This window comes from Brachionichthys hirsutus, chromosome 15 (genome assembly GCF_040956055.1).
Source record: "Brachionichthys hirsutus isolate HB-005 chromosome 15, CSIRO-AGI_Bhir_v1, whole genome shotgun sequence".
Classification (NCBI taxonomy): domain Eukaryota; kingdom Metazoa; phylum Chordata; class Actinopteri; order Lophiiformes; family Brachionichthyidae; genus Brachionichthys; species Brachionichthys hirsutus.
Window position 1 is genome coordinate 12,550,546 of NC_090911.1, and position 69,730 is coordinate 12,620,275.

Below are 69,730 nucleotides of genomic sequence, written 5' to 3' on the forward strand. Positions count from 1 at the left end.
TTTGTGTCTCGGTGACGACGGGAGCTTCAAAGACGTTCAGGATATAAAACCTCAGGAGCAACCCGCCGGGAACACGCCCCCAGACACACCCACCTCCAGATACACGCCCCAGACACACCCACCTCCAGATACACGCCCCAGACACACCCACCTCCAGTTACACGTCCCCCCCAGACACACCCACCCCCAGATACACGCCCCCCCAGACACACCCACCTCCAGATACACGCCCCCCCAGACACACGCCCACCCCAGACGCACCCACCTCCAGATACACGCCCCCCAGACACACCCACCTCCAGATACACGCCCCCAGACACACCCACCTCCAGATACACGCCCCAGACACACCCACCTCCAGATACACGCCCCCCAGACACACCCACTGACACACCCACCTCCAGTTACACGCCCCAGACACACCCACCTCCAGATACACGCCCCCAGACACACCCACCTCCAGATACACGCCCCCAGACACACCCACCTCCAGATACACGCCCCAGACACACCCACCTCCAGATACACGCCCCAGACACACCCACCTCCCAGATACACGCCCCAGACACACCCACCTCCAGATACACGCCCCCCAGACACACCCACTGACACACCCACCTCCAGTTACACGTCCCCCCCAGACACACCCACCTCCAGATACACGCCCCCCAGACACACCCACCCCCAGATACACGCCCCCAGACACACCCACCTCCAGATACACGCCCCCCCAGACACACCCACCTCCAGATACACGCCCCCCCAGACACACCCACCTCCAGATACACGCCTCCCCAGACACACCCACCTCCAGACACACGCCCCCCCAGACACACCCACCTCCAGACACACGCCCCCCCAGACACACCCACCTCCAGATACACGCCCCAGACACACCCACCTCCAGACACACGCCCCCCCAGACACACCCACCTCCAGACACACGCCCCCCAGACACACCCACCTCCAGATACAATCGATACTAATCGGCGTAACGAAGACGCTGAATGATTCTCGCCCACTCGCAGCACCTGAAGGAGATCAGCTGATCGCCGCTTCCGATTCGGAATAAAATAGATTAAAATGTCTTCAACCTCGTGTGATGAAGAGGAGGCGGGCCTCCTTAGACTGACGTGATTGATTGGCCGGAGTGAGTTGAGGTGGCCGCCGTGTTGCTGCGACATCAATCCAGCGGTAAAAGGACAATCACAGGCGCTCCAGTGAATATTGATTAGCCGTGATTTGTACTAACGGGCCTGAGGGAAAAGGGGGAGGGGCTGCAGTGGCGAGGATCGATGGCCGCCTGGTCCATGACATCACTGCTCATCATCCCAACAAGGCGTGGGGTGAACGTGATGTCATGAGGCCATATATGGGCGTATAGTAATATAAATATGATACAAATAATAATTTGATTTTCTGCTAATTCAATGAACATTAATTTATAATCCTCACATTAAAAGGTTTCGTTTTCTCCTTTTATTTTGAAGGTCTGTTTGTCATTTCAATCATAAAATTATTAAAAATGTGAAAAATAGAAAAGAGTTTTCAACGACAGCCAAAAAAAAGAATAAAACCAAGAAGGAGGAAAAAAGAATGACAGGATGTCCACAGAGACGCTCCCTCCTCTTCCTCCTCCTCCTCCTCCTCTAAACGATGACCCTCCTCCGTCTCCTCAGAACCTCAGACTGACACCGGTGGGCCGCCAGACGTCTGCTTCATGTCAGAACTCCTGGAGTGGACAGGAAGTGGAATGGGATACGAGGAGGAAGAGGAGGAAGAGGAGCGCTGCTGAGGCCCTTTAATCTGGACGCTTCCTGTGTGTGCGTGATTTCACCGTCCGATTCGGAATCAGAGGCGGCGGCGGCGGCGACAAAGGAAATAATCTATCAGGTCCTGGAAGAACAAAGAGGAGTCGGTGGATCAGATTAACCGGATTAATCAGATTATATGGACGATGGCACGATCATTGATCACGGATTCACTGGGATGGGAATCAATAATGGAATCTTCCGGTTAGCGTTACGCTAAAGCGGTGCAAACATCTCGTTTGGATTAAACCTCCTCTTCCTCTTCATCACCAGAGAGGGCGCTCCTCGCCGTTCACGCGGGGGCTTCGCCAGCGCTAACGACGGAGCGACTGTCACGACACTTCAAAGAGCCGGCGCAGGGATTCGCTGTAATGGGCCCCAGGCTGGGGCCCCGCCCACATCTCAGCCATCGCCCTGGTGCGTGTGTGTGTGCGTGTGTGTGCGTGTGTGTGTGTGTGCGTGTGTGTGCGTGTTTCCTGATAACGAGCTGCAGCAGCCAGACCCACGTCCTCCAAAGGGAAGACGATCACACATCTTTATTTCAAAGACGCCACGGAGCCCCCAACGGCGAGATCAAGTTCTCCCCGCCGTGCGCGCGCGTGCGTGTGTGTGTGCGTGTGTGTGTTTTCTCATTTCCCATGTCTCCTTGCAGGATCTGATCTAATAATCGGCGAGCAGCGATTTGAACAGTAAAGGGACTCGGGTTTAAATAAAGGCGCCTCTGATGTCGAGAGCTGGAAGTTTGACTCTTCGTCCCCCCGATATTCCGAAAGAAAGCGAGGATGACGAGAGGCGGCGTTCCGAGGTGGGAGGGGAGCCGGAACATAAAGTGCATGAATATATTTATGCACCGCTGCAGCGGCGAGGAGGAAGAGGATGCTGCAACATCCTGCAACTGGGAAAGAAGTCCGTATCCCGGACGAGACAAACGTTCCGTAATCAGCGAATGCATGTGTTCCTGCATGTTGTCTGTTTCCATGGCGACAGCAGAGTAGTTTTTCACGTTTTTCAAAAGTTCCTCTTGTTGTTTGTTTTGGTAAACAACAGAATTCTGGTTTAAGGGTCAAACTAAATTCTAGAGGCTCCGCCCCCCAACTGCTGATGGGTTTGTGTACCGCCCACTTCAGGGAAAACGGGGACAATTTGAAAGTTGGATAAAAAGATACACAAACAAATACTTAATCAATATTTCATTAATGGGTGAAAGCAGGCGGAAATAATCTGCATCTCTACGGGGGGGGGGGTCAGACAGGGCGCTGGTTCTGCTCTGGTGATTGAACCGGGTCAAACACGGACGACGCTCCGATCAAAGTGAGGTTTTTATCAAAGTTCACGCCGTTATTCCGAACGGAATAATCCCGGATTACGTTCCCACCGAGCCCGGATCAAATGTTTAACTCGGCTTCTGAGCGGGACACAAAGGGACGAAGCGTCCCGCCGGCGTTTGGGAGTCGTTACGCAAATATCAGACGTAATCCGTGAACATCAGCACGTCTGTAATTTACTTTAATCTCTCGCCGGCTGCCTGCTTGACATCATGGCCACGTGAAAGCCATCACCCCCCCCTAAAACTCCGACCGGCCGGCTCCGTAAAGATTCCCAGGAGCGGGACGTTCCTCCGCTGCAGCGTCTGATTCCGATGATTCCGACATTTGGGAAAGGCGACGCTCGGAAAGCTGCAGATTCCTTTCCCGATGTTTAAACACTCCGAACCCTAAAATCACGGCTTCCTGAACGCCTCGCTTCAGAACGGAGCGAGAGAAGACGGAACCGATATCAGGTTCCGTGGACTCTGAGGCGTCTTTCAAGAGCCAACGGGAGAGAGGAAAAGAATCCGAAGTGGACGTGGGATTAGAGATTAGAGATTAGAGAACAGGAGCACACGGATAAAGAGCTGCAGGTTCTGTTCAGTAGAACCCATCAGAACCAAACCCATTCCGTCTTCCAGTTGTAGCCACGCTAGCTAACAGACAAAGGCTAGCTTTTAGCTCCAGGTGTGACCGGCTGCAGGTACCCCCCCCCCCCCCCCCCCCAGTGGAGATGAAATGTAATGGAGCAGATTCAATAAGAGGAAAAACCCGGACGATCAAATCAAAACAAATCCCTCAGAGACTTCCCAGAATTCACTGCTGCCTTTTAGACGAGTGGGAAATAAAAACAATGGAGGCTAATTCACTTGGCTCTGACACGCACACACACGCGCACGCACACACACACTGCATGTTTTTGGTACATTTCACTACGGAGCTAAAAGGCAAAGTCAACAGTCCATGAAGAAAAGCAAGGCGTGTGTTGATGCTAGGGGGGCCCAGAGGGACCGCCGGGACCGCCGGGACCGCCGGGAGCCCAGGGACACTTTCATGAGCTGGACTAGCGGGAAAACGCTCGGAGCAGATCCAGACGAAGCTTCGGACTCTATTTTGATTGGCTGCTGGGAGGAGAACGGAGCAGCGGCGATTTGGTTCGGAGCCAAAGAGAAACATTCAAGAACGTTCCGAAGCCGGCGCTCCAGAACGGCGCCCGCACAAGAAGCCGGAGCCACGCCCTTCAGACACGCCAGCCTGTTAGAGGAGCCCAAAGACTTCACTAAGAAGGTTCTGAAGTCGGGCCCGGCCCCCGCGGTCCTCCATCCCGACGCTCCAAGCCTCGTGCCGCCGCCGCCGTTTGATGATTAAAAGTGAAACCGATATTTATGCCGCCGCACGCCGTCTCTTCTCTGTGTCCACGCCTGGACGGTTTGATGCCGACATTCCCATCCGGACACCGAAGACACTTGAGTGGCTTCGTAAACATCGACGAGACGTTCCGCAGGTTTCGAGCGTTAGCGTAGCGGCAGGACATTTCCTTCACTCGCGTTATCGCTTTGATCAAAGCTGCACAATACTTCAGCCTGGAAGCAGTGTAAATCCCACGATAACAACCCCCCCGTCGCGAGACCCCCCCACCTCCTCCTGGGCTTGGCATGGCATTCACTTCCTGTTCAGTGGGGGGCAGACAGGAAACAGGAAACAGGCTTCCTGGTTCTCTCTGGAGGTTTATTTTTCTTACGATTGGGATTCTGGGAATGCAACACAATCTCTTTAAGGGGCTTAGTGCCCCCCCCCCCCCTCTCCCCCCCACACACACTAATTAAAGCCTCCTGAAGAGAGGAAGGGCCTAAAGCTAAAGCATGTAGCAGCACTTAGCTCCGATGACGGGAGAGTGCGTTCTGCATTTATCCGGGCTTGAGACTGGGAATGCTAAGCTAGCTCCAGCTAACTGCTAACTGCACTACCCTACTCCCCAGGGCGCTGCCTCATTGAAAAACGATTCCGTGATTTAGAGTGACGACTCGACTGACCCCCCCCCCCCCTAATTAAAGCCGACTCCGTATCTTCTGTTGAGCATCTGCCGGCCTCCGCGTCACGGATTTAGGAAATACGGCGACAACAGCAGCGCCGTGAATTACGAATCAGCTGCTGAAGCGTTCCCAGGCTGCCGGCTCCATCTGGGAAAACCGGGACGGAGATAAAGAGCCATTCATGGGAGCAGCTTTCCTGCTCCGGAACGTCAGAGCTGCCGAGGAGATCCAGGCGTTTACAGCGCTCCTATTGGCCGGCTGGTTGTTGGTTCCGCTCGTCAGAGGAAGGCGAGGAAAACGGGGAAATGTTGGGAGGCGAAAGCAAAGGTCAAAGCAGACGGATGATCAAAGGTTTCATTTACTCGCTGCCTCCCCAGAGCAACCCCGCCCCCCCCGTCGCCGGGGACGACGGCGGTCCGTGTCAGGCTGACATTTACCGCCTGCCTCCTGCTGCTGTGATTACTTTCTCCTCCAGGTGTGACAGCCGATCCTCACCTGAAGCACGTCTGCCCCCCCCCCCGGTGCTTAACCCCGCCCCCTACCTGTCTGTGGATGGAGGGCGGTCACTGCGGGCCTTGCTGACTTGCGTGTAGAGGGAGTCTGAATGCTGGTGCTGATGGAGGTGGGGGTAGTCGTCCCGGGGGCCGTCCACGCCGGCGTAGGGGTGCTCCTCCTCCTCGGAGCCCCGCTCCGACGCCTGGCCGATGTCCAGGATTTCGGCGTAGTCGCGTTCCCGGGCCTGGCGCTCCCGCAGCTCCCTGGTCTTCGCCTGGATCCTGATGGTGCCGACAGAAACGGACAAGTTAGTCCAAAAGCATCGAGGTGTTCTTCTGTAGCAGCGATGATGTCACAACGGCCCCGCCCACTGGCGTCACAGTCCCAGCAGCAGCCTCCGAAACATCTGCAAGTTTCCCTCCATGACAGGGGGGGGGCAGATTCCATCATTAATGCCCCCCCCCCCCCCCATCATGTATGGGACTAACATACATGATGGATCCTAGTCTCCCGCCCCCGCAGCAGGGAGGGGGGGGGGGGCACTGAACTCAGAGTGCTGCTAATGTATAGCTGCTATGCTGCCACACACACACACACACACACACACACACACACACACACACACACAAACACACACACAAACACACACACACAAACACACACACACTTTATCTTTAGGCCATTGGTGTAAATAACTGTCAACACCATTGTGTGTGTGTGGGGGGGGGGGGGGCGATCACACAGACCACTAATTACAGCCGTGACAATTATCAGAGCTTTACAACCATCAATTATCACACAGCTCTCTTTTCTCCAGGGCCCTAATGGTAGAGGGGGGGGGGGGGGGGGGCATCGCCGGAGGTAGGGGGGGTGACGCGGTAGGGATGCAGCGCCACTGAAGACGCCGACATCTTCCTCCTGAACTTAAGGAGGTCTATTAAGGAGAGCTCCCATTGGTGGAGGGACAGAAGGGGGGGGGGGGGCATCAACTAAACGGATTCACAGTCTTTTAAAGCTCAACGTTCCCAACAGCTGATCTCACGCCACGTGACCCCCGCCCACTATCTGGCAGTGCAGACGGAAGCGGCGCCATCTTTAAACCCGCAGGAAGGACCCTGCTTTTCACCAGAGGGGCGGGAGCAGTGCATGATAAGATAAGGCCAAAGCGGCGCCCCCCCCCCCCCCATCCGGCGTGACACCTGCGCCCTTTCATGCCACTTACGACTAAAGACTCTGCTGGTACCGGGTGATTGGCCCGTCGGGCTTAAAGACTCACAAGCCAAACGTTCGTAACGAGCAGCGACGGGGACTAATGGCCGCCGCCCCGACTCCGGGAGCAGGGAATGAATCAGCTGGCAGGGCTGGAACGCCGGCCCGGAACGCTGGCACCACGCCCACGGACATTAATTTAGCAGAAGAGAGGGAAAGATGAAGGCTGGAAACTCGACACCCGGCTCTTTGGGCTGTTATATTTTATATAGTCCTCAATGGGAAGAAATGCAACCGGCTTCCGGAATCTAGTGGAAAACATTCCCGGCGGAGCGGAGGCGGCGACAGCAGATTGATGACGGTTTGGGAATAACAAAAACACAAACGTAGGGATTAGCTGTTCGGGGATCTTTGAGTTTATATGAACTGATGTTAGGAAGGAGAAACACGAGAGTGAAAAGATTTAACTTCCAGCAGCCGGTGGGAGAAGCGAGAGGCGAGGAAGAGGAGCAGCATCCGGCAGCAGCATCCGGCGGCAGCATCCGGCGGCAGCATCCGGCGGCTCACCTCTCCTGCTCCATCCTCATCTTCGTCGCCTCCTCGTTGGAAACCTGCGTCTCCTCCGGCCTCCACTTGCTGGAGCCTTTCCGATCCATCTTCTCCCCCGGCCGCTCGTCTTTACGGTGCTTCCCGAACCTGGAACACCGAGGAGGTGTGACACGTTAAGGCTCGGCGCAGCGCTGGACCCAAAGGTCAAAGGTCAGGGAAATCACACAGTACGAGTCCGTTAAAAAAGATCAAACGCAGTGCAGTTCATTTAAAGTTGTGGAGCGCGCCGGAGACAAGGCCCATCAGTAATTATTCATGGGGCGGGAGCGCCGATATTCCAGCCGGAACGAGTCGGGATGAAGCTGCAGCCGCGCTCGCTCCCACAATCACACGGCGTGATGGGTCTGCAGAGAACATCTTCTAGAACCTCTAGAACGCAAACGCCGCGAGGACGCAAAGAGGCGTGCGAGTTAATGAAAGGAACGCAAGACGAGAGGAAGAGAGGAAGAAATGAACGAGGGAGCGAGAAAGTCCAGGACGGAAAATTAGGCTCAGGTGAAGGCGGCGCCTGCGTGGGCGAGAGAGAGAGAGAGAGAGAGAATCACACAGACTGAAGTCCTCCAGGCAGGGCGCGGTTAAGGATTAACGTTATTAATTAAAGTCCGCAGTGAAATCAAAGAGAAAAAGAACAAAGGGATGAGTCTGCAGAGAAATCGGAGGAGTGTGAGGAAGAAAAAAAGAACAGACAATAAAGAAAGAAAGAAAGAAACAAGAAACATTTCATTCCAGACGAACTCAGATTCACTCCCGAAACCGATCAGACATTCCAACGAGCCAATCAGACGGATCGGTTCTCCGACTGCAGCCTCCTGCTGGTCAGACGGGCCGGGCAGAACCAGCGGAACCCCCAGAGCTCTCACACCTGCTGCGTTTCTATGGGAGACGGGGTGGAGGGGGGGGGGCTGCTCGAAACGCTCAGAGACGGTTCGCCGCCATCGATCACGGCGAGAGGCGAGAGGCGTTCTCTCTCCACGCCGCTAACGTTCAACAACAACGGCGAGACAACGGGGAAACTCCGAGCAGGAAGACGAGCTCCTCGCCGTCTGGAGGCTCAGCGCCCGTGAACGCCACGTCGCCATCGCTCTGATGAGACGCCGCGCTCGGCTCCCCTGAAAAGAGCACGACGCGTGAAAGTCACAGCGTCCGCGAGAAACCGCGAGTTAAGAACAGGAGGAGCGCCATTCTGAGAAAAGCCGTCGTCAGAGACACTGACACCATGTGGGGCACGCGCACGCACACGCACGCACGCACGCACGCGCGCACGCGCACACGCACACGCACACGCACACACGCACACACGCACGCACACACTACAGAATTAGCACAGTGCAATAATTTCTGGGCACCGATCATTGTCGCCGGTGCCAAGCTCAAAGACTGGGAGTTACTGAGTCCAAGCAATGATCAGAGAGTAAGTGTGTGTGTGTGTGTGTGTGCGTGTGTGTGTGCGTGTGTGTGCGTGTGTCTGTGTGTGTGTGTGTGCGCGTGTGCGTGTGTGTGTGTGTGTGTGATAATGCATAGCTTGGCAGGCAGGGTTTGATGACAATGATGCTTTGATTGGGACAGAGTGTGACGCCTTCAAGACATGAGAGGGTCAGGAAATAGCAGCTCTCACACACACACAGGCGCACACACACACACGCACACATCTACACGCACGCACATCTGGATCGGTGCCGATCATTTGTTTGAATTCCTTTTGAATTGTGTCGGTGATCCTGTCCGGAGCCGCAGCTGGGACGAGTCCGCTTCAGGTCATTATTCAGGAGCGCTCGGATCAGCCAGAACCGGTTTAACGGAGCCGTTCATCTGATGCGAACAATATGGGGTCCGTCGGGGGGCCAGAACCCGGACGGTCCTCCCATGAGCCTCTCTGCTTCGTTGGATGCTAACGAGCGAACGATACACACTATGGATCATTCTGATCCGGTTGAGACCGCCTTTAACCGACGCCCGGACCGGAACCAATCTCTGCGGTCGAGGGGACGTCCTTCTGTCGGCGCGGCAAAAACAAGCTGAGCGGTCGGAGACATTCTTACCGGAACATGTCCCCGAGTCCTTTCAGCATTCCCTTCTTGGCTTTCCCCTTTTCCTTGTCCTTCCCTCCATCCTGCTTCTTCTTCTCCTTCTCCTTCCCCCCCTTGTCTTTGTCTTTCTTCTTCTCCTCTTTGCTGCGATTGGTGCCGTTGACCAACGGTTTCTCCAAGATGGACAGGGGGGTCAGGTCGGCCATCGTGGAGACGGAGTCCCTCCCCGATCGGGAGCTCTCCTCCGTGTCCTCCTCCACTGGAGGGAGGGACAGACGAGGAGAGACAGCGGTAAGAAAAGACCAGAGCAGAAACGTAAACGACTGAAACACGAGTCCAACGATTCCAAACGTCTCATGAAGACAATGATTTCGCCCTAAAACCGTTTACGAGCACATTAGCGGTGATTCAAGGGCCCCATTCCATTATGAAAGAGCAATGATTACACGGGCTCAGAAGCAAATCGGGGCATGAATTGATCCGTGGCCAATCGAATGTGATTTTTATGGCTTTAATCTTTTCAAACGGCCATAAAATGTTTGTGTAAATGTAAAATGTCTTAAATCGGCTTCGTCTGTCAAACCGTAACTCCAGAACCCAGAGGCTCTTCATTCATCACAAATAAAGAGCTGGAAACAATCAATACGAAACTAATCAAGTCATCAATGCAGCTGCACGTCGATACATTCAGAGTGACGTCACGTTAAGGCTCCTCCTACGGATGTGAAGCGGGACGGCTACATCCAGAGCAGCGCTAAGCTATCGATGCTAATCGTCTGCCGGAGGCGGAGCCTCAGTCCCAGTCGTGCCAGTCCCATGCATGGGTGCTGATGCTGCAGATGCTGCATCCACATGTAGCGGCTAACACGCCGGCGGCTTGAGTATCATGCTAGCGTCGTGACTGTTAGCATCAGGTTAGCGCGTTACTGTTAGCGTTATGTTAGCGGCGTCTTACACGTCTCCATGCCCTCATCGTATTCCTCCGTCACAGCCGGCCGGTCGTACGACTTGTCGATGGCCGCCCTGAAGCTCTCGTTGCAGCCCCGCCCCCTGACTATGCGGGGGCGTGGCCTGTGGAAGGGGTGGTCCCCGTTGAGGGTGGCCTCTGCGACGGCGGTCTGGAGACTCTCCAGAGAGCTGGACTTCTTCAGGCCCAGCGATGGTCCCACGTCTTTGGTGGAAGAACCTGGTGGAGGGAACAGGGACGTGAAAAACCCGAACCGGGCGGGTCTGCCGGGGGGGGGGGGGGGGGGGGGGTCGGACCCAAAGAACTCTGGTAATATACTTTTCCATTTTTAAACAACCTCAGAAACTTTTCCCAACACATATTTTAGTGCAGCGATAAATAAGAACTCCGTCCGGCCCCGATGGGAACGTCCGGCTCTGGACGAGTTCAAATGCGCGAGAACCGAAGGAGGGAGGATGACGCCGAGCCGGAGCAGGAACATTCCGGCCTGAGTTATTCTCCAGAGCGACTCCAGCGATGATTGAAGAGGAGAAGAGCGAGTTCCTTCCTCCGACTCAAACGGATTTCTCAACAAGTCGCTTCTTGCCAGTTAGAAATGAACAACAACCCGAGCCGTCCGAGCGCGACCTCCGAGTCTCTGCCGTTGAGGAACGTCGTTATTTACCGGAGCGGATTCTGGGATCTGTTCCATTAAAGCGTTCCGTTTAAGTTCGAGGTTAAACATCTAGCGCGTCGTTAGCAGGAACGGCAGCGGCGCCGAACCCAAACACGAAACCGTCTTCTCCCGCCGTCCTCAAGTCTTTCTTCTCGTGACGGAAATAAAACCGAGGAAAATGTTGCAGAGACGTTCTTTAAACGCCACATTTAGGCGCTGCCGTTTCTCTCTGCACGGAGGATGATTTATTCCTGGTTGTGTTGGATCGACTATAAAGTCCTTTAATTTGTTGAGCATGTTTGCAAAATCAATATTGGATCCGCTGCGGATTTAGAAGTGAATTTAGTTCTGAAACAGCACAAAAAAGTTTTGCGGTTCAGTAAAAAAAAAAAAACATTAATCTGCCTCACATTGGCCATCAGGTTTGAAGAAACGCAATGCATTCTGGGAGCACTTTGTTAACCTCGTAAACATCTGGGCATTCCTTCAAAACACAAACTCCACGGCGCTCAGACTGACCAGGAAGTCGGCGCGTGATTCACAGAGCAGCGCTCTGTATTTAAACCGCCGTCTGTTTGCGTGTTTCTGCGCGAGCACGTGAAGCTCCGCCTCCCGACGGGCGACAAACTTCATTACAACACGTTAGTCTCAATGAAAAGCAGGAAAACACAGCAATTTAACTAAAGCGAGACTCTCTGTACGGCGTCTGACCCCGCAGAGGCGAAGAAGCGATGAAGATGAGGTTCCGTGAGGGAGGAGAAAGATGAAGGAGGAGGAGGAGGAGGAGGAGAACATGAGCGAAAGGAGAGAAAGAGACGAGAGGTGAAAGAGCTTGGGTGTTAATCCGCCGCTGAAAATAGTCCCGGTAAACATCGACTGGCTCCTCCTACTGTAGCAAAGGTGTGTGTGTGTGTGTAGGTGTGCGTGTGTGTGGGTGTGCGTGTGTAGGTGTGTAGGTGTGCGTGTGTGTGGGTGTGCGTGTGTAGGTGTGTGTGTGTGGGTGTGCGTGTGTAGGTGTGTAGGTGTGTGTGTGTGTGGGTGTGCGTGTGTAGGTGTGTGTAGGTGTGTGCGTGTGGAGGTGTGTGTGTGCGTGTGGAGGTGTGTGTGTGTGTGTGTGTGTGTGTGTGTAGGTGTGCGTGTGTGTGGGTGTGCGTGTGTAGGTGTGTGTGTGTGGGTGTGCGTGTGTAGGTGTGTGTAGGTGTGTGCGTGTGGAGGTGTGTGTGTGTGTGTGGAGGTGTGTGTGCGTGTGTGGAGGTGTGTGTGTGTGTGTGTGTGTGTGTGTGTAGGTGTGCGTGTGTGTGGGTGTGCGTGTGTAGGTGTGTGTGTGTGGGTGTGCGTGTGTAGGTGTGTGTAGGTGTGTGCGTGTGGAGGTGTGTGTGTGTGTGTGGAGGTGTGTGTGTGTGTGTGTAGGTGTGTTTATTCATTTTTAAAACAGACGGGCAGATTCAGCCTGGACCAGCGCCCCCTGCTGGGGTGGAGAAGAATGCGCGCTACCTCCGTTGATGCCATTTTACAGTACAACAAAACGACATAAATCAATGACAAAGTCATCAATGGCTGAATCTGTTCCAGCGACAGAACAACAAATCCATTTTCCCCACGATGAGCAGAAACGACTCGTAACAAGAACTTCAGGACTTTTTCTCACGGCAATCGACGAAGCATCAAACCGCCATCAGATTCGGGTCCTGGTCCAACATGTGGCGCCGGCCTGCGTCAATAAACCAATCACAGCCCAGGGGGGTCGGGGGGGCGGGGCTTGGACCCTGTCTTTGTTTGGGCTTTATTAAATAGACCGTGGATGATTTCAGCTTTAAGTCGAGTACAGAAGTCGTTTTCAGACACCGGGGGCTCCAAAGCCAAAATAAACGGCAGACACTGGTCCTCCCTCTCTCCTCTCCTCTCCTCTCCTCTCTCCTCTCTCCTCTCCTCTCCATCCTTTCTCTTTTCTGTCGTCCATCACCTGATAGAGGCGGGGCTTCCTTTCAGGCATCAGTGACCCTGACAGTGATGGACGGCTGCCTGACATCCTCTACTTTCTCCAAGGACACAACTCTTTTTCTCCTCCCACCTCCTCATACCACAAACAGACGGCAAAAAGAGGAGGAGGTGATAAAAGCGTGAGGAGCAGAACGCTGGAGGAGCAGAGCGCTGGAGGAGCAGAACGCTGGAGGAGCAGAGCGCTGGAGGAGCAGAGCGATGGAGGAGCAGAACGCTGGAGGAGCAGAGCGCTGGAGGAGCAGAGCGATGGAGGAGCAGAGCGCTGGAGGAGCAGAGCGATGGAGGAGCAGAGCGCTGGAGGAGCAGAGCGATGGAGGAGCAGAGCGATGGAGGAGCAGAACGCTGGAGGAGCAGAGCGCTGGAGGAGCAGAGCGATGGAGGAGTAGAGCGCTGGAGGAGCAGAGCGATGGAGGAGCAGAGCGCTGGAGGAGCAGAGCGATGGAGGAGCAGAGCGATGGAGGAGCAGAGCGCTGGAGGAGCAGAGCGCTGGAGGAGCAGAACGCTGGAGGAGCAGAACGATGGAGGAGCAGAGCGATGGAGGAGCAGAGCGCTGGAGGAGCAGAACGCTGGAGGAGCAGAACGCTGGAGGAGCAGAGCGCTGGAGGAGCAGAACGCTGGAGGAGCAGAGCGCTGGAGGAGCAGAACGCTGGAGGAGCAGAGCGATGGAGGAGCAGAGCGCTGGAGGAGCAGAACGCTGGAGGAGCAGAGCGCTGGAGGAGCAGAGCGCTGGAGGAGCAGAGCGCTGGAGGAGCAGAGCGATGGAGGAGCAGAACGCTGGAGGAGCAGAGCGATGGAGGAGCAGAGCGGAAATTAGTGACCAGAAATAAAGAAGAAATGAACGGGAGGCGGAGCTAGGATGGTGGGCGGGTCCCGGGACAGAGGGGTAATGCTTCGCTGAGGGGACAGGTGAGGTTTTGTTTCGACCCACGCCCTTTGGTTGGTTGGGTCGGCGCTAGATCCCGCCCCTCAGTCCCAGCACCCACAGCAGAAACAGTGATGATGATGATGACGATGATGATGACGGTTTTGCGTCTACCTCTCAGTGACCCTTACCTGTGCGGCTCTCGGTGTGAGGGGTGAGGTTAATCTCGTCGGCTACTGTTAAAGGAAGAGGAAGGAAAGGGGGCGGTACAAACGTTTGGGGTTCGGTTAGTGCTCGTCTCATTCCTCATGCAGCATCCAGGCGGCGCCAAAAACATCGCAATTGGGATGGGGCGCCATGCGGGACAAGGAGGCGGGCGAAGGGTTAAAGGAAGGAAAGGGGGTGGCGACCACACCCGCCGTGATGTCAACACGCAATCCGGTGACTAACGCGGGATCAAAGAGGGGAGGGGCCGGCAGATCAGCACAGGAGCTCTCCAGTTAGGAGGCGGGGCAGGATGGAATGGGCGGAGCCTCAAACGCTTCCTGCTGCAGCTAGGAACACGCCTCACGTCACCAGACCTTTGATCTGAGCGCCTTGAGCGACTGTTGGCGATGATGTCAGAGTGCAGAGCAGCTGTGACATCACATGACCACGGAGATCAAAGCAGGTTCCTTATAGAACATGAACTAAAAGCAAACTCCTTCTAATCCCAGAGATCTAAAGCAGATTGAGGTTTTCCCAGCGTCTCCAACCCCGGAAGGGAGGCGCTGGGATTACGGACCGCCCTGGAGGGGAGGGGCTGGGATTACGGACCACCCCGGAAGGGAGGCGCTGGGATTACGGACCGCCCCGGAAGGGAGGCGCTGGGATTACGGACCGCCCCGGAAGGGAGGGGCTGGGATTACGGACCGCCCCGGAAGGGAGGCGCTGGGATTACGGACCGCCCCGGAAGGGAGGCGCTGGGATTACGGACCGCCCTGGAGGGGAGGGGCTGGGATTACGGACCGCCCTGGAGGGGAGGGGCTGGGATTACGGACCGCCCTGGAGGGGAGGGGCTGGGATTACGGACCGCCCTGGAGGGGAGGGGCTGGGATTACCGCCCTGCGTCCTACCTAGATCCATGCTCTTGGACTTGCGCGTCTTGATGATGTCGAGATGGGCGGCGTCTCCGAACTGCTTGGTGCGCTTCTCCGACATGCTCTGGCGTCCGAAGCCTTCTCTTCGGAAAGCGGCGTCTGGATCGTTCTCATCCGGATTCGGCGGCCTGGAGGGGGCGGGCCAAAATGTGGATCAACTTTATCGATCAGACGCAGGGATGTGGGAACATTAGCCTGGAGGAAGAGGGCGGCGGCAGGGAGCGTGTCACCCACTTGTTGATGTGGTCGGGCGGCTCCGCCCACGACGGCGCTACGTCGGCGGGGAAGGCGACATCATCGTGGGAGCTGGATGACGATTGGTCCGAGAGGTGGGGCGGGAGGAGGGCGACCGGTCGTCCTCGATGATCACGGTGTCGTCCTGCGGCATGTTGACGGTCGGCGACAGCTGATAGTTACCTGAAGGAGACACGGTGGTGATGATGTCACGGCTCCCGGCTGCTGGAGGCGTGGCTAAGTGACAGCTTCCTGTCCTCCTGAAGCTAAGCTAATCCTAGCGGAACCAACGACCCGTTGGAAAGAGACGACGCCTCGCAGACCTCCATCGAGGCCAAAGCATCTCATCAGCGTCTGTCCAGCTGGTCTGACCTTTGACCTTCAGCGAGGTTTGGGGGAACTGAGTATTTAGTAACGGTTCTGATCCGACACCGAACCCAGACTGGCCTCGTCCTCCAGCCGCTTCAGTGAGAATCGATCCCAGTTAAAGCAAACCGGTTCCGTCAGTCACTTCTTTACACACACACACACACACACACACACACACACACACACACGCACACACACACACACACACACACACACACACGCACGCACGCACACGCACGGAAGCGATCGATCGGCCCGTCTGCAGAGACCTTTTTGCCGGCTGGGCCTCGCTCTCCCTGACAGGAACTCGGGACGGATGAAACATTAACACAATTTTATGTGTTGACAAAATCTGTCAGGGGTGGGGGGGGGCGGAGCTTATTACGACGCTGAGATCATCAACAGGCGGCGGGAACAGCCCCCCCCCCTTACCTATTGTTCGTGGCATCATGCCCTGGCGTGGCATCAGATTGTCATCGAGTCCCTCCAGGCCGCCGTACAAGGAATGTGAGATCCGCCGCTCGTGGTCGTCGAGGGCGGCGTCCATCGTCCGGGGACCCAGCGGACTCCCGGGGGCCTCCTGGATGAGGATGGAGGTGGCGTTAGCATTTATTACATTAACCCCCGCCCCCCATCGACCCTCTTCCTGTCGATGTTATGGACCAGTTGGAACCCAGCGCCTGTGGTTGGATCATGTGATCAGAGCCCGGTCCAATCAGGGTCCGATCTACGAGTCGGCGGTGGCGATGGTGCACATTCAGGCCGATATAATTGGGCCTGGATCCCGGCGGTATGTTGATTTATGCAAACATCTCAGACTGATGGAGCTCGGCTGTCGGGACCGTTTGATCCCGCGTCCCGGCGTTCCACACGGAGTGACGGAGTGATCTCCACGGTAACGAATACTCCACGGCCAGCCGAGGTGTACAAATACACCAACTACAGAACCTCTCTACCGCCCAGTGAATTCATTATTCAATTATTCCCCTCTCGGACGCCACGTCACAGCCAGACACCCGGACGCTCACAAACACACACACACGCACACACAGACACACACACACACGCACACACACACACACGCACGCACACGCACACACACACACCTCCAGGCTTAGCCTCTGCTTTCAATTACCAGACAGACCGAGGGGAAATCAAATCTTTGACACACCAAGTTGGAAAGGAGAGCAGAGCAGCCAGGCAGCGCCGGAGGCACACGTGCACGCCCACAGGCACATGCACGTGCACGGCCACAGGCACGCTCACACACAACCATACAGGCGGGCGAGAGGCCGGGCAGTTCGGAGGATGTAGCAACATGACATTGAGAGGACGGAAAAGTCACGCCGGCGGGGGGGGGGGGGGGGGGGGTAATGTGGGAGGGGCTTCGCTGCTACCATGACTTTAGTGCTTGCATTATGTGAGGGACAGATAAATCAATGTTATTAGAAATCTATCTATAGTTAAAATCATGATTAAAAAACAAACGATTTGATTGATCGATCAGCTGAAGCCGAGCAGCCGTGAAGGACGGTGGCGGTTTGTCTTTTTGCGCCCCGCTCCTCACCTGGGTTCTTTTGGACACTCTCCGGGCCACGATCAGCTGGATCATGCCTCGCTTGTTGCCTTCCGTTGACATGGACTTCCGGAGCGTTTCCATGGCGTCCTGGTTGGTTTTTCCCAGCAGCGACTCCGCGTTGACGCCGATCAGCTGGTCGTTGACCCTGAGCCGCCCGTCCTGCCGGTGGACGAGGGACGAAAGCGTCTTAACGCAAGCTGCACCTTTATTAGACTGAGCACAGGCCGCGCCCCCGGACGCCTCCAGGTGTCGCACCTGAGGTCAGGTAGGATTAGGGTCTGCTCTCGCCGCCTACCTTACAGGCCGCGCCTCCATTAATGATGGATTTGACGAAGATGCCCAGGTCGGCGTGGTTCTCCTTGGAACGGTTGCCTTTGACGCTGACACCCAACCCGGCTGATCCCGAGTCACTGAGCGGGATCTCGAAGGTCAGGAACTCTCGGGTCCCGTCCGGAGTCAGCACCAGGTCGTCGTCCTCCGCCTTCTGTTGAAAAGGAAATGTGACCATCAGACCTGAGACCCGAGACCAGAGACCCGAGACCCGAGACCAGAGACCCGAGACCAAAGACCCGAAACCAGAGACCCGAGACCAGAGACCTGAGACCCGAAACCAGAGACCAGAGACCAGAGACCCGAAACCAGAGACCCGAGACTAGAGACCCGAAACCAGAGACCAGAGACCCAAAACCAGAGACCCGAGACCAGAGACCCGAGACCCGAGACCCGAGACCAGAGACCCGAAACCAGAGACCCGAGACCAGAGACCTGAGACCCGAGACCCGAGACCCGAAACCAGAGACCCGATTGTTCAGGAGATTTAGAGACCTGCAGACCAGACTGGCCACACCTGTACTCTGTGCCTCAGACAGGAAGTGTCCCGCTAGCCCCCCCCCAGTGGTTCCGTCTCTCTTCCATCTCAACAATAAAAAGCTATTCTCTCTTGCTCATTATTTGACAGCTGTGCTCTGAATCGTCGTGCACGCTCACGTCTGCCAATTATTGTCCACGTCTAATGAATTCAATCATCGGGCTCGGTGTCAGCATGTCATTAGCTCCCTTTGTATGCCGAGAGAGATGGAATTGCTCTGGGTGGAGCGGAGGGGGGGGGCAATAGCAAGAGAGAGGGGCAGAAACAAGGATGCATGGAGGAAGGGAAAAAACGGGAGGGAAGGAAGCAGCGAGATAAAGGAGCGCGGAGGGCGCTGCCAAGGTGTCGCACCAACGAATCCCAGCGGGAATAATTTCAGATAAAAGCAAAAACAAAGCAGCAAAAAATACAAAAACGAGAAGAGCTCAATTATTTCCATTCGTTCTCCCTGGAATCCAATTTAATGCTGATTGAAAAGACGTAATCCTCTTAAACCGCCAGTCTGGTTTAAGTGACAAAGGAAAAGACACAGAATTCATATTAATGGTCTAATCAATATCTGCTCTGCATCCAAGTCCTGAAGGGAAGGTTTATTATTAAAATTATTAGTCTCAGAAGGCGTAAAACGTCATTCTCCATCGTTGCAGCCCGCAGCTAGCCGTTAGCTCCATTTAGCGCAGACTGATGATGAAACAGGAAAAATAACAAGACGGGGGGGGGGGGGGGGGGGGGGGGGTGGAAGTGGAATTCAAAGCAGCTGAGCTGGGTCTGGGTTCTGGGTTCTGGGTCTGGGTTCTGGGTTCTGGGTTCTGGGTCTGGGTCTGGGTTCTGGGTTCTGGGTTCTGGGTTCGGGTTCCGGAGCCGGTCAAGGAGAGTGAAGGGAAACGACGTGACAGCTTCCGTTCACCTGTCGTCTCGCCGCGCGGCACAATTCACACCCGGTCGAACAAAGTCGCCGATGTGACGGCATCTGGAATAATCGCTTGAGGGGAAGCGGGGGGGAGGATAGAGGGAGGAAGCGAGAGGGAGGAGGCAGTGAAGTGTGGAATTGTCGGAGAGAGGTGGGGCGTGGAGAGCGTCGCTGGCCGCCGACTGTCACCCTCTTTTATTCATTCTCTTTTTCTATACTTTCACCACTCCTGCCCCCCCGTCTCCCCCACCTCCCCCTCCAGCCCACGGACGTTCCTGTCATTCACGTGAGGCTTGTTTCCATGGAGAGGTAAAATCCTTTTCTTCCGTCCATTCTGACGCCTCCCTGCAGCTCCTGGGAGCATTAATGTCAGATATCCAAGCAGGAGCAGGAGCAGGAGCAGGAGCAGGAGGAGGAGGAGGAGGAGGAGCAGGAGACGAAGCCTCCAGCGACAGACAGGTCATGCATGTGTCTACAGGTGGATGTTGTTCATACAGCGCTGACACAATGACGACGGCAGCATGTACACAAAGAGACGACTCGCTCTCCCTCTGTCCTGACAGTCAAACACTATGTCGCTCGCCCTCTGCACCACGCCACTCCGTGTACGTGAGCACCGGCGTGTGGGTGTGCTGTGAGGCGTGCCATATGGTCGGGGTGCTTTTGAGTACATCATGTATAAAGGCACCAGTTTAGTCGCTGTAATTGTGTGTGTGTTCGTGTGTGTGTGTGTGTGTGTGCGTGTTTGTGTGTGTTCGTGTGTGTGTGTGTGCGTGTGTGCGTGTAGGCCAGGTGGCAGCTTGAAACATCACTTTAATTAAGTCGCTCTTGGTGCTAGAAAATCTCTGATTGACTCAAACGTGTCACCGGCAGCAGGACACAGGAGCTGCTGCTGCAGCCATTACTCACTGCGGCTAAGCTACAGCGCTAACATCCCCTCAGCTAAGCTACAGCGCTAGCATCACAACAGCTAAGCTACAGCGCTAACATCCCCTCAGCTAAGCTACAGCACTAGCATCACAACAGTTAAGCTACAGCTCTAACATCCCCTCAGCTAAGCTACAGCGCTAGCATCACAACAGCTAAGCTACAGCACTAGCATCAAAACAGCTAAGCTACAGCGCTAACATCCCCTCAGCTAAGCTACAGCACTAGCATCACAACAGCTAAGCTACAGCGCTAACATCCCCTCAGCTAAGCTACAGCACTAGCATCACTGGAGCTAAGCTACAGCGCTAGCATCATTGCAGCTAAGCTACAGCTTTAGTCGTTTTTTTTTTACAGACTTTAACTCACTATTTTTAACTTGTTTTTGATGCTTTTTGCTGAGCGGGATGAATAAAGTATGTCTCTTCTATTCTATCGTTCTTTTCCTAATATAAACAGCAAATAAACATTCATCAACATTTTATTCTATAATATTCGTTACAGGAAGTTAATGCTGAACTGAACAGCTGTGCTAATGATGTCATCGCGCGCGTCAGCTGGAAGACAACCCGTCACCAACGAACCGGATCTCCTCTCAGAACCGCCACGTGTTGATTTGCTGAGTCATGTTCTGCTGCGGTTGTAAACTTCATCACGCCAGACTGCAGCTTCGCAACAGGCAGGAAACGTGACAGATAGCATCTCGGCTCGGCGCCGCTGCCGACGGCTTTGCAGTAATTTCTCCGTAAGCCCGTGTGACTAACGGTGTAAACAATAGGGCCGAATGTTCGTGTTATGGACCCATTATGGTCCCATCAGGCCCGGCACGGAGAGACGGATGCCTTCTATTGTAAGAGGTGCAGGAAATAGGATCCGTGTCTTTACGGGCGTCTTAAGCGTGTGAGAGAAAAAAGAATGGTGTGAAAGGGAGGGATGAAAAGAGGCTAAAAAAACAGGAGGATGAGAGCTGCTCGGGAGGAGGAGAGAAGCCAGCGGAGCAGACCATTGGCCCTTACAGACCCCTCCCTCCCCAGGCTCAGGTAACGATGTCATGCAGCACTTACCTCATTCAGACTATGGGGTTTCCCAGCTGTCGGGGGCTGCCTGGGACGCTAAAGGGGGGTCAGAGTTCACAGGTGAGAAACGTGAGCTCCATAGAGAGCTCACAATTCAGGGACGGAGCTGGGGAGGGAACGGAGGTAGAGACAGGAGGTCCTGCTCCTCGGTTTAGCCCAGGCTGAACCGAGGAGCAGGAGCAGCGAGGAGGTGGAGGCGTTGGGAATCTTACCGGATCTCTGGGGAACTGGATCTGAGGCTCAGCGTTCTAGAAGACACAATCAAGAACCATCTTTAACTCACAACGTTCTGTTCACCGTCCCGTTACCGTGCCGGTACGATGCTGGGGGAGCTGGGAGAGACCATTTATAGCAGCAGAGGGGGGATTTAAGGGCGTCCCGGACTATAAATCACGCCCCCGTTGGGTCGGGCGAGAGTTAATGCGGCGTGATTTACAGCTGGAAGGTGTAGGTGGGGGCGGGGTTAACAGACAGGGGGGGGGGGGGGGGACACACACACCGTTTCTCTGTGGAGGAAAGCATCCTCCTGTCGTAGAACCAGGAGCCCCACAGCCCCGCCCATGGGCGTGGCTCTGAGCAGAGACACCACCTCCTCCTGGGTCCGCCCATTCAGGTCGACTCCATTCACCTGAGACAGAACAGACCCAAACGTGCACCTGAGCTCCTGAACAGGTGTGACCCGCCACGCCCCGCCGCGCCCCGCGCTCACCTCCAGCAGCCTGTCTCCCGCCTTCAGGCGTCCGTCCTGGATGGCGGCTCCTCGAGGCAGAATATTCTTCAGGTAGATGGGCGCCGACCCGCCGATGGGGACGTCTCTCGATGTGATGCTGAAACCGAGCCCCTCGGGACCTGAGGGAGGGGGGAGGGGGGGGGGTCACCATGGGAACAGGGTTGTGATCGTGTTTGTGTGGCCTGCATGGAACCCCTGAAGGCGGAGCCACCAGAAACCATTAGGAATCAAGCCTGCCTCTCTTATCATCAATAATCGGACAATAATCCGTGGCTCTCGGACAGGAAATGAAGAAAACTCCTGCTTCCTGTCAGCAGAGCGCCCAACGAGGTTTGCCTTGATTGATTAAAGCATTTGTTTCTTCTTGTACAGTGAAGAAGTTGGGCGATGTAATCAGGAGAACACGCCGCCAGAGCGCCGGCGCCGCCCGAGGATGTTTCATTCTCGGCTTCTGACATTAAATTAAAGGCAGAAATTGAAATAGAACTTCTGGCACGACGTGCTTTAGCCCGCCTCTGGCGGCGGAGCGAAGCTAAAGTGCTTCTGTCAACAGCGATGACGATCAACACGCCGACGGCGTCGAGCTGCACATCTGGATGGGGGGGGGGCTCCGAGCCGCCGCTACAGAGCTGATGTAAAGGCGATGGCGAGCGTCACCGGTGTACCGCCGTCCCGGCGTTAATCCCGCCGCCTGTCTGAGCCGACGGGAAATAGAGCCGAACGCTGAACGATTCCGTTTCACAGCCGCCTCCTAATCCCCGCAGCGATGAGCCAATCAGCTTCCTGCAGGCCGATGCCGGGCCGTGTTATTCGCCGCTCAACGCTGGAAGCGGGGGGGAGGAGCTCTCAGACTCATTAGCTTGATGAAGACGCACCTGCAGAAAGGGACGCCGATGCTCGCCGGGATCTGGGAGGATTCTGGCGTCTGATTTGAACGTGTAAACAACGGCGGGTTTAATCTGCGCTCAGAGCTGCCTGGCAGCGGCGCCGGATCCTGGATCCCGCCTCCCGGGCGGTCCAAGGGGGGCGGGCTGGAGACTCATGAATCATCGTCCGTCCGCTCACCTTTCTTTAGCTGGATGTTGAGCCGCCTCCCGACTTTTTTGGCGAACCCCCCCGTGGGCGTCGAGGTCAGCGCCCGCTGAGGCGAGTGGGCGTGTCCCGACGGAGGCTTTGCTGCAGACACGGCCGGGTGGGTCAAAGCGGAGTAGCCGTCGGTCAGGTCCGGGTGGGGTTGGGAGCCGTGTCTGGGGATCCTCGGGGGGGCGTGGTCGACGCCGGTGCTGCCGGTCAGGGAGTCGGGGCTGAAGCGACCCGAGGCGTACGCCGGGTTCCCTCGCCGTGGGCCAGCTGCTCGTAGTGCGCCTTCAGCGACGACGGAACCACGTGGAACATGATGACCGGAGAACGCATGGCCTGACGGAACATGTTCTGGGCTCTGGGACAGAAACAGGAGGACTTTAGGGCGGTCCCCCTCCCCCCCCCCCCACGCCAAACACACACACACACATCTCGGTTATCCTTACCGCTAGCGTTAGCGACTCCACAAACTCCCCCCCCCCCCCCCCCCCCACTGTGAGCTCATGTACAGTAAAGCAGGAACGGAATCTTCAGCGCCTCGTTAGCACCAGCTGTTCATACAGACTGGAGGTCCAGGAGATGCCCCGCCCCCAACCTAAACATGCCCCACCCCCCGAGAGCTTCACTGTGACATTCCAGGGCCACCTTCCCAGCCGCTAGTGACCCTCCCTGAGGACGTACCGGGCGCCGAGTCTGAATGACTTCAGTGTAAAAGCAACTGTTGACCATATATGGACGTCTACGTCTGAGCTGCTGATGACATCATAACTAGGGACGTCCTGAGTCCGAGTCATTTGATTTTGAACCGATACCGATACCCGATCCGATACTTCTATAATATATAAATAAATAAAGAAGAATGGGGGGGGGGGTTAGGAGGTGATGAAACACAAATGAAAGTACAAACATCAAAAGATAAGGAGTCTTCTAACTCCTCCCAAAGGAAGCAGGAAAGGTTAGGAGGATTAGGGGGCGTGTCCTACAGGAGCTAAATAGCCAGAAGTTAGCTTAGCACAGCGACGGACAGCTGAGGAGCTGAGGGGAGGTGAAAAGGAGCGGGGATTTAGGAGAGGAGACCGCCGGCGCCGCCTTACTGTTCGAAGCGGATGCTTCTCAGATCGGCGTTATTGATCCGGACGATGCAGTCGTTCTCCAGGAAGAGGCCCTGCTGCTCGGCCTTCCCTCCCCGCTCCAGACGCTTGACCAGCAAGCCAAGAGTCCTGAAACATTCAGACGTTCATGTCAGAGACGGAAGACGACTGGATTCAACATGGCCGCCGCCGCCGCCGGGCCTGGGTGAGAGACGGCGCTTTAGGTTCTACAGGGATGAAGCCGGGTCTGAGGACCGGACTAGAAATACTGGAATATTCTGAATATTCTTTAAAGAGCTTTCATGTCACGTCATAGAAAACGGGGAACGACCCGGTTCTGGTTTCACAGAACGACGGTCCGATAACAAGACCCGGGAAAAGAACCTCAGCGCGACAAAACCCGCAGAACGGCTCGGATATTTCAACCAGATGTGAGATTCCTCCGATTCCTGGGTCGCCGTGCTGCAGCTGGCTGCGAGGCGTGTGCGTGTTCCGTGTGTGCGTGTCTGTGTGTGAGTGTCTGCGTGCTCTGTGTGTGCGTGTTCTGTGTGTGCTGCTCCGTGTGTGAGTGTGTGCGTGTTCTGTGCGTGCGTGTCTGCGTGTGCGCGTTCTGTGTGTGCGTGTTCCGTGTGTGCGTGTTCTGTGTGTGCGTGTTCCGTGTGTGCGTGTCTGCAGGCGTGTGCCTGCTCTGTGTGTGTCTGCGTGTTCTGTGTGTGCGTGTCTGTGTGTGCGTGTCTGTGTGTGCGTGTCTGTGTGTGCTGCTCCGTGTGTGAGTGTGTGCGTGTTCTGTGCGTCTGTGTCTGCGTGTGCGTGTTCTGTGTGTGCGTGTTCTGTGTGTGCGTGTTCTACGTGTGTGTGTTCTGCGTGTGTGTGTTCTGTGTGTGCGTGTCTGCAGGCGTGTGCCTGCTCTGTGTGTTAGCTTAGCACAGCGACGGACAGCTGAGGAGCTGAGGGGAGGTGAAAAGGAGCGGGAATTTAGGAGAGGAGACCGCCGGCGCCACGTGTCTGCGTGTGCGTGTTCTGTGTGTGTGTGTGTGCGTGTTCTGTGTGTGTGTGTGTGCGTGTTCTGCGTGTGCGTGTTCTGTGCGTGCGTGTGCGTGTTCTGTGTGTGCGTGTCTGCGTGTGTGTGTTCTGCGTGTGCGTGTCTGCGTGTGCGTGTCTGCGTGTGCGTGTTCTGTGTGTGCGTGTCTGTGTGTGCGTGTTCTGCGTGTGTGTGTGTGCGTGTTCTGCGTGTGCGTGTTCTGTGCGTGCGTGTGCGTGTTCTGTGTGTGCGTGTCTGCGTGTGTGTGTTCTGCGTGTGCGTGTCTGCGTGTGCGTGTCTGCGTGTGCGTGTTCTGTGTGTGCGTGTCTGTGTGTGCGTGTTCTGTGTGTGCGTGTCTGTGTGTGCGTGTTCTGCGTGTGCGTGTTCTGCGTGTGCGTGTTCTGCGTGTGCGTGTTCTGCGTGTGCGTGTCTGCGTGTGCGTGTCTGCGTGTGCGTGTTCTGCGTGTGCGTGTTCTGTGTGTGCGTGTCTGCGTGTGCGTGTCTGCGTGTGCGTGTCTGCGTGTGCGTGTCTGCGTGTGCGTGTTCTGTGTGTGCGTGTCTGCGTGTTCTGTGTGTGAGTATGTGCGTGTCCGCGTGTGTGCGTGCTCTGCGTGTGCGTGTCTGTGCGTGCGTGTCTGCGTGTGCGTGTTCTGTGTGTGCGTGTCTGCGTGTGCGTGTGTGTGTTCTGTGTGTGCGTGTTCTGTGTGTGCGTGTCTGTGTGTGCGTGTGCGTGTTCTGTGTGTGCGTGTCTGCGTGTGCGTGTCTGCGTGCGCTGCTCCGTGTTTTCTTTGAATCCCGTAAAGCAGACCCGACAGCAGCCGCAGAAGAAAAGAAACTCAAACCGCGTGATTGATCACCGTGAACGGAAAATGGCTTCACGATGCAGCAATACGAGCCTGTGTGCGTGTGTGTGTGCGTAGGTGTGTGCGTAGGCGCGTGCGTTGATTTAACAGGTACATTTAGGTAAATGTTAGCAGGTAAAACTCCTGATGGAAGTGTGGATTGAACTGGATTTATCTGGCCTCTGAGGCAGGCTCCTCCCACTCCAGGTACTTTTACCTGCGGTCCCTCCCACTGAAGGGCACCACGTGGATTCCCAGGGGCCCGCCGTCGTTTGACACCTCCACCAGTTTGACTATGTCTCTGGGAGACGGATGGAAGGTGGAGCGCAAAGGAAGTGGGTGACACCATGTGGGGAGAAAACAAAGCAGAACAGGAAGTGAGGCGATGACAACAACGGCGTGATGTAAATAAAAACGACGACAAACACGTTTAAGGGATGAATAAAAAAACTGATGAAGTCAAAAGGGAAGGTCCAGAGGAACCTGTCTGAGCTCCGCCGGAGCGTTCTACCAGACGCCCCGCCCCCGACACACCTGTGATGCAGCGGCTACGATTAGCTTGGAGGGAAACGGACCCCGCGTTGACCGCTGAGAGGCGGAGCCAGAAATCAGATACCTGCATATTAAACTGGAAGCATGCACCAGAGCACGACAGCAAAACAGCGAGAACAGGAGGTGAGGGGAGGCGCGTGGGGGAGGCGCGTGGGAGGCGAGCTGCTCCAGCAGGAGAGAATTATGCAAATGAAGGAGCAGGGCAGAAACGGGCCTCCCTTAGAACAGAACCAGCTGACGGACCTTTCACGGAGCTCTTTGTGTCGTCAGGTAGAGTTTCAGACGGAGCGTTTCATTCTGGTTCTGGTCGTCATGCCAACCGGGTCAGAGAGGAGGGATCAGCGAAGGAGGAGGAGCCTCACGAGAGTCATTTAAAAAGTTCTGTGTGATCGGTGATCAATGACGACCAGAACCAATAAAGAACCGGAGATGGAGAGCCTGGAAAAGAAGGTTCCGTCCGTCTGTCCATCCGTCCACCCATCCATCCTCCATCCACCCATCCATCCATCCATCCTCCAGCGTCCATCCTCCATCCATCCATCGACCATCCGTCCATCCACCCATCCTCCACCGATCCATCCGTCATCCGTCCATCCTACATCCACCCATCCATCCGTCCGTCATCCGTCCATCCATCTTCTGCTGCACAGAAATGTGAAATTAAATCTTGTAGGTTTCCAACACGTTGGATGTTCTTTCGAGAACATCAGCAGGTAAGTGCTGACCGAGGCGAGCCGATCTGTGATTGGAGGACTTACTCTAGTGACCTCACGGGGGCGTGGCCCAACCAGGAGTCGGCTCCTCCAACCGGCTCGATCCTGCCGTTTTCCTCTCCTCTCGCCGCTTCATCCTGAAACGAAGCACAGGAGAAGAGGAGCGGGATGAAGAGCCTGATCCTTGTTTCTGATTGGTCAGGAGGGCTTCTCCTTGAACTATGACCCCCCATCAGCTGATCGACAGGCCAAACAACCAGAGAGACGAAGCGACGCGTCTCATCAGGCGCCGCGAGTCGCTCACCTGACGGCGCCGAGGCGAGCAGATCGGCGGCGGGTAAACAAACATGTCCTCTACAAACGACTTTTGTTCCGCCGTCTGCTCGCCGTGGGTCTGTGGAGGCGGGGTCTGAGGCGCAGCAGAACGGAGGGACGGAGGTCATTAAGATTTCAGGGCGACACCCGAGAGGCCGGCGGCGGCCGAGCGGGCCTCATCAGGGTGAAAACAAGCTGTGTGGTTGCCATGACGCCTCGGGGAGCAGCGGGACGGGGCGGAGCAACAGCACAAAGACCCCGCCTACACCTGTAAGAACCGACAGGTGCGTCTCAGCCGTGTCCTCTCCCCCTCAGCGAGCCATCGCTCCGACTCTACCGACGCCGCCTCGCGCGTCATGTGACCGCCGCCGCCCTGCTGATGTCGCCCGTCTGAACGAGGATTCCCAGGAAGACGCCACGAGACAACAAAACGCCATTCAACGCTCATCAGGAGACGAGGAGGACCAGAGAGGGGGAGGAGTCTATCTGAGGAAGAGTAAATGACATCAGCATCCAGCAGACGGCCAGAGACGGCGAGGAAGAGGTTCAGAACCGCAGGAGGAGAGAGGAGGACTGAAAGGAGGAGGTCAGTAAAGGTGGAATGAAGGAACGGACGGAAGTAAAGAAATGAGTTTACTTTAAAGAAGAGAGAACAGCATCAAAGCATCAAATATGTACAGATCCAAGAGGGGGGGGGGCTTCTGGCGTCCTCCCAGACGACCATTAGGAGCTTCTCCTGCTGACTCCTGCGGTCTGACCGACAGACGACCAATCAGCTTCAGCCTCTTAGCGTCCAAAGCATCGCCTCCCTCCGTCAACTACACCATCAAAACAGCGTCCCTTCCCACTCCTGGGGGGGGGGGGGTTAGAGGGGCTGATTAATAATTCAGAGGCGGGGGTTAATAGCGGCGGGTAGGTGAGAGTGGCCGACGCCTCTTCCTGCAAAGTCATTGTTAGTTTCCTGGATGTGGAGGGGGGGATGGGGGGGGCAGGAGGTTATTAAACATTAATGGGGGGGGGCTGGTCTACTAAATGAAGCGGTGTTTGGGTGGAGGAGAGAGAGCGGAGTGATGCAACGAGCTGATGAGGATGCAGAAAGACAGGAGGCCCTGGGGGGGCGGGGCATAGGGGGCGGGGCTACTTTAACTATGACCTCCCATCACGTCAGAATACGTGAATAACAAGGTGGACTTTCACTTTATGAGCTCGTAAGGAATGACATCAGACTGGTGATGATGTCACATCCTCTTCTGTCTGATTCAACGGCTCAGATGCTGAGTGTCAGATCAGGGCTCTGATTGGCTGAAATTAACTTGCCACGCCTCAGCAGAGTCCAGCCCGTCACGGCGAAGAGGCGTTTGATTAATGTCGCCGCTCAGCTCGGGGTGAAAATGACCGGCAGATAATCTGATCACCGGATCCAGACGGGAGGAGACGATGACATCAGAGTCTGGCCACACCCCTTTCAGGTGTGTTTAACATCAATCAGTGTGATGGCGGCTTTCATCCAGGGAAAGAGGAGGAACCTCCACCAGATCAGAGGTGATGAGGAGCAGAGGAGGCGCAGCAGGAGCACGCAGGGGGGGGGGGGGGGGGTAAAATGACAGGAACAGCGGGGTCGATAGAGAGAACGAGGGATGGGGGGATGATGGAGAGAAAAGAAAAGCAGTAAAAAGAGAAAAATTATTTGATCTTTCAAAATCTGTAAAAAAATTAAAAGTATTCTAGAAAAAGAAAATTAAGCTGAATCGGTGAAGAAAAAAAAACACACACCGTGTTCTTTGGGTTCTAGCTCCACAGCGACACCTACTGGTCGTTACTTCCTCACTATGTCCATCCTGCTGCTTCCAGAGGTGAACAGCCACGCACACACACACGCACACACACACACGCACACACACACACACACACACACAGACACAGACACAGACACGGCCGCACACACACGCACACACACACACACACACGCACACACACACGCACACGCACACACACACACACAGACACACACACACAGACACACACACAGGAAGCAGCTCTGAGCTGATTTATAAGTGTTACTGCTCGGGTCTGCTTGATTTATCCTGCAGCTGCACGCAGCACCGGAGGGACCCCACCCGCCGCTACACCCACTGATCGTTAGTGGGGAAGCACTGTGTGTGTGTGTGTGTGTGCGTGAGCATGTGGTGAAATGGAGTGCATGCATAATAAACGCGTGTGCGGTTCTCCCTCTTGCAGAATTCTGCGGTGTGTGTAAAAGTGTTATTTGTGTACGTAGTGGTTGCGTGCGTAAGGCAGCGTTAACATTCCTGCACTGTGCGTGTGTGTGTGTGCGTGTGTGTGTATGTGTGTGTGTGTGCTGACCTGCCTTCAGTCCGTCTAGGTAACAACGTCCCAGGTGAGTTGTGTGAAGCTTCCATCCCAACATGAAAGATGCTTCAGTCCCTCTAATGGCTGAGGACACACACACACACACACACACACACACACAAATACAAACACACGCCTCCACCCAGCTCATTAATACGCACGGCACTGACTCAGTCGCTGTTGCCATGGAAACCCCGTACCTGTTGCGCAAAACGATCGTGGTCAAATTTGTGTGTGTCAGAAATGCTGCTGTAGATCGATCACACACCGGGACACTGAAAAGGTCCTTGATTTATTGATCCGGTCTAACTCACCTGTCCTCACCTGTGTCCCGTCCATCGGTCCCTAAACTAACCGCGCTCTAAAAGCGTTGGACCAATCAGGGGACAGACCCGCACGGCGTCATGGACTTCCAGCCTGGTGAAGCGGGTCGTACCTGCTCCTGCCTCTCCAGCCAGAGGTCCACCATGGGGTGGTTGGCGCTGAGGGACGACCGGGCCGTCTCTCTCTGGAACTCCCTCTGATTGGTCCAGGCCCCTGCGTCCCGTGGCAGACTGCGGTAGGTGTCCATCCCTTTGCTCTGCAGACACGGAAACAACCGGATGAATGTTCCACGTCAGGAAGGCCGGAACGGGCGCGCGGACACGCCCCCCCCCCCCCCCCCCCCCACAAACCTAAAGCAACGCCGGCGGCCATGTTTGTTCCCGACCCACCTTCCTCTCAAGGCTGTTGCTTCCTGAGGAGTGGCGAGCTTTCAGGAAGCCGGCCGTGGCGGACCAGCGCGTCGGGTTCTTCCTCGACGGCGGCTCTTCGACGTGGAGCCGCGACTCGCCACCGCTAAACGGCCCGTCGATGGTCGTCAGGGCGGGGTCGCTGCTGCGCCGGACGTGGAGGGGCATGTCTGCGGGTAGAAACGGGGTCAACACCGACGGCCTGGAGACGCCCGTTTGATCCTGATCATTTGATCGCTTCCACACCAAGAACAGATCTATCGGCTCCGGGTTCGACTCCGAGCCGAACAGACGGGGAGAACAAATGGATTCTTTCCGTTAAAACACTTCTCTCCGTTTGAGAGTCACGGTGCGTGGGAGGCGGGCCGAGGTCCAAAGAACCGACTCCAAGCCCTCGAACACAAGCCTCGCTATTATGACATGAAAAATCTCCCACTTCCAGAACCCTCCGGAGTCCCACGGCTCGATTTGATTGGCCGGAGAGACGGAGAGTAAACAAAATGAGAAACAGAAGTGCTGATAAGCCGGAGCGTCTTCTCCGGATGACGAAGCCAAGTGTCACGTTCCCACGTTGTGTGTGTGTGTGTGTGTGCGTGCGTGTGTTTGTTCTGGGCTGACTGATGTCGGGTCACCGGAGCATGGGAACAGAACAGCCACAGGGTGGGACACAGCAGCATTCTGGGAAATGGGGCGCAGGCTGCGTTAGCTCGACACACACCTGCAGCTTCCTGCAAGCTAAGACGCTAAAGCTAACCGGCCTCTGGCGAGTTCCTGCTTCAGTCAGCTGATCTCGCATGAAGGTCCGAACCCGGTTGCTTCAGATTGAACCCCCGAGGGCTAAACTCTCGTCTCCATTGTTCGGAACTTATTTCGGAAGTGTGCGTGTTTTTCTTCTGCTTGAATATTGATGAGCTCCAAACTGATGAATCGCCAACCGGACGCCGGTTCCTTCCAAGCGCGGTAATTACAGTAAAGAACCGACCTGTCGGCGAAACGGCGGACGGACCCGCCGCCACTTTTGATTTAGGAGGAAGCGACTAGAACCAATTAGGCGCTCTGGCCGGCGACCAAATGGCTACCTGAAGACCCTCCCGTCCAATTAGCAGAATTTATGACGGGCGGCGATCCGGTAATTTGTTGGGTCGGCTGTCTGGAGCGGCAGCATCCGACGTGCGACGATAATGAAGATGGATTTGTCATTTCAGATCAATATCAGAGTCGATGACTCAATCGTTCGTCTGCAGGCGGGGAGCGTTCCTCCGGTTTTGGGACTCACTGGTGCGCAGGGCGGAGGGCGTGACCTCGATCTCGCTGGTCGCCTGGTAGGGCTGGAAGGCCGACGCCCCGCTCCCTCCGCCGAGGTCGACGCCGAACAGGTCCGGGCTCTGGGTCCCGGTGGAGCTGGCGCTGGTCCCATCGCCGCCCAGGTGGGGCTCCTGCTCGTCGTACACCGCCATCAACTGGAAGAGGAGGAGGAGGAGGAGGAGGAGGAGGAGGCGTCAGCGGGCTGCGTAATCAGATTACATTCGCTCAAAGATACTGAGACGATCCAGAAGATGGATGAAAGAAAGAAAAGAAGAAATGTCAGGAGAGAAAGGAGGAGCAGATTACAATGGAGCGAGTCTGAAACCCAATCAGAGGAGAACCAGCGTCCTCCCGGGGCAACGACCTCACCGGACCGGGAGACGCTTGATTTACCCCACGGCGTCCACCACGACCAAGAATGGGTCAACCAATGAGTATTATTCTCCAATGATCGTCACACACCTATCGGGGGAGGGGGGGGGGGGTAGCTAGCTCACTAATGAGCACCATATATCACATGCTGTCTGTGCTAGTCACACTTAGAGCTATATTTAGCCATTTAGCTTCAATTACCTGTTTTCTGTGGGACTAATCGACACTTATCAGGAGTCAGGACACACGGTGTGTGGGTGTGTGTGTGTGTGTGTGTGTGAGTGTGTGTGTGTAAGTGTAATTAGGTAGGACACCATCTGCGTGAACCTTCAGGATAAATAGCTCTTAGTTGGAAGCTGCAGCTTCGCACTCGCCTCATGTTTAGCTAACAGGGAAGGTTAAAAGCTGCTGAACGGGGCGGGAAACCCCACAGAACAGCAGGAGGGGGGGGGGGGGGGGGGGTCCGAGAGGGAACGCCACCGCTAACGGGGGGACGCCTCGCTCCGGTTCCGAGACCTTCGGATGAGGGACTGACCCACATAGGCCAGAAGGTCCCAGAAGCCTTGGCGTTAAGGAGATGCTTCCAGAAACCCGGAGCGCTGAAGACAAGGGATTAGGGATTTCTCCTGTCAGGAGTTCAGCGCTCCCTCGCTCACATCCCCAGATCAATCACCTCCTCCTCCTCCTCCTCAGGGGAGGCGCCCCAGCAGTGACTTTAATTAAAGCAGAGCTTAAATGGAACTGTCACTTCAAAGTCGCCACTGGGACGGAACGACAAGGATCAATAAGGCCCGACACCCCGGAGACCCGGAGACGACTCGGAGACGACTCGGAGCAGAACCGGTCGGCACCGGCTGTAGCAGCAGGGTTAGCGGTAGCAGCAACAAAATGCTAAAAATGACAGCGCAGTGCGCTGGAAGTGTTTGCTGTCGTTTGTCCTCTGTGTATTATTGAGACGAAATGATTGGTCGGTGGTGAAATGAGCCGGGTAGCTCCTCCCTCCTCTTCTCAGAGTAAAATCCGATGAAGGCGCCAAAAGGGAGACCCGGACTCGGCTCCTCTTTACTTTACAGGCCGATATTACGTTTCAATAAAGCACAGGCTGGATTCGGGCTGGATTTGGTTATTGCTTCGTGCTGAAGAAGACGAAACATCTTCTTCATCCGCCCCGAACCGACGGGAGCGAGACAGGAGACGTCCGTCCAACGCGATCGGTTAATAATAATAATAGAGAAGTAAACATCCCAAAAAGAGCAAGACAGCCAGAGGGGCGAAGCCTGATGATGATGATGATGAATATATTTATTAGACAGAATGTTAGCGTACAAGTACAGTCACACAGTAGCATGTATTACAGTACAAGTACAGTCACACAGTAGCATGTATTACAGTACAAGTACATTCACACAGTAGCATGTATTACAGTACAAGTACAGTCACACATCCTGTCTAAGAGGAGCATTTCTAAAAAGCCCTTGCGGTCTTGTTTCCGTTGAAAGTCCATAAATCATCAACATTTAACAGTACAATTTTCGCAATACAAATAAAAATAAAACCAATATTAAATTATTCAATTTATGCAGAACAACATTAGAAAAATAAAAACATAAAAATAATTTTACACCACAGATGCAAACTTACAATAAATCGCACCACAGATGTAAAATGACACAGCTAACGGCAAGCTAAAGTAGCAGCAGGTTAGCTTAGCATGAGGGCTACAAGGAGACACAAGGCATATTATTTAGCGTTCGATGCTTCCCTTGATTCTACGGTTAGCTTAGCTTAGCATTACATAGTACAGACTGGAAAAAGAGTGGAAGAACCAGGAACTAAGTCAAACTGGCCTCGCCGGTTGGAGGCGAGGCTGCGAGCTAACGGGCTAACGGGCTAATTTGCTGCTTGAACAAAAGAACGTGCGAGATCTCTGACACGACCGGTAGTCGGTCCGTCCGGCGCTAATCCTCCAGAAATAGGAAGAAGACGTGGAACCAACGACGTCATTATAACGACGGACGGGAGAACTTCTTTATTCTCAGAACCAAAGTCCAGGATCGGCTCCTAAGAGCAGAACGCTTCAGCGACCATCAGAGGAACTGAAGGTCAGATGTTCCATCTAATCTCAACTCGCAAAAAGCCCCAGAACAAAGTTCCCACAACAAAGCCGGGGCGATAGAACCCAGAACAAAGTTCCCACAACAAAGCCGGGGCGCTAAAACCCTTCCATTACAGCCGTTAGGAAATACTTTCATCATTCCCGACGCTCCGTAAAAGGCGTTCTCTTTGGTTGAACTCTGGCAGATTTGGTTTGGATCAGGCTAAATCGGCTCCGTCAGTCCGAAGTTTGGTCCGTCCTCAGTTGTACGACGTCAAAGGCAGCGTTCCCATGGCGGACCAGGGATGGGAGACGGATGCCGGCGAGGCCTGGGATCAAAGCCGACGACATTCCGGGTCGCTCTTTATGCTAATTCAACCAAACAACGAGCGGCGCTCCGCGACTCCAGGCAATTAATCCGGAGTGAGTCGAGCTCAGAGAGGATTCAGACGGAGCGAAGCAAGTCTGCATGAAGCAATTACAGTGACGAGGAGGAGGAGAGGAGCGCGATGGAAGGAGGAGAGGAGAGGAGGAGCGCGATGGAAGGAGGAGAGGAGAGGAGGAGGAGTGGAGCGCGATGGAAGGAGGAGAGGAGAGGAGGAGGAGGAGGAGCGCGATGGAAGGAGGAGAGGAGAGGAGTGCGATGGAAGGAGGAGAGGAGAGGAGGAGAGGAGCGCCAAGGAAGGAGGAGAGGAGGAGGAGGAGGAGGAGGAGCGCGATGGAAGGAGGCGAGGACAGCCGGACAGAATGAGGCAGGACGCCGGGACTGGGTCGACCCCGACCAGCAGGAACAACAAGCCATCGTTCTACCCACAATTCACGGCGACGGCGCCGACACTCCAGGTCCGTTAAATTGGCTTCAGAAAGAAAGAAGCAATCAAGGCGTGTCAACGTCAGCCGGAGCGTCTGCTAGACGGCGCCGATCCGAACCGTCAGGGACGCTCTCAGACCGGCGTGCAGCCGGCGTGAAGCGTCCGGACGTCGCTGACAAAGACGTCAACGAGCTAAAGGAGGCTAGTGGGGCAACGAGCTAACGCCAGAGCGACGCCATCTCTGGGGGGCGTGGCGGCGGAGCTGCTGAGGGAGGGTGGGCGGAGCTGCTGAGGGAGGGTGAAAGCGTTTAACCCCGGCCGAGGTTACCCCCACCCTACCCGCCACCCCCACCCTCCAGGTGAGCCAGGGGGCGGGGCTCAGCGTCGACATTAAAGGTGCAGAGGAGCAGAAAGGAGACTCGTGAAACGGACCTGAACCTGAGACACCGCAGACGGGGGAGTCGACACGATGCGGGGGAGTCGACACGATGCGGGGGAGACGACACGATGCGGGGGAGTCGACACGATGCGGGGGAGTCGACACGATACGGGGGAGTCGACACGATGCGGGGGAGTCGACACGATGCGGGGGAGTCGACACGATACGGGGGAGTCGACACGATGCGGGGGAGTCGACACGATACGGGGGAGACGACACGATGCGGGGGAGTCGACACGATGCGGGGGAGTCGTTTATTTCCTCCCACCTTCACGCGTGCCAACAAACACACTCCCATCCTCTCCCGCGTCGGGCGATAACAGGAAGCTTCGCCTCACGGGGTCATCGGCGGCGCCGCAGAGGTCGAGTTTAGATCAGATGAAACAGGCAGAAAGCAGAGCACGCACGCACGCACGCGCACACACACACACACACACACACACACACACACACACACACACACACACACACACACACACACACACACACACACACACACACACACCAGCTTGGCCCCTGCTGATTGGCTCTAATGACTTTAACGTGCGCTGAGAGTTTTCATTGAGGGAATGAAAGAATGACAGGATATCAGGATACGCCATCGAAGCGACGACCTCTGACCCTGCAGCTGCAGAGAGGGCTGATCTGTTCCTCCGCCCCTCCCATCGTCAAGGTGACCAGCTGATCGAATGCTACATGGATATGAAGCTAATTGAAAGCATTTCCTTCTCCCGTGAGGTTCTTTGCTTCATCGCCTTCATCCTGCCTTGACCTCCGAGGCCGGCGCCTAAAGGTCGGCGCTCTGAAGGCGTTTCCGATCGGATCAATCAGTGACTGCAGAATTCATCCACGACTAGTGAAACCTCCACAGGATGGAAGGAAGCGACCACGCCGCAGCATCCCATTTACACTTCCTGCTTTGGCCCCGCCCCCTCCTCCACCAGGTATGCCTGAAGCTCCTTGTGTGGTTCCAACCCAACCCAACAATAATTGAGTGTCGTGTACCCCCCCCCCCCCCAGGGACCCCCCCCACACACAGACCTCCTGCCTGCTTCAGCAGGCCCGGAAGCCCCCCAGGAGAACGTGATGCAAGGCCTCCGAGCTCCAGAGATAAACCTCCTGTTCTCCTCCAGCTACCAGGAGCAGACAGATGAGGAGGAGGAGCTCCTAAGGCGCTTGGTTCAGCCTGAGCCTACACTGACCCCCGGTGGTGGGAGGAGGAAGTGACCCTTCTGCCAGGGAACAAGGCTCGAGGTGGACGCAGGAGGAGACACATGGACGGAGTGAGGGAGGAAATGATGTGTTGGGGAGGACGATGCAAAGGACAGGGTAAAGTGGAGACGGTTGGGTTGCTGCGGCGACCCCCCAGGGGACAAGAAGAACGTGTAGTAGTAGGACAAAGACTGGGCCTTAAACAGCGGCTGCTTTAAAATAGTAAAACTTGTTGATCCCGGCGTCTGAAAACACTCGGCTGGTTCTGATTGGCTCTGGATCTGGATCTGTTCTGGGTCGGGGCTCATACAGGGACACAAAACCCTTCAGCACATTTGGTTTACATCTGTTCCGGTCCGGTTCCCATCCATGCAGACAGAAAACCCAGACTGGCAGGATGGGGGGGGGTGAACCCAACAGAACCCACAAACACAGAAATAGACACGCACCACTTCCTGTCTGTGTGGGTCGGGTCGATCCCACAGACCGCAGCCGGGCGGGCGGAGTCACGGGGGGGGGGTAACGTCTAATGGATGACAGGAGAAGGCAGCGAGTCGTCTTCATGGAGAAGAATGAAGCAACGTGCAGTAAGGGGACGCGACCACAAGGAGGCAGAAGAGCTCCTCTGGGGCGAGAACGCATGAGGAGCAGCGGTGAATAAACAGAAAGAAAACATCAAAGGCAGGAAGCGAGGGATGGAGAAAAGATAGAAGAGACTCACAGGGGGGGGGGTAATCTCATAATCTGTCTGGAGACTTTGTTTACAGGTGGGAAACTCTCACCGGCAGGTTACATAACAGTATTGTGTTATAACCTGTTGTAACCTGTTATAACAGGCCCTCCAGGAGGCTCAAAGGAGGCGCCTGCTGGAGGCAATGGAGGCCGCTCAGGGTCAAAGGTCAGGGTCCAGAACCCGCAGATGTATTTTTGCCTGACGACCAGCGCCACCTGTCACATATTAAACACGAGCGTCCGACGGATTCCAGCCTAAAAACGACAAAGGTGTTGCCGCCTCGCCCGAGTCAGCTGACCGAGTGGAGCTTCTGTTCAGGAGCTCAACACGCCATGCCTGTTGCTATGGTGACCGATGATGCGGGTCCTGGTCTCTTTGCAGCTGGAATCATTGCACATTTGTGTTGCATAAAATAAAGACTAATCCGGTGTTGTGGGGTTTTATGGGGGGGGCTGAATAAAAACACCCCTGCTGAGACGGGTCGCGTGTCGGCCGCCCACACGCGTGTCCGTGTGCGTGTCCGTGTGCGTGTCCGTGTGCACGTCCGTGTGCGTGTCCGTGTGCGCGTCCGTGTGCACGTCCGTGTGCGCGTCCGTGTGCACGTCCGTGTGCACGTCCGTGTGCGCGTCCGTGTGCACGTCCGCGTGCACGTCCGCGTGCACGTCCGTGCGCGTGTCCGTGCCTCAGAGAGACGTTTCTGCGTCACCCCGCCTGCGTCTGCCATGAAGTTGTCATCTTGTTCTCATTAAGGGGCTGGAGAGAGGGAAGAAGAGGGGCGGGGCGGAGGGCTACCCTGGAACAAATGAGGTCATCGCCAACACGCGTGTGTGGGGGGGGGCTGGGAGTGGCTTAGTGAAAGAAACGCGCCCCCTCACGCGTGCTAGAATGAAAGATATGACGGCGAAGGCCTCCCGCCGGGCGGATTCTATCCTGCAGCCATTTATAGCTCCAGGATTAGCGTAGCATCTGAGGCTGGAATTCAAACTCCGATCCACGTTGCTGTGATGCTGCACACACACAGCTGCTGCTTAGGGGGGCGGGACAGGAAGTGATGCGTTGTGCGTTTACAGCAGCCGTTTGTGGCACGAGGAGCAGCATGAACTCAGAGCTGCTGTCGGATCCCGACGTCGTGGTCGGATCCCTGTCCATCCCCATCACGTCGTTGTTGGATGCGGCGGCGCCGGTCCGGACCCGGCATCAGTCAGCTCCTCCAATCAGAAGAGAGGGATTCTGGTTCAGCCTCCGTCAGGCTGATCAATCAATACGACTACAGACAGACGGAAACGGGCTGTCCCGTAAATGAATGAGGCGGTAAGCCGTTAAAAGGGCGATGACATCACAGCCTGTGATGTAACTCCTCCCACGCCGCTGAATGCAGGACGGGGATTATTTATCTCTGAAGGAGGCGGGCCTTAAAAGCTAAACAATAATCAAACTTGGAGGCTCTGAAGACACAAATCAGAACGTCAGGATCCGACGGGACGGGATCCGACGGGACGGGGCGTTCCTCCCCCCCCCCCCCCCCCGATACTCAGGAGACACAAACACGAAAACTAGTCCTTAAGATGATTTACGGTTTCAGCATGTGGCGCGCGCGCACACACACACACACACACACACACACACACAGCTGCAGGAGGGTTTGTCAGGGTGGGCCTGTCACCGGACACCGGGGGGTGTCGGCGTGTGTGTGTGTGTGTGTGTGAGTGAGTCCTCACCTCCACCCAGCTAACCCTGGACAGACTGATCTTTTTTTTTTGGGGGGGGGAGGGGCAACTATTTGTCTCAATAAAGCCCCAGAACTATGCGTCCCTGCCTGTTGATGATCGTCATTGTGAGGCATCACCATGGTTACCGTTGTTTACATGACGACGACAACAGTAGTATCACTCTGACCCAACTATGGAAACAGGAAACAGAAAACAACTACAGAGAAGGAGGCGTGTGATGCAACACGCACACACACACACACACACACACACGCACACGCACACACACACACACACACACACACACACGCACACACACGCACACACACACACACACACAGCATGAGGCCGGCATCTTCACCCCAGCATCGGCTATAAAAAGCGTCCCGTGAGACGGACCGTTCCTCCCCGTCTTTAAACAGCTCCAGTGGAATGGAGCGTCAGGAGAACCAGGAGAACCAGGAGAACCAGCCCCCCCCCCCCCCCAATGTAAAGACATTCCGGCACCCTCTAAAGACTCACCCTGTCTTTGTCGTCGGCCACGTCACAGAGGACATCGTCCAGGTCGAGGATGCCCCCGTCTCCGTGCTCCAGCCGGTGGACCTGCAGCCAGTAGGTGGCGTCCTGGAGACAAAGGAACGAAGAACAGAATCGATCCAGCGGGTTCAAAACGCCTAAAGGAAGAGAGTCAGTGTGAACGCTCTAAAACCAGAGAGAGAGAGGGACACAGAGACAGGGAGAGAGAGAGACAGAGAGAGAGACACCGAGACAGAGAGAGAGAGAGAGAGAGACACCGAGACAGGGAGATAGAGAGGGACAGAGAACAAATAGAAACAAAACAAACGGCAACATAAAATAGTAAAACATAAAGTAAACAAGTAAATGCTAACAGCTAACAGACAAACAAAGCTAACGTAAACAAACAATGTGAACGGTTTAAAGACGCCATCTTGTTTTCATTCGTGTTGATTAGCGGTCCTAAACAGGACGAGGACATCAGGCCACGCCTCTAAATGTCCACCTGCGCCTCGTCCCCAACTTGTCTCACAGAGCCCTGATCGATAGGCGGTTCTCCTGATCAATCACCATCGCTAACGATAGACGTCTCTCAGGATGCGTCAAGACTGAACGGGACGCCGCGACGGGTCGCAAGGTTTCTCCTGCTCCTCCTGCTGCTCCTCCTGCTGCTCCTCGCCTCCCTCCCAATGTGGAGCAGAAGGAGCAGAGACATCTAAAAGGAGCTGCTAAAGACGCCATGGCGTTTACGCATTAACCCGCCTTTACCAGCTGACAAACATCTCGCTGCTTATCGAGCTCGCCACCCTCCGCTGGCGTTCGGACGTGTGCGTGACGGCGCCGCCGCCGCGCGGCGTGACCTCACACGGGGTCAAAGGAACGTGGCGGTAGAGGACAGAAGAGCCTTCCATTCCAGTTCAAACGCCGTCGAGGCGCTCCAGACACCGGCGCCCACGCTTCATGTTCCGTCAACTTAGAGGTGGGGGCCGTCTTCACCTGTTCAGGTTGGCCCTCGACACCCCCCCCCCCCCCCCCAGTACAGAAACAGTGTAAAAGCGGACAAGAAGACAGGAAGACAGCGCTAAAAACCAGAGGTCAAGGGGAGGCGACAAACTGAAACTGGACCCTCCAGAGGTGGACCCGCCCCCCCCTGCCCCCGCCCCCCCCTCGGACCGGAATGGCATGTCTGTGATCCTGTTTTGATTCCTTGAAAGAGGAATCAGCTGTTGTCAAAGTCTGAGCCGTCCGACCTCAACGCGCAGACAGGAAGTCTGTCGCCGCCCTGAGAGCAGCTGCAACCAATCAGAAGCCCCGTTCAGACGCCGCCTGCTCCGCCTTCACCGAATGAATGTTACGTCATAACGAGCACGGCCCAAACGGCACCAGAGCCGCAGATTCACCTCCAGTGGACCCGGTCCAAGCCTCGGTACCGGAGAGAACGGCCGCTTCAGACAGCAGCGAAGGGAACCGGCTCTCAGAACCGGCTGTCGGAACCGGTGCTGATGAGGTCGGCCCCCGTCGGACCAATCGGGGGATTGGCACGTGTTGTACGGGATTATTCCCACGGAGCACAGCCTCGGCCGGGAACGGCTCGCCGGGGTCACGTGACCCACGCCGTCCGGCAGCTGCCAGTAAAGGTGCGTTCAGGTGCGTTCAGGTGAGTAAAGGTGCGTTCAGGTGCATTCAGGTGCATTCAGGTGAGTAAAGGTGCGTTCAGGTGAGTAAAGGTGCGTTCAGGTGCGTGGGCTCATCAGTTAGCATCTACTGGAACTGTAGAAGCTTGTAGAAGGAAAATGGGCCGGACGGGTCGGGACAGGCAGCGAACGCGACGCCGTTGCATCACGTCCACGGAGGCGTGTCAAACGGCGCCGACGGCTCGCCGGAATGAGTCACGGCAGCGTTCAATGACAAGGAGACAGGATGAGGGTCCGTGGGGGGGGGGTCCGACTCTCGCTCGGACCGTTCTGAGCAGCGCCGGCGCCAACGTGCAGCGGAGCGTCTCCAAAGTTCCTCGATGTTTCTTTGGTACGTGACCCTCGCTGACCGCCGGTCTCCCAGCGGCCCGAGACGGCGAGCTTTTAATGTCTCCATTTCTTGCTAACGGCCATTTCAGTTATTAGTTGTGGTATTCAAGAACGCCCCCCCCCCCCCCCCCCCAAGCATGAGGAGGGCATTCTGGGTCATCATGTCTCTCTGCCAATCATCTTTCAGAAGCAGAGCCGCCCTATTTTTAGCAGACAAAGCCTCATCAGCCAAAGTCCAGCGTCCCGTTTCTCCCGTTTCTCCAGCGTCCCGTTTGTCCCGTTTCTCCAGCGTCCCGTTTCTCCAGCATCCCGTTTCTCCCGTTTCTCCAGCGTCCCGTTTGTCCCGTTTCTCCAGCGTCCCGTTTGTCCCGTTTCCAGGGGCGTCACTAAGCGACTCGCTGGCTCGGGGCCGTCGCCCCATCCTCGGGGCAGCATCTGGGTTTCATCGCTCCAGTTCAACCACAGAATTCTCCTCCAGTACCGTCACATTCCAGAACCGGACCGCTGCGTTCCCAACGGACTCAAAGATCCAGTACAGTTTAACATGGAGTGTCTGACCTTTGACACACACACAGATATATTGTTTGTAAATGAATGTGTTGTTACAACATCAAAAGCTCCTCCTCAGTGTTGTTGTTGTTGTTTTCTAGAAGTAAACAACTGTTGACTTTTGAGTCACTAAAGCAGTAAATAGCGGCTAAAAACTGAATAACTTTAATAAATGTACTTATTGGATACGCAGAATGTCATCTATCTAAAATATAACTTTCTGGTACCGAGCTCAGATCCAGGATCCGGATGGTCTGACCCAGAACAGAACCTTGACCCGACCCGGCTCGGAGCTGACCTGCGTGGTGAGTTCACGGTCGATGAGCAGAGTCCGAGCTGACAGCTCTCTCATCCGGCTGCGCTCCTACTTTTGCTGGCCGCTGCTAACCTGCTATTTAAGCTAGTTTGTGATGCTAACCTGCTATTTAAGCTAATTTGTGATGCTAAACTGCTATTTAATCTAGTTTGTGATGCTAACCTGCTAGTCAAGCTAGTTTGTGATGCTAACCTGCTAGTCAAGCTAGTTTCCGCTGGTAACTTTGGGGCTCGAACCGAGTTCTCAAAACACGTCGGGTCGTTCTGTTGCGCCCCCGAACACGGGAGCTGCGTTCGCGCACCCCCCCCCCCCCCCTTCTTTGCCTTTACTTCAAGTTAGCGCCATATTGAGCGCGTCCGCAGAGTCCGCAGAGCCCGCAGGACGACGCGAACACGGGAGCCGCTTACCTTAGCGATAGCCTTCTTATACCGCATGACAGCCTGCTGGATCAGAACCCGCACTTTCACGTTTCCGTCCCCGCACGGAACCACCACCCGGGTCCGGCCGAAACACACCGTGACTTTCATGGTTTACGATCCCAGATCCTGCCTGGAGAGGAGGGGGGCGAATCCGAGTGGAAATAAAAGCGGACCATCGGTTCCGGTTCGGATCGTGATCCGGGGTTCCTTCCAGAAACGAGGGCTAAAGGTCCGCCCGCCGCTGCGCGTCGGTCCGCATTGTTTCCTGCGTGTTTTCAGACCACCTGTTTAGCTTCTGTCGTCCTCGGCCCCGATCTCTCTCTCTCTCTCCCTCTCGCTCTCTCTCTCTCTCTCTCTCCCTCTCGCTCTCTCTCTCTCTCTCTCCCTCTCCCTCTCTCTCTCTCTCCCAATGCTCGCTCTCGTGGTGCGTTCAAGGACGCTCGGAGAAGTCGTGATCCGGTTAGATTTTCCCCAAAATGACAATTATTTACCTAAAATGTTCATTTCAAGTGCAAGAAGCAAATTCGTCTCTGACAAATGAAAAAGAGAAGTCCTAACTTCCAAAAATGTTATCTTATTGATCGCCAGCCAAACTCTTTGCAGTATTGGTGCAGAGTTTTTGTGGAGAAAAGAAAACCCCCTCTAGGAGCAAAATAAAGTCTCATGGGGAAAGCGAAACGATGTGTACTTTACAAGCGTCAGCAGGGAGGTCAAAGGTCAAAACCATCCTGCATGAAGCACTAGAGATGACGGTACCGCCTGCTACCACTAAGGGGCGCTGTGGCTGCAGGTGGATTTCTGCAGGGACGGACTCTTCAGCTTCTTGTGAAGTTTTGTAAAGATTGAGGCAAATTTTGAAGAGTTATGACAACTTCCTGTATCCCGGTGAAAGTTTGAGGCGTGGCCACATGTGACCTCAGGCTGGTTCGACCTTTGAAAGGGTCACGAGCATCAGTGTGTTTTGTTTTTGTTGCTCTGCACCAACATTTGTGGGATCGAGCCAAAACAAAGAAAACAAAATATCCAGCACGAGAATGAGGAAATACATTTATTTGCATTTTGCAGATTTATTTCAGGAGGCTGCGCCAAATAAAAATTTCAAATGAAACAATGAAAATAAATCATTTTTACAACTAAAACAATGAATGGATAAAATAAAAACAAATTGTCATGTTTCCCCGCCCACATCGGAAATTTGATTTAAAATGTATCCTCATTTCATCATTAAGTCATAAATGAGATCCATTTGATCTATTCAGGCCATTTTTCATTGATTAGATTCTTGAATCTTTCACAGATGAAACTCGACTCTGGATGTTTATGGAAGCAGAATGAAATAAAAACAGTGAAAGGTTTGAGATTCCAGATCATTCCCGATCATTCCCGATCATTTTCCGAACGCGTCCATCATCTTGCGGTTGTTGTCGGCCTGCTGGGCGATCTTCTCCGCCCGGGCCATCTCCAGCACCTCCCTGAGCAGATGGAAAGTCAGGTCCAGAGAGGTGGGAGACTCCTCAGACCTCTTCCCCTTCTCCTCTTCCTCCTCGTCATCCTCGCCCCCCTCCAGCTGCCGCTCTGCCCGGACCTGTAGGAGGCGCTGCGTGAGCCGCAACAGAGCCCGGTTCACACCTGGAGCGGCTGCAGCATCGGAGGAGCCTCCTGCGCCTCCGCCCAGCTGGAGGGAGAACTCCTCCCCCAGGTGGAGGAGCAGCGGTCGAGGGAGGAGCAGCCGTCGGCTGGGAGAATCAGGTCGACCTTCGCCAGAGCAGCCGAGCAAGGCAGCGAGGAGGAGCACGAGTGACATCGGCACGGTCAGCTTCATGGCAGCGTCAGTCTGAAGGGAAACAGACGGGACACGGCCTCAGTCCCAGAACCAGGAAGCCCGTTTCACAAGGAGTTCTGTGCTAGATTTACAGTTACACGACTTCCAACATGGAGCAGAGAACATAAAGATCCGGACTGATCGGAGATCGGATCGGATCTTCTAAAGTTCCTGATCCGGATCCTGAATGATGAGGGTCTCCTCGGAGGAGATCCTGCGTCTGGGTCCGTACCCGGATACGGAACCAGCCGGATCAATACTTAAACAAACGGTTGGAAGACGACTGAAACGGAATCACACCAAACGGGGCGGAGCTTAACTCAATAAACGAGGGGGACGGGTCGTACCTGTTTGTGTGTTCGTCTTCATCCGCCTCGGATCCGACGCCTCCCGTGTCTCCTCGCTCCTGCTTCTGCGTTATATATAAACGCCGTGTCGAGGAGGGAGGGGCTTCCAAACCTCAACCCCAGCGTTTCAGTCAGCGGGCGAAAGCGAAGGATCCCGGTCGTCACCGTCGTCCTGGTGACGCGCCCGAAGACGCTGATGTCGCTCACCTGATGTTTGGCTCACCTGATGTTTCACTGCCGTGAGCCGCTGCTCACTTCCTGTCGGCCGGAGGCGAGCGGACCGGGCCGATGATGTGACCTTTTCTCAGCTGGACCGTGGAACGGATCTCTGACCTTCATCACCTGCAGGAACAGAAAACGTTCTGACACTTCAGGTTCCTCGGTCTGAAGGAAGCGTCCACTCGGTTTAACTCAAAGCAAAGTTTATTCCTGGCCCAGAAGAACCGGACTCATGGGCCCGAAGCGGCAGAACCGAAGGACTTCTGTAAAACCAGTGAGGTGAGGCGTCTCGACAGGCGAGCCTCGTCTGAAGGTCAGGAAGCTGCAGGTTCTCATCTCACTTTAAGATAAAGAAATCTAAATCAGTCTGATCGTGTGTACGTGCGTGTGCGTCTTCAGCCTCACGGTTTCTCGGTGGTCCCAACGTCTCCGGCTGTCCTTAACTCCACAGCGCCACCTGGAGGCTGCAGAGGTCCCCGGTACTGGACAGCACCGTAACGATCACGACTGTGTCTGGTACGTGCACGTTCAGCTTTGATCAGCTCCCGTGCTGCCTTCAGGTGCGCGTCTTCTCTGTGCTGCCTTCAGGTGCGGATATCCGGCAGGTCACTTCCTGCACGAGCTGCAGCTGGAGGATGACGTCCCTGCTCAGGTGAACGGAACCGTCCCGCAGGTGTGTCTGACGCCACTCACCTGATGCCGATGTCCGCTCGTCAACCCGACAGGAAGTTATTTAACCGGTGGAACAAACTAAACAAGGAATTTTGAAAGGAAATTATTTAATAACTTGTTAGATTTCAGGGTCGAGAAGTTAAACTAATGCTTATTTAAAGTATTTGAAAATGAATTGCGTGCAAAAAGCTTCCATTTTTTTTTAGAATTGTGTTTCCTGTTGTTTCAGGAGGGAGTGACCAAACTGTCCACCAGGGGGCACACAAATCAATCAAATCAAGACACCAATGATCATTCAATCAACAGGAAACCAGTTATCTCAGGTCTGTGACATGGAGCGGCAGTTCCTCTAACGGCCGCTAGAGGCTGCTGTTTCTCAGTCTGTTCGGCGCTGTGTCCAAACTAAAGTCCAGATCCAGGACTTTTGTTTGGCTGCTCACAGGATGTTAGAAGCTGGAAGGTTGAATATTAAATACAATCTAATCACGTGGTTCTATGTCTGGTTATTGGTTATTTATTTGCAGGTTGCTGAGAAATAAATCTGAATGGATGCAGGTGGTTGAAAAAAAACATCACAGAAGGGACAAATTCAAGCAGTCACCATTCTTCTTAAATATAATTTACATTTTAACGTTTATTTCAATAATTCTGTCTACGCTCCAGAGCCCAAAACAGGCAGGAAGTAATCAATCCGTCAAGCGTCTCAAGCGTCTGGATAGCGTTGACCTCTTTGGCTCGTAGCTGCTAGCATGCAACATCAAAACACGGTCGCAAGCGGGTAAAGCTAACGCTGCTTCACAATTCAAGATTTGAACTTCTGGTCCATAATAGCATGACATCATTGAGCAGATGAATGGATGAATGTCAGGTGACAGGAGCGAAACAGGAGCATTGTCCAATCACGTCAGCAGATTCTGCTCCCACGCGGTCTCCAGAGGAACCAGAACCCGGCTGAGGACGAGGATCTCGTCATTCGTCTCTGGTCACAGTTTGTGGCACATCTTCGACAAGCATCTCTGTTTCAGATCTGGAGAGAGGTTTTATTAATTTCATCTCTTTGACTGGTCAAGTTAATCTTCTGTTTTCTGATTCTGGATCTGAGCCCAAAAAGTCCTAAAACTCGATGTGAACGGAGAGACTTCAGCGTAGAGATGATTCGCTCTTCCTCTACAGTCCACCTACTTCTGGAGAAGGAGACTCTGCGGATCCGCCGACACACCTCAGACGTGTGCCGTTCATACCAGACGAAGCTGTCTTCACAGTATCTGCAAGACCAGAGCATGAACGCCAACAGCTGTTTAAACAACGACGTTTCCATTCCTCCATTTTGTTGTCCTGCAACAGGTCTCAGTCTGTAAACAGTAATTTGCTGCCGTGAAAACCTTTTCGTGTGAGTCTTGTAGACGACGGCTCTGCAGAGGCACTGAGAGAAGAACTTGCAGAGCTCAAAGACGCAGGGGCGCAGCTTGCTAGCGCTAACGGTCGTAGCGCTCCCCGAGCCGAAGGCGTCAGTCGGTTCCGGTCTCCTCCAAGGGCAACCTCTCAAGACACGGAAGAGTATTTAGGAAGGTACAAGATGGTCAACCATGAGAGATGAATTTCATATTTATATGATTTATATTTATATATATTCTTCACAGCTCTATTAAGGAGGACATGGAAACCAATCTGAGAATCTCTACCTGGTCTTTCCATCGGGTCACTTGGTGTTGTAGTTTTTCGGCTACGAGGCCCCGTAGTCCAACCAGTCGCCGTATTTCCGGGTACCGGACGGACCGGTGAAAGTCTTGTGGGATGTGTCATGGGTGTTGCCTGGTGGGATGTAGACCTTGGATGGTGTTCAGCAATAGTAGACTGGGTCAGACTATAAACTAGCGGAGACACCGTGGCTGACTGGGTTCTACTTGTGGTTGGTAGAGCTGTTGCTGAGGTGGGCTGGGTCCTACTCGTGGTTGGTAGAGCTGTTACCGAGGTGGGCTGGGTCCTACTCGTGGTTGGTAGAGCTGTTACCGAGGTGGGCTGGGTCCTACTAGTGGTAGGTGGAGATGTTACGGAGGTGGGCTGGGTTCTACTCGTGGTAGGTGGAGCTGTTACCGAGGTGGGCTGGGTCCTACTAGTGGTAGGTGGAGATGTTACAGAGGTGGGCTGGGTCCTACTAGTGGTTGGTAGAGATGTTACGGAGGTGGGCTGGGTCCTACTAGTGGTAGGTGGAGATGTTACGGAGGTGGGCTGGGTTCTACTCGTGGTAGGTGGAGCTGTTACCGAGGTGGGCTGGGTCCTACTAGTGGTTGGTGGAGATGTTACAGAGGTGGGCTGGGTCCTACTAGTGGTTGGTAGAGATGTTACGGAGGTGGGCTGGGTTCTACTAGTGGTTGGTGGAGATGTTACAGAGGTGGGCTGGGTCCTACTAGTGGTTGGTGGAGATGTTACGGAGGTGGGCTGGGTCCTACTAGTGGTTGGTGGAGATGTTACAGAGGTGGGCTGGGTCCTACTAGTGGTTGGTGGAGCTGTTGCTGAGGTGGGCTGGGTCCTACTAGTGGTTGGTGGAGATGTTACCGAGGTGGGCTGGGTCCTACTCGTGGTAGGTGGAGCTGTTACTGAGGTGGGCTGGGTTCTACTCGTGGTAGGTGGAGCTGTTGCTGAGGTGGGCTGGGTCCTACTCGTGGTAGGTGGAGCTGTTACGGAGGTGGGCTGGGTTCTACTCGTGGTTGGTAGAGCTGTTACTGAGGTGGGCTGGGTTCTACTAGTGGTCGGTGGAGCTGTTGCTGAGGTGGGCTGGGTCCTACTCGTGGTAGGTGGAGCTGTTACTGAGGTGGGCTGGGTTCTACTCGTGGTAGGTGGAGCTGTTGCTGAGGTGGGCTGGGTTCTACTAGTGGTCGGTGGAGATGTTACGGAGGTGGGCTGGGTTCTACTAGTGGTAGGTGGAGCTGTTACTGAGGTGGGCTGGGTTCTACTAGTGGTAGGTGGAGCTGTTACTGAGGTGGGCTGGGTTCTACTAGTGGTAGGTGGAGCTGTTACCGAGGTGGCCTGGGTTCTACTCGTGGTTGGTGGAGCTGTTACTGAGGTGGGCTGGGTTCTACTAGTGGTAGGTGGAGCTGTTACAGAGGTGGGCTGGGTCCTACTCGTGGTAGGTGGAGATGTTACGGAGGTGGGCTGGGTCCTACTAGTGGTAGGTGGAGCTGTTACAGAGGTGGGCTGGGTCCTACTCGTGGTAGGTGGAGTTGTTACCGAGGTGGGCTGGGTTCTACTAGTGGTAGGTGGAGCTGTTACAGAGGTGGGCTGGGTCCTACTCGTGGTAGGTGGAGATGTTACGGAGGTGGGCTGGGTCCTACTAGTGGTAGGTGGAGCTGTTACAGAGGTGGGCTGGGTCCTACTCGTGGTAGGTGGAGCTGTTACTGAGGTGGGCTGGGTTCTACTAGTGGTAGGTGGCGCTGTTACTGAGGTGGGCTGGGTTCTACTAGTGGTTGGTGGAGATGTTACAGAGGGGGGCTGGGTTCTACTCGTGGTAGGTGGAGCTGTTACCGAGGTGGGCTGGGTTCTACTAGTGGTTGGTGGAGCTGTTACCGAGGTGGGCTGGGTCCTACTAGTGGTTGGTGGAGATGTTACAGAGGTGGGCTGGGTCCTACTAGTGGTTGGTGGAGATGTTACAGAGGTGGGCTGGGTCCTACTAGTTGTTGATGGAGATGTTACAGAGGTGGGCTGGGTTCTACTCGTGGATGGTGGAGATGTTACAGAGGTGGGCTGGGTCCTACTAGTGGTTGGTGGAGATGTTACAGAGGGGGGCTGGGTCCTACTAGTGGTTGGTGGAGATGTTACAGAGGTGGGCTGGGTCCTACTAGTTGTTGGTGGAGATGTTACAGAGGTGGGCTGGGTCCTACTAGTGGTTGGTGGAGATGTTACCGAGGTGGGCTGGGTCCTACTAGTGGTTGGTGGAGATGTTACCGAGGTGGGCTGGGTCCTACTAGTGGTTGGTAGAGATGTTACTGAGGTGGGCTGGGTCCTACTAGTGGTAGGTGGAGATGTTACCGAGGTGGGCTGGGTTCTACTCGTGGTAGGTGGAGATGTTACCGAGGTGGGCTGGGTCCTACTAGTGGTTGGTGGAGCTGTTACGGAGGTGGGCTGGGTCCTACTAGTGGTTGGTGGAGCTGTTACGGAGGTGGGCTGGGTCCTACTAGTGGTTGGTGGAGCTGTTACGGAGGTGGGCTGGGTTCTACTCGTGGTTGGTGGAGCTGTTACGGAGGTGGGCTGGGTTCTACTCGTGGTTGGTGGAGCTGTTACGGAGGTGGGCTGGGTCCTACTAGTGGTTGGTAGAGATGTTACTGAGGTGGGCTGGGTTCTACTCGTGGTTGGTGGAGCTGTTACGGAGGTGGGCTGGGTTCTACTCGTGGTTGGTGGAGCTGTTACCGAGGTGGGCTGGGTCCTACTAGTGGTTGGTAGAGATGTTACCGAGGTGGGCTGGGTTCTACTCGTGGTAGGTGGAGATGTTACGGAGGTGGGCTGGGTCCTACTAGTGGTTGGTGGAGATGTTACAGAGGTGGGCTGGGTCCTACTAGTGGTTGGTAGAGATGTTACAGAGGTGGGCTGGGTTCTACTCGTGGTTGGTGGAGCTGTTACGGAGGTGGGCTGGGTTCTACTCGTGGTTGGTGGAGCTGTTACGGAGGTGGGCTGGGTCCTACTAGTGGTTGGTAGAGATGTTACTGAGGTGGGCTGGGTTCTACTCGTGGTTGGTGGAGCTGTTACGGAGGTGGGCTGGGTCCTACTAGTGGTTGGTGGAGATGTTACCGAGGTGGGCTGGGTTCTACTCGTGGTTTTTACGGATGCACCGTTGAGTCGCGGTGAAACGGTTGGCTGATTAACTTCTGTGTCCGTCGCTTCCCTCGGTGGCGTCCCGATCGTTGCCGTCTCCGGTCTGTCAGGCGTCGTCAGGCTTTGCAGCAAGATGGTTGCAGGTGGCCGAGCCGTTGAGGACAGCAGGGCCGCGGTGATCTTTGCTGATCCAGGATCTGTTTCAGCCAAAGTTGTTGGTGAAACTAATGAATCAAACACAGTCGAGGAAGACACGTTTACAGCGAATCGTAGCAACCGGCAGCGTTTTGTGACTCGGTGGGGGTGTCACCATGCGCGGTCGAATGGACTCTGCTGGTTAGCATGGAGCTAATCCCGGACGAGGAGATGTGGCTCAGGTTCACCGGAGACTGATGCCATCCTGTTTAAAACAGACGGGCGGAAATGAGAATCTGGCGGTTTGTTCCTGTCCTGAAGACAATGATCGATGCTTGGAGAAGGTTTTTAAAGGAGCTCACCGACAGGAAGACTGATGGAGGAGACGCTACCTGTTTGACAAAGGAGGAGGCGGTCTCAAAAAAAAAAGGCGAGACAGGAGAGACGCATGGTGGACAAAGACATTTCCAAAACCGGACTGGGTGGCATTAACTAACTGTGAATATGTAAATACTACATTGGAATTAGTTGAATAAAAAAATACGAAAGGTAGCTTTAGATAAAAAGCATATCACTGTAGCATCACTAGCTAACGCTAACGGTAACACAGATTAACGGTCCAGCAGGAAAGTCTAGACAGAATAATGGTGAAGATATTTGAATGGTTTTTTTTCATTGTTATATTTTAAATAACATTTCACAAAATTGAAGGACTAAAGAAATATTTTTTAGCCAATTATACCCTCGAGCTTAAACCTCCTGTTTGTGCACAATCATCTTGTTTTTAAACAAATACTCTTTTTCTTTATTTCTTCTTGTATGTGTCGTTAATAAAACAGTGTCATAACCAAACGAAGTTGAGCGTTAGCTAACAAAGGCGTTTTACTCTGCTAGCTTGTCTCGATGTCTCCTCCATCTTCCGCTGCAGTTTTTTGTAGCTATAAAACATTTTTTTAAATATTTAAATTTGACGTTTCAACGCTCATCAGCCGTGACCGGCGATCAGAACCAGCCTTTGGGTTGCAGACACACCTGTGCGGGGTCCTTCCACGATGGTCCGGTTGAAGAGGGGCGTGATGGAGTGGACGTCCCACAGCTTGGACACGTCTCTGCCTGGACAGGAAGCTCCAGATTGACAAAGACTCCCGGCAGCTTCAAACCTTCTTACGCTAAAATCTCTACAATGTTTGAGAAGTCCAGTACGTTCACTGACCCATCTGCCCCCCCATCACACAAATGTAGATGCAGTCGGAGGAGTTCCTCTGGCTCACTGAGACACACAAGCGACAAGGCGTGAAGCCGACAACATGCAGGCTGACAGGTAGACAACGTTTCGGATCTGCAGCCGCTCACCTGATAAGATGGAGGCAGATTTAAAAAGCTCTTGCAGGTAACTGGTTGAATTTCCGATGACATCCAACAGTATGGCTGTAAAGTCTGGAAAAATCGCACGATGGAGGAAGATCGAAGATCCGGGTTCTGGAAGTGTAATCCCATGTTCGACTCACCTGTCAGGTCGTTGGTGTCGTTGGTCACACAGTAGCAGAACCTCCTCCTGTACCTGCTGCTCTCTATGTTTTTAATGGTGGAAACTGCAACACACACACACTCTGCTGTAGTTTATACAAGCCACCACGAGATGGCGCTGTTGTCACTCTATAATCTTCCAGTGCCGATCCACTTAAAGATCAATTTATCGGGTCCCATCAGCTTCAGAGGAGGAAGAGGCTCGTATGGAGGCAACACTTACTGTTGTAGACCAACAAGGTGAGCTTATGGAGCGCTAGAGAGCTGTATGACGTCACACTAAGGAGGGAGAAGAGCTGACGGGAGCCTGGAAGACAAGAAGAAGGGGAAAGTGTCATTTCTTTCAGGAGTCATGGAAAACAGGGCAAGATATGAGGAATACTTTAAAGCAGGTTTCTCTTTACTCCGGAGTGTGTATTTTTAGGGTATGATGACGACGTACCTGATTGGCTGGAATTTATTAAGGTGTTGACCAGCGGGGTGAGGTCGATGGCGGCCGGATCGATCTGCTCCGCTGGGCTCTCTGGGAAACAATAACGGAGGGTGAAGTTATGGGATCTCAGTCTGGTCTTTGCAGCGTCAGCGAAACATGGGGGTGTGACATCATGGCCATCATGATGTCACACCCCCATGTGACATCATTGGCATCATCCAGAGGAGTTCTTCTTCGGGGGCGGAGCTGATTTGAATAACATGAGGGCGGAGTTAGGGCGGAGTCAAAGATCCATCTGATGTCACCTTTTATTAAAAATAATCATTTAACGCTGATATGATGGAGAACATCAGCCTGAAACAAACAGAATGATGAAAGCAGGATTACCTGAGGAGTTCAGGAGGACACTTTTGTCCCTCTCCTGCCGTCCGTCTCTTAAACCTGTCAGGAAATAGCAGACATTTAATTAAAAAAGGTAAACAGTTTGTTTGTTTGTTTGTTTGTTACACAAACACTGCTAGATGGGTTTTCATGAATATCCGGGAAAAGGAAGGAAATACAATCAGAATATAAAAATCATTGATCATCAATCCCGTCATCATCATGTGAAATAAGAAAGTCAAACGACAGGAACGACATCGTTCCCAAAATTTGTTTTGAATTCTTATGTTTGTTCAATTTTCTTTAATGAAAACAAAAAAAGAATCTTTAAAAAAATCTGCTAAAAGTCTTCAATCACGAGATAAAAGTCAACAGAAGCTTCATCAATGGGCTGAGAGGCGTTTCTTACTTCAAATCTTTTAATGTGGAACAAAATTAGTGTTTCAATCTTAAAATCTCTTTAGAATTAAAGGGAATTTATGATTACTATTGCAGCAAATAAAGAATCTTCGGTTTTCTGGCTGCTGATTGGACCAAACGAGCCCTCTGATGACATCATCACAGACCCTAAAAGGAAGCCAGATGTGTTAAAGCTGGCAGCGTGACGCTGCACCTACCGTGGCTGCAGGAGATGAGGAGGAGCAGGGAGGAGGCGCAGACTGTGAAGCAGAGAGGAGGATGCGGAGCAGCTCTCTGGGAACCTGCCATGACTCTAGCAGGGAAACACAGGAGCACGGATCAGCGGATCAGCGGATCAGCGGATCACCGGATCACCGGACACCGGATCGGTTCCACACCGATCAGCATCTGGTCTTTGAGGGCCGGTTCAGATCAGGACTCACCGGCTCCTTGGATCCTGCTGCGAGCTGAGCCGATGATCCGTGTGCGGCATCGGACCGGGACCGGTGTTATCACCTGACCCTCCAGTCAGGTAAGGGCACAACGACCCCCCCCCCCCCCCCTCCACCCACCTCCACCCCCTGTGAACAGCCGCAGGTTGGCAGCTTACTGAGCCCCATACAAAGTGTGGGCTGATCCGTGACCCGCCCCCCGACCCCCCACCGGCTACACTGCAAGAAATATCCAATCAAAGTCAGATGCGATTCACTCACATTCTCTCAGTTATCGCCATGGCAACGACTCGGCCTCATCACGACGCTCAGCTGCGCTCTTTTCTATTGTTTCCCCATCTGACACTAAGGGTTAATGTGAGCCGGTGATTTATCGGTCTAAATATCTAAACTGTTTAACTCCCGGCATGAAGAGAATTTAACCAATTACACATTTTGGATGGGACAAACGAAGAGCTAAATATAGCTCCCTTGTCTAGAGGTGACAGAATTATTCAAATCAATGGATTCATTCAATTAGATTAAAGTACGTCAGGATTTTAATGAAGGTGGAAAGAAATTCAAACTCCTTGGATCTGGAGTTTTGTTCAGATCCAAGGAATCTGAACAAGGAATGAAAACACGACTTTAAGGGCCGCTCACTTCTCACGCTGCTCTCAGACGACAGCCACAGCTTTCAGTTCAGTACTTTATTAATAACTGGTGCAATTGAAAAGACAAAAAATAAGAAAATCAAGTAAGGGTACATTTGCATATTATATCTTCAAAACAAAAATATTCAAAGTGGTTTTTCATACAGAGTAGAAACTGTATTTCTTTTAAACCGTAATGAGGAGAATGAAGCACAGCTCGGAAGGCCACTCGTGTAAAGTTCCAAACTTCCCTTTAAATGATAAAAGCTTCCGTCGGTTGAGTCGCACAAAGCAGCGGGAATATCCGTCGTGTCCGTCGGCTGCACCTACACGGCAGGTCGGATGTTTAGCATCTCGCCTGTTTAGTCCACAGGTCCATTCAATCAGTGAAGAAACAGCAGCTAACCGGCGGCTAGCTTCAGTAGCACTAACCCGATCAGCTTTTTGGCACATTTTAAAGTGGCTTCTTACGGAATAAAGCGCTAAAGTTAAACCAACATCAGGTTTTATTCCAGAAGAATAAGAACATCCTTCAGATTCACATTTAAATTCTATTTAGTCAATCTTAGATGTTCTACACAGAAAAGCAAAGGAATTAGCCTGTGTCGCGCTAGAGAGCCGCTAGTCTTAGCTAGCATTTGGACTTCAGATCATTGAAAAGTCAACGAGTGTGAATGTGTTGATTTAAACTAGCATAGCCTACATTTATGGAAGCACGAGTGACTCGGAATTTAATGCTTCCTGATGCAGAAGCTAGCTAACAATGTAGCTTCTGCTAACGTTGTCCTGGTTTTTAATGATAGACCTTTTTTCTAGCCTTGCGTAGGGCTGAGAGGGAGAGCTAACCTGCTAGCATAAATAAAAGGAAACACAACACGCTTTCTGTCTGTGATTGGTCTGAGCTTCCGTTCAGTCACGTTAGCATCGCAATGTTTTCTGTGTTTGTGTAAACGCAGCCGTCCACGTAGAATTCAGCAGCAGCTTTGTGACACTTATTTGACAGCATTAGCAGGAAAAGCATGATTATAATAAATAAAAACATTTAAAAGAACCGTACTGCAAAAGGCAAAGGCACAAATCATTTGTAGCAATTAAGATATCCCTAAAATGGTTACGCAGTACGTTGCTTGGTATGCAGTACAGCCATTCTTCAGAGTAATCACAGCAAGCAGTATTACCCTCTCGAGTACACGGATGCAGTAAAGTGCTGCTGTTCGTTCAGAACGCACAGAAAGACTCAGATTGTTGTGGAAAATGAGCGACATGTAAGAACAGGCGGAACCGAGCAGAACGTACGAACGCGAAGACCCGATTACGGCTTTGAGAGACAGGGGGCGGAGCCTATCGGAATTTCTGCGTGGCGCCTCTACATTCAGAAGAGAATCATCCAGTTAAAAAAAATATAGAAAGAAAAAAAGCGACTGGCTGCTACAAGTCAGAACCAGATGGTTCTGGGTCCATCGACACCAAAGCAGGAACCAAGTCAGGAGGAAGAAGTAAAGCGGCATGGAATCCCAGGAACCGGATTTCCCGATCCGGTTCCTGGGAAGCGCTGAACTTCAGAGAATTCAGAGCGCGGCGTGGGAAAAAGCAGAAACGAGAACAACACGAGTATTTTCCCCAACATCCCTCCATCTCTCATCCGTTCACGCAGACATCCGACGCAGGAGCAGACGTTTGGGATCAGAGCCCCCACCCCCCCCCAGGAAGCAGCGTTATCATGCAGACCATGCAGACGCAATGACGATGTGTTCATGTAAAAAAACAAGAGTTAGAAAATGGCATAGCAGGAATACGTGTCCATCCAGACGCTCCTTCCTCTCCGGACATCCTGGGCGTCGCCATGACTACACTACGTCGCATGCGTCGCATGCAGCGCGCCCGGCTTTGCGGCGGTAAAGCTTTTTGGGTGGATATAGGACGTATACTCATCTCCGTGTTTTCATTCGGCTGTACAGAGTTCTACTTTACAAACGGTCTTGATGTCATCGTTCTCCGTCTGGACCGCGGCCGGTCGCCGACCTCCCGACCTCCCGACCTCTGAATGTTCTGGTTTGGGTTTAGAGGCATGGGTTTGAAGTTAACATCCATCTGTGTGTGGCCACGCCCCTCAGGGCGGGGTGTTCCACACAGCATCACCAAAGCCTTCCCCCGTGGAGGAGAGCGGTAGCGCCCCCCCGCTGGGTGTAAAGGGGTCCGAGTCCGTGTCCGTCTCCCCCTCCGCCAGGTAGCTTGGTCTGGGTCTTGTCCAGTTGGCGTCCCTGGTTCCCACCCCGGCGTCCTCCCCTGCCCCGCCCTCCCGGTCCCCGGAGATGCTGAAGCCGCTGGGTGAGCGCTCCAGCTCGTCGTGGTTCACTGACAGCATGGAGAGCGGCGAGTCCCCCCCCCGCCCCCCTGTGGTCCTGCCCAACCCCACCGACAGGTCCTGCAGGGAGCTGATGGGCAGCACCGTGGGACGCTCCGTGTAGGTGGGGATGGCAGCTGGAGCGCGGCGTTCCTGTGATGGCGGCCGCCGCCGGTGGCTTCCACCCTTCAACCCCACCTCCTCTCCCCCTCCCCCTCCTCCTCCTGCTCCTCCTCCTCTGCCGTAGTAGAGGTTCACCTTGCTGACAGGTACCTGGTAGGACAGGTGCGGGAAGGCCTCGGCGTAGTTGAAGAAAACCCGACGGATCTCACCGTTAGCCGTCGGCTCGCACGCCTCCAGGGTCATGTGGGCGGCGCCAGCAGTGTCCACCTGCAGGTGCTCGGTGTGCTGGACGTGCATGTCCACCAGGAAGTCCAACTTCTTCTCCATGTCCTCCACCTGAGACAGAGACGTGTCACACCTGACTTCTGAATCATTTCCACACCCGACTCGATGCGTTTCGTGGCCGACGCTCACCTGCCGCTCCACCCTGACGAATCTACCCATCATGCTTTGGTCTTCAGCATCTGGCAGGGGGCTGGCTTTGGCGAGGTAGGACTCATGCCTAGGACACAGGGACACCGGGTCGATGTGGACGACGCCAACGTTTGTTACAGAGACATCTACACCTGGACTCTGTGGACGCTCGGGCTCAGGGACGGCCGCCGCGCTCCCAAAGCGTGACCGTACCTGGGCGACTGGCTGGACGGATAGGCAAAGGGTGTTTTCTGAGTTTTCTTTTGCTTCGGGGTGAGGGGGGGTCCCGGGGCGAGAATCATGTCGATCCTTAAAGGAAGGGGAACAGGATGAGCTTTGGGGGACAGGTAAACGTCTGCTTCCTCCCAGCAGGTTTCCGGATGCCTGACCTTGTCTGGAGGTACTTTATGCGGCAGAGCATGTCCAGGTGTCCGGCGGAGTACTGCTCGATCACGTCTTTCACGTCGTAAGGCCTCAGAGTTTCCTTGAACTTCTTCTTGTTCAAGAGGAATTGCATGATCCTGCGGGACAACGGGACAACGGGACAACGGGACGACGTTTTAGACGCGTCAGGGTCGGACTCGTTATCGCACCCTTTGATGTCTAGTCCCTGACCTGAGCGCCCTGATGACCAGCTTCAGCGTGGGGATCATCTCCTCCATGAGGATGTCGGGGGGGAAGCCTCGCTCCTCTAAGGCCGCGTCCGCCAGGGCTCCGGCATCTGACAAGAAGAAGAGAAGAAGAGGTCAAAGTTCTGATGAAGCGCTTCCGGTTCTGGTCCAGTGCCAGAATTGGACCCTTGTAGCCCAAACCGACGGCGTTTCCGTACCTTCGGAGCTCTGGCGGAGCGTGTAGGCCTTCATCCGGAAGGCGGTGCGGAACCGTTCCCGGTTGCTGAAGCCGGCCGCTTTGGGCTCCTTGGACGGGCTGTCCTCTACGGACTCAACGTTAACCGGGAGCTTCCTGGCCGTTCCGACCGACGGTCGCGCGTTCGGAAGGCGGACCCGCTCGAGGATACTCAACTTTTGGCTGAAATAGGAGAGAGAATAAGACAATGGGAACGCCGTGGGACGGTTCCACGCCAAGACACGACCAACACAGACGTCCTAAAGCAGCTTCTGACTTGAGCCTCATCCGTCCTGCTGCCTGGAGCCCTGCTGGGAGACGTCTCACACGGGGGGGGGGGTTACGTTGGCGTCTCCCCGTCTGGTCGACCCAAGCCACTGGACAGAATTCATGGAATCACCCACGTGCCTTGAAGGGGTCTTTGTTAATTTGACGTTCTGAGACGCGTTTACTGAAACTGTCTGTCCGACGGGAGTCGGGGGACACTTTTGCAACCTGAACAGGTCTCCGTCTCTTCCTGAGACATTCCCATCTTCTCATCCCCGCAGCAGTTTTCCCGGAGTCTCACGGAGGGATTAAACTCTTACCGTCCGCCGCCTCGATGCAACAATGCCTCGCTCCGGGCGGGAGGACGCCTCAAAGGGCTGCGAGGACATCGGCCTCCTCCATCGTCCCATGGCTGACGATATTTGGCAGCACAAAGACGGACGCTCCGCGGGTAAAATAAGACTTGTGTGTGCCTCGAAGGAGGCCGAGCGGCGGGGTAATCGGAGCCGACAACGAGGAGCGTTCTCAGCGGCTTTTCTCCCACAGCAGACCAACAATACGAGTCTGTATGTGTCCCCGGGCAGAATGGGGGGGGCGGAATGGGGGGGGGGCGGAATGGGGGCGGCGGAATAGCCAGCCGGGAAGGACGAGAGACGCTTTGCAAAAGCATAAAGAGCAGAAAATGACCGGCGATTATCTAATGGCTGCAAGAAAGGTCACGCTAACCCCCCCACGGCGCCCTTCAAAGCAACCCCCCCCCCCCCCCCGGCTGCAGGAGACGCTCCAAGGACGATTAAGTCTTCTACAAACCGGCTCTTAGTTGAATCATTGAACGACTAAAACGTTCATCGGGAGGATAGTGGAGGAAAAGAGGAGGGTCAAAGGTGAGGATGAAGAGTTTGGGTCGCTTCACGTGAGCATCAGAATCAAACAAAGAAAGTCTGGTCCACCCAGAGACCGTCCACCTGGTGGACAGGTAGGAGGACATCAAACAGTAAAGCCAAAGACACGCGTTGAATTTATGTCTGACGTTCAGCTCTGGATGAAAACCGGAGAGTCAAGTCAACACACACACACACACACACACACACACACCTACACACACACACACACACACACACACACACACCTACACACACACACACACACACACACACACACACACACACCTACACACACACACACACACACACACACATACACACACACACACACACACACACACACACACACACACACACACACACACACACACCTACACACACACACACACACACACACTCGTCTTATCTCCCTGTTCAACATGGCAGGTCCGTTGTCGTTTCTGTCTTTTATTCTGCTCCGTGTCTAAAATAATCCTCCTTTGGGACGCCCCCCCCCCCCCCCCCCCCTTGAGCCGCCCGTTGTCGCCGCCGTAACTTAATCCAGCGTGTTGAACAGGAGGCGTCGGGACAGAACGCTCCCGTGTAAGGAGGAGGAGGAGGAGGAGGAGACGAAGACGACCCGCTGGAGTTTCATTTTCAACAGAAGTTTAAAACTACATTTTATTTTCTGGTGCGACTAAAATAATATTCTGTCCGTTTGCAGAGATGAATAAATTATAATTTAATGAATGTAGTTCATTCATTAAAATCACTCAGAGAGCACAGACCCCCCCCCCCCCTCTCTCTCTCTCTACTGCAAGAAGCACGACGAGGGAATATTCCCTTCTAGCATGAGGAGCTCATTAACGCGCTATCGGGAGGCTTCGGCGCCGCCTGGGGGGCGTTGGAGCAGACGACCTACCTGGCCATGGCCTCCAGGTGATCCTTCCTTTGGACGCAGACAGAGAAAGAACAAAAGGAGAAGAGCATTCAGGAACAGTCGTGTGATGATGTCATCACGGTCTTTACAGCTCATTCCTCCAGAAGCTAGTCGGCGCTAACCTGGGCTCAGGAAGCTTTTCGTTCTCATTTGTGGTCACATGTCTGAACTCAGGTGAGCCGTTACCTGAAACAGGGAAGGGAGATGATGGTCTCGTAAAATCTCCACGTGGCAATGAGATCCTCCCGGACTGGGTTTGTGGAATAATACCTCCAGGCAGACTGGAAGGAAGCACAAGGGTCAGCAGGCAGCGGACAGGTGATGGGCGTCGTCGCTGAGGTCAGGTGACGTCTCACCTGGATGAGTCCGGCAGCCGGATGCCTGCGTTTCTCAAAGTGCTTCTGTCTGTGCTGCTCCTGGACCTTCAGGGCCAGACCAGAACCCAGGATCCCCTGCAGGCGTTGACAGACAGACTCAGGATTAAACGGTGGCCCCGCCTCCACCCCACCTGAGCGCGCCCGTACGCTGATGAACGCAGCGGCGTACCCACCGCAGGCAGAGCAAAGAAGGACACGCCTATCAGAGCGAAGGTGCCGGCCAGCAGCCGGCCGGCCCACGTCTTGGGGGTTTTGTCCCCGTAACCGATGGTGGTCAAGGTGATCTGAAGAGAGACAAGGCGTCATCACCCGCAGACCCCTCCCCACCACAGGCCACCTGTGGGATCAGTCAGGTGACATTTAGCGTAGCAGCTTCAGTGCGAGCTCTACGGCGAGACCCGGCGGCGTTTGATCAGGTTGCTAGGGGCAACGCGCTGAACTCCGGCCCGCCCTAATGAGGGGACGGCGCAGGACGGGAAGCGATTGATCAGAGCAGGACCGCCGACACGGATTCACGGTGAGCCTGCTCACCAGAACTTCCTGGAGTTCTGGCTGCTCCTCCCAGAGAACTGGAATCAGAAATCATTTCAGCGATGAGGTCACCCCCTCCAGAAACGTGACATCATCTACGTACCAGCCCCCACCACAGCGCGTCAGCGTACGTGTCAAAGTCCTGCGTGTTTGCCTGAACCGTGGGGTTCTCGTGGTCGGACACGCCCACGGAGGCGTCGTCCTTCTCCACCAGGTAGACCAGGAAGGAGGCCAGGATCAGGGACAGGAAGCCGATGTACCAGGCGGTGATCAGCTCCTACGCAGAGCAGCACAGAGGTCGTCTCACCCCACCCCCGAACGCAAACGACCGCTCGCCCAGAAGCTCCTCCCCCTCCGCTCTTACCTTACTGTGAGCGTAGATGGCCGACCCCAGCAGTTTCCAGGTCCCCCCTCTCCGGTCCATCCGCAGCATCCGCAGAATCTGAAGGAAGCGCAGGCTGCGCAGGGAGGTGGCCAGCACGTTGCCTTGGTTACGGACGGCCACCACCGGCACCGAGGCGATCAGCACGAAGATGTCTGAGGAAGAGGAGCTCCTCGCGTCAGAGTCCCACCTCGGATGTGTCGGATGCTCGTGAGCGTTTACCCAAGATGCACAGCGGCTTCCGGGCGAACTTCAGCCTCCCCCTCCAGCCTTTGTAGCGACAGCAGCATCCCGCCGCCCAGATCCTCAGAGCAAACTCCGCTCCGAAGATGAAGATGGCGAAGGTTTCCTGGTCGGGGAAGCACACGGGAATCCGGCATCAGCGTGGAACCGTCACCGGATCTTACTGGACCGATGTTCCCAGTGTCCCGTCGCCTCACCAGAACCACCAGCCAGTGGGCAGACAGCTTCTCGTGCTCCTTGAATGTGGTCAGGATGGCCAGAATCAAGCAGCCCAGGACGATCAGAAACCTGCAGACACAGAACGACGGGCGGGTCAGAACCAGAACCAGAACCAGAGAAAGAAAAAGACCCGGAAATGAAAGAAGAGAGAGAGGAGTCACCAGAACCAGAACCAGAACCAGAGGAAGAAAAAGACCCGGAAATGAAAGAAGAGAGAGAGGAGTCACCAGAACCAGAACCAGAACCAGAACCAGAGGAAGAAAAAGACCCGGAAATGAAAGAAGAGAGAGAGGAGTCACCAGAACCAGAACCAGAACCAGAGGAAGAAAAAGACCCGGAAATGAAAGAAGAGAGAGAGGAGTTTCCTGTTCGGAAAGCGATTTCACATCTCCAGTCGGGTTTGATGAAATCCTCATTTTCAGTGTGTGGTTTTTGGCCGAGCCGCCAGGGGGCGCTGCGCCGCCGCGTTTAACCGCAGCAGCAGAAGAAGTCCGTTCAAACCTGGTTCCTGTGATTCAGTTCTGTTTTTAGAAACATTGCAAACACTCAGACTTTGATGCTTTAGGTTAAAATGATCCCTGATTTTTGGCTCCCAGGAGGAATCAAATTAGAAAAGGTTCTCCGGGCCTCAGTTCGGGCCGGCATCCAAACCACTTCATCCAAAGCCGCTCGGGAAAATGCTGGGAGATGATATTTGTGTTGAACTCGAAAACGACTTCATTAAAGCGGAAACAGTTAGTGATGAGTCGGCGTTTTTCTGCACGCCGATGAAACCGCCATTAAAGGAAATAAAGAGCACGAACAGAGCAGGAAAACGTACAGACGGAGAACTTTGGGTTCCTGTGGCGGGGCGGCAGGTCAGCATCACCGTGACAACCACACAGTCCTGCAGGTGAACACTTTTGGGTGGTCTGAACCTGGAATCTGACCTGCAGGTCACGGGCCGGCCAGGCGGAGCTTGATGCTGATTGGACTAAAGTGAATTCTTCTTTATATTTTCCTGACAGGTGATCTGAGCAGGTGATGCTGAATGAAACAGCCAGACAGGGACCCCCCCCCCCCCCCCGATTTGTGTTTCACGCCATGACTGGCGCTCCAACAGGGGAAAGGCTAATTAGCCGAGCTAATCACATCCATTACAACCAATTATGAGACATTTGCTAATTAGGGCGGCGAAAAATCCAGAGAGTTCCCAGAAGCTGACGATCAAACGAGCTCCAGAGGAAACGAGGAGCAAAATGGCTGCCGTGAACAACTGTGATGTCACGGAATCGTTACGGCGGCGAGCAGATTTTAATTGATTAGGCGAGTCAGAACCGATGAGCCGATCCTCGGAGCGAAACACTGAGAATATAAAACATTAGCTCGGCCACGAGCACAGAACCCCGCCCACATCCACCCGTTACCATGACAACGAGATAATACGTTGGGCAATCCACCACAGAAGAAGAACGGCGTCGCCTGCGTGCATCGTCCAAACTTCAAGTCGATAAAAAGTGCTGCAGTGAAGCATTCTGGGAAATGAAGTAAGAAAAGTAAAGCGCTTTTATTCTGGTGAACTCGATGCCGCTCAGATTGTCCTCCAGATAAAGTCTCTCGCGTCTCTCGGCTCTTTCTGTCCTCCACGTTTAATTACTGCGACTTTCCTTCCGGGGAAACGGACGCACGCCGTCGACCTCATCGCTGGGGAGCCGCGGAACAAATCTCAAATCCTGGCGCTAATTATCTTAGATTTCCTGACCGCATAATTAGGGTCGTTCCAAAGGAAATGAGGTTGGGTCCCGCCTCTCTGCGACGAGAGGAAGACAAGGAAGCCGCCGTTAGCCGTTAGCCGTTAGCCGTTGGGCCTCAGTGCATTTAATTTAAACATTCTGGAGTATAATCCAACGACTCCCGGTTAAACCTCCTTCTGGGTTTTATTTTACACCCTGAGACGGTGCAGCCGATCATCAAGTAGAAGCACGATCTCAATCGATCACCGTGACAACGCATCAATCAGTCGGCCCCGTCTTCCCGACGCTTCTTAATGATGCTTGTTTACCAGAACCGTGAAGCCAAAGACCCGATTGATTGAATTATTGTCGGTGGCTGTTGGGTGGGGAGGGGGTGGAGTCGGGACGGCCAGCCGTCTCCGGGACAACGCGAAGGACGGCGACGAGGACGGCTTCACGGCTGGATCCTCTCCGTTCCTTTAATGGGATTTTAATGACATTATTATTCTTTACATTTAACAGGACAAAAACTTTAAGAACTTAAAATAGAAATCGAACAAAGTCTCGGTTTTAGGAATGAATCAATCCTTTTAAGATCTTTAATCTTTGCTGCTTAAAACCTCCATCAATCAGTTCAACAGAAATATGCTGTGAGCAAAGCATGCTGGGAACTGCAGTGAAAGCTAGCCGCTGAGCAGCTAACAGCTAATGAACAATGAACATTTAGTTGGGAGGGTTTTTTTTCCCTGAACGCGGTCTTTTAGGGAGGATTTCCTATTTTTACGGTGACATTTTATGACAACGAATGTAGCTAATGTTTTTAGCTTTCCTCTAACCTAAAAAACATCTTAAATCAGTAGTTCATTAGTCACCAGTTAATCGTTAGTTAATAAACAAAGTACACCCAGAGACACCCAGATCTTAATCCGGATTCAAGAGAAAAATCAATACGACATGAAACATGAAAAATATGGTACGACACATAGAATTGATTTTACATTAGCTTCTGATCAGCTGCTTCATCTCTCTCTCTCTCTCTCTCTCTCTCTCTCTCTCTCTCTCTCCAAAGCGTTGACCCAAATAGATAAAAATCCTACGAGCCTGAAACCACATCTAAAAATACTAAACGCTTCATTCTGGGTTTAAAAAGAAACCTCCTCCTCACTGAAGGATCTCAGGAGAGCCAAGAAGCTGCAAACGTTCACCGGGAACAAAACGCCGCTGTGTTTGGCATTTTAGTTTCCATGGCGACTGGAAGCTACCGAGGCAGAACGAGTCCTGGCGGCCGTGGGCGTGGCGTCCCAGACAGGTGGACACCTGCGTGGGTTTCGGACCCAGGAGACTTCCTGAAACCTCCGTCTCAAAGCCGAAATAGAAGCCGCAAGGAATTCTGGGCCGGCGGCTTCAGGAGCGCCGAGGACCTGGAATCACCCTGAAATCACTTCCTGGATTTGCGTTTGGTGCCGCCGAGCGATCCTGACCCGGACGGGTCATGTGACTCCGGTCCAACGTCGGCAGGGGAAACGAACCGACCTCCTTTCACGCCCATCAGAACCTGCTGCTGCATCCATATCATAGATTTGTTAGGGAGCATTTTCAGGTGGGGTTGCTTAGCAACTGAGACTCATCTTTACACATGGCTGTGTCATTGTGCTGTAGCGCTCACACACACACACACACACGCTACTCCCTCTAATATAAACAAGCACAACAACCGTCAGGCTAAATATAGACGCCATTAAAGGGTCAGCCTGCATTTCCTATTGGACGGCTTGCGGTTCTGCCGGTTCTGCTGGTTCTGCCGGTTCTGCCGGTTCTGCCGCCACCATGCAGCATAAACATCCGGTCTGGACGCTGAGAGCATCTTCAACTCCGACTCAGCAGCCGCTCAGACCCGGAAACCCGAACAACTGAGCACCATCATCCGTAAAGAACGAAAGAGCGGAAGTGAGCGCAAAGCAGACCCCTCACCTGCCCATCCAGCGGGGTTACCGTGGCAACAAGTCACACGGTTACCTCCGCTTAGAGAGGAGCCGGAGGGCTGGTGAGGAGCGGCGGACGGAGTTTAAGGAGCTCGAACGAGGATGAATGAAGTTTTATCTGTGAGAAAGAGCCATGAGGAGCCCCCGCCGGAGTCACGGGCGGAGGAGAAGGCCCTCCGGAGCGATAAGGAGCCCCCGCCGGAGTCACGGGCGGAGGAGAAGGCCCTCCGGAGCGATGAGGAGCCCCCCCCCCCCCCCCCCGGAGTCACGGGCGGAGGAGAAGGCCCTCCGGAGCGATGAGGAGCCCCCCCCCCCCCGGAGTCACGGCCGGAGGAGAAGGGTGATGTTACTCGTGTTGCATTTGGTCAGAGGTTTCAAACCTTAAAGCTCGATGTTGGATCGGGATGGAACCGACGCTTCGGATACACGACATTCCTTCAATCCAGTGCGACGCTGCTTTGCTAAAGCACCGACGTTCCAGGATCCGCTTCTGGTTTTCATCCTGGAAAATCAAGGAATCAGAGTCTCTGTCCTCTAAAGAAGCAGCTGAGCTTCAGTGGCTCTGCAGCGGCCTCCTGCTGTGTCCTTCAGACAGCAGGCAGCACGCAGTGCACACACACACACACACACACACACACACGCTCATTTACATCTCATTAGCATGCTAACGAGGCATCTGAAGATGAAAATAAAACCCAGATCAGGTTTCTGATTTAAATGACATGAATCTAAAACACTTCAGGAAATAAAGTGGGAACACAAACGGTTAAATTTGGCGTGCGTTCTTTTAGATTCACCGGCCGCGTTGGGGGGTAGATGGGGGGGTAGATGGGGGTGGATGGGGAGTAGGAAGGAGTAGGAAGGGCAGGACAAACGGCTCAGAGTGCAACATCGGGCATGAATAAATGATGAGCTGGTAGTCGGCGCTGGCGCTAAGTGCTCTGTCAGCCGCTCTGCCTTCCAGCAGCAGAATCTCCTCGTCTGCTGCCGGTAAAAAGATCAAAGCTGGAACGGACCAATCATCAGAGCCACACCCACCCTCACCTGCCGGACACGAGCGGGCCGTCCAATCAGATGTCCAGACATCCTGCCGGCTTTAAATCAAACGCCCTCCTGGGAATCATGTGACATCATCAGGAGAAAGCCCTGATGATGTCATTGTGATGTCATCACCCAAAAGAAAATCATTTCACTGAAAAATGTCGAGTCAGCAGAGATGCATTGTGGGAATTACAGGATTCCGCAGTTTAACTTTAACTTCTTATTCTCCTTTTATGTTTTATCAATTTGCATGCGGGAGTTTAACGGCATGAGTCTTCTACGAAAATATTAAAATGGCTTTTAATTTAGAATTAAACGCCAATCGGCCGCCGTTACCACGACCACAGAAGAAGACGCTGTGACATCCGCCTGGAAGAGGCTTCTAGTCCGAGTCCTGCAGCCACAGAGCGGTCAAATGGGTCTGAGGAAGAGGATGAGGAAGAGGAGCACTAATGTAACAGCTGCACCGGCTAATTAACAGCTAATTCATTGTCAACACGAACTGTGTTATGCCCCCCCCCCCCACACACACACACACCGTGGCTGCAGTCCATCCTGCTCGCGTCGTCGCCAGGCAGGATGATGCTAATGCAGTTAGCATGGAGCAGCTCACTAACGACCTCTCTGGAGCTCCTCTGATTGGAGCAGCCAGCCAGTCGTACATCATTGGCTAATGAAGAGGAAGTACCTGAACGTGTGGCGTAGCGACACCGATGCTAAAGGGAACCGGTGATTTAGCGGCGCGCTAACCACCGGTGATCTGATCCAGAGCTACAGCACAGGGACTTTAAGAAGCTAACATGCTATTAGCGTAGCTTTAGAGGGCGTGTTGTTGAGGCCATTTATTGTTATTTCTGGACGAACTACCTTTTTCGACAAACGCGACACCCCCATGCGGGGATTCATCTTGCTGCTGCTCCGGGGCCGGTGATCTTTGACTCAAGCTTCCATTTCCGACGCCTCCTGATGTTCCATCGAGCTTCCCGGATCAGCATCACCTATCCGAGGCCGTCCTGACCCACTTCCTCTCCACCGCGCCTCCATCTTGGTCATACCCAGGATGCTTCCTCTGCTCGCCGTCTCAGGTGAAGCTCAGGTGAAGCTCAGGTGAAGCCGCCATCACGGATTTATCCTCGTCGCTGCTGCGAGAACCTTCTTCTGCGGAACGACTGTAAATAATAGATGGGACACATCCATCTCACACATCCTGCCGGAGGCGGGGCAGTCGCACCTGCCCCCTCGCGGCCTGAAGCGGGGCTGGGGGGGGGGGGGGGGGGGGGGGCTGCATCCAGCAGGACGCGTGTGCAGCCGAAGAAATGAACTCCGGATTAATGCAGATTATTAAAAACGGGCAGCAGCGGGTTATTTTTACCGGCCCGTTACAGGAAGTAACGGAGGACGCCGCAGGACAAAACACTGAATCAGACGAGACTGAAATTACAGACGGCAACGACCCCCCCCCCCCCCCAAAAGCCCTCCGGTGGGGCAGAAACACAACTACCTCACTGACAGCATGTAGAAGAGCACACACACACACACACACACACGCGGCTGAGGTTTGGTGTTCAGCAGCGGTGGAGAAAGGGATTGTGGGATTGGAGGGGGGGGGGGTCCCAGATCTCCTTCCTCCTCCCAGTAACATCATCCTCCTCTGGGTCCGAGCGCTCCACCTGCAAACATCGATCGCTATCTGTGTGCAGATATCAGATTAGCCCGCCAGCGAGGGGAGGGGAGGGGCGTGTGTGTGTGTGTGTGTGTGTGTGTGTAGGTGTGTGCGTGTATGTGTATGTGTGTGTATGTGTGCGTGTAGGTGTGTGTGTATGTGTGCGTGTAGGTGTGTGTGTGTGTGTGTGTAGGTGTGTGTGTGTGTGTGTGTAGGTGTGTGTGTGTGTGTGTGTAGGTGTGTGTTTGTGTGTGTGTGTATGTGTGCGTGTAGGTGTGTGTGTGTGTGTGTGTGTAGGTGTGTCTGTGTGTGTGTGTAGGTGTGTGTGTGTGTGTGTGTGTGTGTAGGTGTGTGTGTGTGTGTGTGTAGGTGTGCGTGTAGTTGTGTGTGTGTAGGTGTGTGTCTGTGTGTGTGTGTGTGTGTGTGTAGGTGTGTGTGTGTGTGTGTGTGTAGGTGTGTGTGTGTGTGTGCGTGTAGGTGTGTGTGTGTAGGTGTGTGTCTGTGTGTGTGTGTGTGTGTGTAGGTGTGTGTGTGTGTGTGTGTAGGTGTGTGTCTGTGTGTGTGTGTGTAGGTGTGTGTGTGTGTGTAGGTGTGTGTGTGTGTGTGTAGGTGTGTGTCTGTGTGTGTGTGTGTGTGTAGGTGTGTGTGTGTGTGTGCGTGTAGGTGTGTGTGTGTAGGTGTGTGTCTGTGTGTGTGTGTAGGTGTGTGTGTGTGTGTAGGTGTGTGTCTGTGTGTGTGTGTAGGTGTGTGTGTGTGTGTAGGGGTGTGTGTGTGTGTGTGTGTGTGTGTGTGTAGGTGTGTGTGTGTGTGTGTGTGTGTGTAGGTGTGTGTGTGTGTGTGTGTGTGTAGGTGTGTGTGTGTGTAGGTGTGTGTGTGTAGGTGTGTGTGTGTGTGTAGGTGTGTGTGTGTGTGTAGGGGTGTGTGTGTGTGTAGG

At 54.2% G+C, this 69,730-nt stretch overlaps 4 protein-coding genes across 4 annotated transcripts in view; all 4 read right to left on the bottom strand.

Annotated features, from left to right (window-relative positions):
• Positions 1-1,805: 1,805 nt before the first annotated feature.
• On the bottom strand, positions 1,806-43,353 carry pard3ab (par-3 family cell polarity regulator alpha, b). The gene is given in 25 exon segments (XM_068749212.1): positions 1,806-1,896; positions 5,694-5,927; positions 7,423-7,551; positions 9,504-9,750; positions 10,447-10,677; positions 14,168-14,212; positions 15,092-15,243; positions 15,383-15,461; positions 15,464-15,532; positions 16,151-16,298; positions 17,286-17,456; positions 17,593-17,781; positions 21,291-21,326; positions 21,578-21,706; positions 21,788-21,927; positions 22,874-23,128; positions 23,131-23,246; positions 23,983-24,108; positions 26,060-26,143; positions 27,153-27,244; positions 30,229-30,372; positions 30,506-30,693; positions 31,800-31,983; positions 39,723-39,824; positions 43,013-43,353. Coding segments are annotated over 25 exon segments (3,417 nt in total). The 5' UTR covers positions 43,133-43,353; the 3' UTR covers positions 1,806-1,889.
• A 1,058-nt stretch (positions 43,354-44,411) lies between these two features.
• LOC137905005 (corticoliberin-like) lies at positions 44,412-44,846 on the bottom strand. The gene has a single exon (XM_068749230.1). It carries the CDS (start codon positions 44,844-44,846, stop codon positions 44,412-44,414), a length of 435 nt encoding a protein of 144 aa, XP_068605331.1.
• Positions 44,847-47,067: 2,221 nt separating this feature from the next.
• On the bottom strand, positions 47,068-54,258 carry LOC137904790 (HERV-H LTR-associating protein 1). The gene is made up of 12 exons (XM_068748993.1): positions 54,209-54,258; positions 53,984-54,078; positions 53,373-53,426; positions 52,995-53,075; positions 52,776-52,859; positions 52,534-52,617; positions 52,379-52,462; positions 52,235-52,295; positions 52,058-52,134; positions 47,467-47,623; positions 47,267-47,349; positions 47,068-47,111 (listed from the first exon to the last, which is right to left on the bottom strand). The coding sequence occupies exons 1-12, from the start codon at positions 54,256-54,258 to the stop codon at positions 47,068-47,070; spliced, it is 954 nt and encodes a 317-aa protein (XP_068605094.1).
• Positions 54,259-56,959: 2,701 nt separating this feature from the next.
• The window catches only part of kcnq3 (potassium voltage-gated channel, KQT-like subfamily, member 3), a 15,241-nt gene continuing 2,470 nt past the window's right edge, over positions 56,960-69,730 (bottom strand). The window contains exons 2-15 of the mRNA XM_068748994.1: positions 62,377-62,467; positions 62,159-62,285; positions 61,919-62,091; positions 61,658-61,831; positions 61,197-61,307; positions 61,003-61,098; positions 60,833-60,927; positions 60,629-60,655; positions 58,560-58,759; positions 58,346-58,451; positions 58,120-58,251; positions 57,944-58,039; positions 57,731-57,818; positions 56,960-57,652 (exon numbers count right to left, since the gene is read on the bottom strand). Of these exons, the coding sequence (XP_068605095.1) occupies positions 56,960-57,652; positions 57,731-57,818; positions 57,944-58,039; positions 58,120-58,251; positions 58,346-58,451; positions 58,560-58,759; positions 60,629-60,655; positions 60,833-60,927; positions 61,003-61,098; positions 61,197-61,307; positions 61,658-61,831; positions 61,919-62,091; positions 62,159-62,285; positions 62,377-62,467 (2,209 nt within the window). The remainder of the gene's footprint in view (positions 57,653-57,730; positions 57,819-57,943; positions 58,040-58,119; positions 58,252-58,345; positions 58,452-58,559; positions 58,760-60,628; positions 60,656-60,832; positions 60,928-61,002; positions 61,099-61,196; positions 61,308-61,657; positions 61,832-61,918; positions 62,092-62,158; positions 62,286-62,376; positions 62,468-69,730) is intronic.

Coding starts and splice junctions, on each gene's coding strand:
- LOC137905005 (XM_068749230.1), bottom strand. CDS start 44,846: ATGAAGCTGACCGTGCCGATGTCACTCGTGCTCCTCCTCGCTGCCTTG.
- LOC137904790 (XM_068748993.1), bottom strand. CDS start 54,258: ATGCCGCACACGGATCATCGGCTCAGCTCGCAGCAGGATCCAAGGAGC. Junction 52,860..52,994: donor AATAAATTCCAGCCAATCAG/GTACGTCGTCAT, acceptor CTTGTCTTCCAG/GCTCCCGTCAGCTCTTCTCC. Junction 52,296..52,378: donor ATCTGCCTCCATCTTATCAG/GTGAGCGGCTGC, acceptor TGTGTGTCTCAG/TGAGCCAGAGGAACTCCTCC.